Genomic DNA, 72089 nt, shown 5'->3' on the forward strand with positions numbered 1-72089 from the left:
CGCCATTACTAGTTGTAACTAGTAATGGCGCACCTGCCGGAAAGTGCGCCACTAATGTTGTTTTTTCTATTATATTTTTATTCCTTTTTTTGCAAAACTACTAATGGCGCACTTTTCCATCGTGCGCCATTACTAGTTTAAACTAGTAATGGCGCACTGTGGAACAGTGCGCCATTAGTATGTTTTTTTTGCAAAACTACTAATGGCGCACCACCAGAAGGTGCGCCATTAGTAACTTGGATTACTAATGGCACATTTAGAGTTGGTGCGCCATTAGTAAGTGGGCAGCAACAAGATATTTTGGACAGCCTCTCCTACCCACACTCACTTTCTCCCCACTTCATTCTCTCCACCTCCTCCTTGTCTCGGGTGCCTCCTCTTTTTCACCTCATTTCCACCATAGATTCATTCAATTTAAGTGGTTAAATTACCTTGTTTTGATAGGTAAGTAAGGGGGGAAGCTATATTTATGTTGTTCTCCCTACAACAATGTGCACATGCACTTTTTATGGCCTAGCTAGATCTATGTATGTTCGTGGTGTTGCATATGTTTGTGGTGTTGCATATGTGTTTGTGTTTGGAGGTGTACCGGTATTTGAAATGCGATAGTTGCCAATATTTTGCCGGAATGTTGATTCATTTCCGTTTCAGCGAGAATTTTGGCATTAAGCATTCTTTTTGGTCCTATTTTTAGGGAAAGTCATGCCAAATTTTTTCTTGGTTCTAAAATATCGTTTTGCTCTACCCCGCAGGCGACCATGGTCCGCATGATGACCGAAGGCATCGTGAATAGGTTTTTGAGGTCCGCGAAGGCCGAGATGCTTCAAAAGAACGAGACGGAGATAAGATGTCCGTGTCGAAGATGCAAGCTGAAGAGCCTTAAACAGTGCGCCATTAGTATGCCGAAGTTACTAATGGCGCATCCTGTTGTTGTGCGCCATTAGTATGCCAAAGCACCTGGGTATACATGGCCCCCTGGGAGGCATACTAATGGCGCACTGTTGTATATACTAATGGCGCATCTGGGTGCGCCATTAGTAAAATATACTAATGGCGTGCTACTAATGGCGCACCACTAATGCGCCATTAATGGCCAAATTAGGTGCGCCATTAGTAGGCCTTTTCCTAGTAGTGACACCAAGACGGTACCTGACCGAGTCAAGTTGCAATTGCATGCTCCTTTATATGTACTCTCACAGTTTGATGTACACTAACACTTTCCATATTCGTTGTTGAACTAGCACCACGGCGCAAGCGGAAACAGACATCAGGGATAATGCTTGACAGATTAACAAAATCGAAAGGAGGAAGAATGGAGATCCATTTTGAGACAGGTTTAAAAAGGCCACGTGATGCTACATAGTCAGCCAAGTTAGTATCAGAGGCAGCCGTTGCCGTTAGGTGTCATGCACGTATCCTCCCAACGTGGATCCAGTACAGGAATGAGAAAGACAATACCCAGTTTAACACCTTCCTTGACCATTTATCCGTAAGTAATGTTATTCATCGCAATTAGTAATATTGTCTTGCTTTGTCCCATACTTTCTAGCTTCCTCCTAATAAGACTCACATTCTTTTTTCAACAGATGAGGTTCAAGTTGGATCCGAAAGATGATGCAACTAAACAAGCATGCACTCATGTTTTTCAGTCTGCTCTACGACAGTATCGGTACCACCTTAGAAAATCTCACTTTGAAGGCAAGGCTAACAATGAAATCACCCAAACATATCCAGTGGAATATATTATAGATGAAGACTGGACAGCCCTCGTTAAACACTGGTCTGATCCAAAGTATCAGGTAGGCTATATGTATTTGATCAGACCACATATTGAACTTGTATTTATGTATGTGCCTTACAAGTGTATCTTCTTCTAGGCTAACTGTTTGAAGAACAAAACCAACCATTCTAAAGTGAAATTCCAACAGACAACAGGATCTCGCAGCTATATTGCACACTGCGAGGCTCTTGTAAATAGCTGCTACTTCCTTCTTTTTTTGTGCCATATTATCGTATCTATATTGACTTGTTCCAAATACAGAGGAAAGCCCGTGCGGACCAAAAAGAACCTGAACCGAATGTAGTGCAAATCTTCAAGGATTGCCACACCAGCAAGATGAAGGGCATGAGCACACCAGTTCAAGCCGCTGTTGTAAGTCCTTACTCCTCCTGCCTTGAACTGATTGGTACTGTGATGTGTTCATTTAACTACTTGGTTTGCAGCCAATGTTAGTTACTCTGTTCACTTTTATTCACAGTTGTCTTAACGTATCATTTCACCTTACATGGTTTAAAAGAGATGAAGGATATTCTTTTCGTCTTGATCTGTAATCTAGTTGTTATGTTCACGTGCGCACACAATGATAAAATAGCCTGTTTGTTTTATATCTGTTTGCCCATGATATGAATGATGTCATACTATGTTCATCCTACTTTAAACCATGTCTCTTTATCCTTAGATGTCAACGAATGTGAGGAAATAGACAATACAGTAAGCATGCTACATGGACATATGTTCCGAAAGTGATTTTATTATGTAGTTGGCACTACAATACATGCTAATGTATTACAGTAGTTCACCAAAATAAGTTATGTATAAACGTTTAACCTACTTTGTTTGTTTTTGTCTCATTAGTAACTTATCTGGTACACTAATCTACAAGTTCAAACTTTCAGGAAGCTATGGAACAAATGATTGAACAGCCACAACCACCTGAAGGTAACGAGGCTACTACAGGCACAATGTCACCTCTTGCTGCAGTGCGTCAGTATCTCTCCACTAACAGTGCAAAAAGCACCTTCCTGCGTAATTCTGGGTTGGTTGTCAAGGTAACCTCGTCCAAATCGCCTACTGAACAAAATCTTCCTGCTAGACAGAGTGATATATCTGTGCTCCAGACACAAGTCCAATCCCTAATGGACGTTGTTTCGGAAACAAGAATAGTGGTTGAGAAATGTCGTCATGATATGAATGGTTTTGAAACCAGACTATCAGACATTCGCTTCGTTGTTCAAGAGCAATGGCGGAAAAAGGTGGAGATCGTGCTGCTCCATCAGATTCTACAGCCTAAAACATTAGCACTCAGGTCAAATGATCTGTGCTTCTATACAACTGATGGTGCTTTTATCTGGAAGGACTGTAAACTTTATGCCAACAGGCCTTTTGTTGTATGGTTGGAATTTATTTTGTTGTGATACAACATTTATGATGATGCCTCAGGCTGCAGTAATTACGACGCTATTTTTGTACAGTGTAGGTTTATCTTAGTAATGTATTTGGCCGAAAGCTTCGTAGGAGCCCAACATGCCAACATTCGTCGGGCCCATTCCAATTGGGCTAAAAACGATTACGGGCTGAAATTGGCATGTAGCCCACTAAAAATATCTGGGCCTAAATCAGCATAAACTTTCATATTTTTCTAGTAGGCCTGTGCCCATAGTGGGCCTTTAACAGGCCTAAACATAATTTGGGCCCTCAGTAAAAATAGGCCGTTTACAGGTGTAAATATCTCGAGCCCATAAAAACATGGGCCTTTAATAGACCGAAAGTGAGATTGGGCCCTGATTGTGCCAAATAACCCACTGGACTTAGCAGGCCGAAATGGTGGCCCATTTACGATGCGGATCTTTGACAGGCCGAAATTCGGACGGGCCGTAAATGCGGCGACCTAATACACGGGCCTTTAACAGTCCGGAACTTCGGTCGGGCTAGATTATCGTCATTTTTATATGGGCCATTAATGGGCCCGATATGATGTTGGGCCACATATGGCCCATGGTTTACGTCCGGCGTTAACAGGACGAAAATGACAACAGGTCGAAAGTGGCCCAAAGCTATAGTGGGCCTCTAACAGGCCGAATGTCAGACATGGCCGAATATGACCCAAATCCTTCATGGTCGTTTATGGGCCGAAAGTTTTGATGGCCTGTAAATGGGCCCAAATGAAGCCGGACCTTTAACAGGCCGGAAATACACCGGGCCGTAATTCGACCCAATTACTTAGCGGACTGTTAACGGGCCAGAAGTGACCATGGGCCGCGTTGATGACAAGTTTAGGACAGGCCGTTGACGGGCCGATTTGACAGAGAATGTTGGGCCTTTAGCTGGGCCGGCTCATTATGGTCTGTAGAATCTTGTGGGCCTTTAGCTGGGCCGGCCCATTGTGGTCCGCAAAATCTTGTGGGCCTTTAGCTGGGCCGGCCCATAATGGCTGCAAAATCGTGTGGGCCTTTAGCTGGGCCGGCCCATTATGGTCCGCTAAATTTTGTGGGCCTTTAGCTGGGCCGGCCCATTATGGTCCGCTAAATCTTATGGGCCTTCGGTTGGGCCGGCCCATTTAAACTTTGTGGGCCACTTTTGGGCCGGTCCACGTGTCAACATATCATAGGCCCATCTCGACCGTTGGATGAGTGACACCTGTGCCAACGCGGAGCTGACACGTGGATCCGTCAGCCAATGAGAATTTTACACGTGGAAAATCGGCATTGGTCGTGGCTGTTAATGGGTTATCGGATCCAAAATCCGACAAGATAGCTTAACGGCGTTCCGTTACGGTGGATGCCACGTGTCGGTCACCCTTGACGAAAGCACTTCTGTGACGCGCGATTTATCGTCATGGAAGTGGACACTTCCGTGATGATAATTTTGGCAATGTCATGGAACACTTCTACGACAACACATGTATGACTATCTTGATTCTGTCATAAATTTGTCATGGATGTACATGCATGACAGAAAACGCGACCTACTGTGACAAACACGTACCATCACGGAAGTGTATTTTTTTTGTAGTGATAGTGGATACTAGGGATCAAACCCTAACAAAACTAACTCGATTAGATGATAGATCTCATCCAACCCATCACCGTCCGGCAAGCCTACGATGGAATTACTCACGCACGGCGATGAGCATCATGAAATTGGTGATGGAGGATGGTTGGTGATGACGACGGCGATGGATTCCCCTCTCCGGAGCCCTGAACGGACTCCAGATCAGCCCTCCCGAGAGGTTTTAGGGCTTGGTGGCGGCTCCGTATCGTAAAACGCGATGAATCCTTCTCCTTTAATTTTTCTCCCCGAAAGTGAATATATGGAGTTGGAGTTGAGGTCGGTGGAGCGTCAGGGGGCCCACGAGGCAGGGGCGCGCCCAGGGGGGGCAGGCGCGCTCCCACCCTCGTGGACAGGGTGTGGGTCCCCTGACGTGGATTTTTCTTCCAGTATTTTTCTTATTTTCCAAATAGATGTTCCGTGGAGTTTCAGGTCATTCCGATAATTTTGTTTCTGCACATAAATAACACCATGGAAAGTCTGCTGAAAACAACGTCAGTCCGGGTTAGTTCCATTCAAATCATGCAAGTTAGAGTCCAAAACAAGGGCAAAAGTGTTTGGAAAAGTAGATACGACGGAGACATATCAACTCCCCCAAGCTTAAACCTTTGCTTGTCCTCAAGCAATTCAGTTGATAAACTGAAAGTGATAAAGAAAAACTTTTACAAACTCTGTTTGCTCTTGTTGTTGTAAATATGTAAAGCCAGCATTCAAGTTTTCAGCAAAGATTATGACTAAACACATTCACAATAACTCTTAGGTCTCATGTTTACTCATCTCAATGGCATAATCAACTAGCGAGCGATAATAATAAATCTCGGATGACAGCACTTTCTCAAAACAATCATAATATGATATAATAGGATGGTATCTCGCTAGCCCTTTCTGAGACCGCAAAACATAAATGCAGAGCACCTTAAGATCAAGGACTGACTAGACATTGTAATTCATGGTAAAAGAGATCCAATCATAGTCATACCCAGTATAAATTAATAGTAATGGATGCAAATGACAGCAGCGCTCTCCAGCTAGTGCTTTTTAATAAGAGGGTGATGACTCAACATAAAAGTAAATAGATAGGCCCTTCGCCGAGGGAAGCAGGGATTTGTAGAGGTGCCAGAGCTCGGTTTTGAAACAAAGATAAATAATATTTTGAGCGGCATACTTTCATTGTCAACATAACAACCAAGAGATGGCGATATCTTCCATGCTACACACATTATAGGCGGTTCCCAAACAGAATGGTAAAGTTTATACTCCCCCTCCACCAACAAGCATTAATCCATGGCTTGCTCGAAACAACGAGTGCCTCCAACTAGCAACAGTCCCAGGGGGAGTTTTGTTTGCAATTATTTTGATTTAGTTTGCATAAAGCATGGGATTGGGCATCCTAGTGACCAGCCATTTTCTCGTGAGTTAGGAGCAGAGTCCACTCCTCTTGAGAATAACCCGCCTAGTATGGAAGATATGGACAACCCTAGTTGATACACGAGCTATTCGAGCATACAAAACAGAATTTCATTTGAAGGTTTGGAGTTTGGCACATACAAATTTACTTGGAACGGCAGGTAGATACCGCATATAGGAAGGTATGGCGGACTCATATGGAATAACTTTGGGGTTTAAGGGATTGGATGCACAAGCAGTATTCCCGCTTAGTACAAGTGAAGGCTAGCAAAAGAGTGGGAAGCGACCAACTAGAGAGCGACAACAGTCATGAACATGCATTAAAATTAATAGACATTGAGTACAAGCATGAGTAGGATATAATCCACCATGAACATAAATATCGTGAAGGCTATGTTGATTTGTTTCAACTACATGTGTGAACATGTGCCAAGTCGAGTCACTTAAATCATTCAAAGGAGGATACCACCCCACTATACCACATCACAACCATTTTAATAGCATGTTGGCACGCAAGGTAAACCATTATAACTCATAGCTAATCAAGCATGGCACGAGCAACTATGATCTCTAATTGTCATTGCAAAGATGTTTATTCATAATAAGCTGAATCAGGAATGATGAACCCATCATATTTACAAAAACAAGAGGGGTCGAGTTCATACCAGCTTTTCTCATCTCAGTCAGTCCATCTTATATCGTCATAATTGCCTTTCACTTGCACGACTGAACGATGTGAATAATAATAAGAGTGCACGTGCATTGGACTAAGCTGGAATCTGCGAGCATTCAATAAACAGGAGAAGACAAGGCAATATGGGCTCTTGGTTAAATCAACAATAATGCATATAAGAGCCACTTCAACAATTTAATCATGGTCTTCTCCTATCGACCCCAAAGAAAAGAAATAAAACTATTTACACGGGAAAGCTCCCAACAAGCAAAAGAAGAACGGGAAATATTTTTGGGTTTTCTTTTTAATTAATACTACTACAGCAAGAAAAGTAAACTAACTAAAAGCTACACTATTTTTTTTGGTTTTTCTTAAGGTTTATCAAATACACAAGAAGAAGGCAAGAAAAATAAAATAAACTAACATGGATATTACAGTGAAAGATTATGAGCACCGACATCTAGCAATGAGTGTGTGAACATAAATGTAATGTCGGTGGGAAATACATACTCCCCCAAGCTTAGGCTTTTGGCCTAAGTTGGTTTATTGCCACGGATGGCCTGGCGGATATCCATAGTTGTAGCTGGGGTCGTACTGAGATGCAGCGGCTATCGCCTCCTGAGCTGCAGCATGGCGGCGAGCTGCCTCCGCCCTCCTCTCCTCACAAATGAACTAGTGAGATAGTGGTATTGGTGGCACTTCTCTGCCTCGAAGCTCACAAGATCAGCGTTACGCAAATATGCGTAAAATTCTTCCTTGATTCCCGCTCGATCCATAAAGTTCTCTGAAGGCCATTCACAAGGCCGCACTGGAGCGTCCCTTGGTGGCTCATCGTCAGCATCACGCATTGCAAGCCTGGGTCCTTGCTTCCTTGAAGAACCACCTTGGAACAATTTCCTAAGCATATTTCTTCCTCTGGAAAATTTCTGAAATTTTTAGTAACTTCAAATAAAAGTGAACCAAACTCAACAAAATTGATAGCAACTACTCCTACAAGTGCCCAGAGACTATATCATGCATTAGAACTACTTGGAACCATATAAATTTGACATGCAAGCTCAAGAACATGGTCACCTAGGCAGCACAAACTTGCAATGAATAAAGCACTAGAACAAAAACTAATTGGACCAATGGAGGAGTCACATACCAAGGAACAATCCCCCAAGCAGTTTTGTGAGAGGTGCTTTGAGCAAGGAGATCGAAAATCGCAGCAAAATGAGCTAGAACTCGTGCTTGAGCTGGATGATGATTTTTTTGGGAGGAAGAAGAAGTGTGTGGGTGCAGGAATAAGTGGAGGGGGGCCACCGTGGGCCCACGAGGCAGGGGGCGCGCCCAGGGGGGTAGGGCGCGCCCTCCACCCTCGTGGGCAGGTGCTTGTCCCTCCTGCTGTGTTTTCAGTGCCAGATGTTCTCAAATATTCCAGAAAAATCATATTCCATTTTCAGGGCATTTGGAGAACTTTTATTTTTGGGGTATTTTTATATTGCACGGGTAAATCAGAAAACAGACAGAAAATACTATTTTTACTTTATTTCAACTAAATAACAGAAAGTAGGAAGAGGGTACAGAAGGTTGTGCCTTCTAGTTTCATCCATCTCATGCTCATCAAAAGTAATCCACTAACAAGGTTGATCAAGTCTTGTTAACAAACTCATTCCGAATAACATGGAACCAGAGAAATTTCGAATAACACTATGTTACCTCAGCGGGGATATGCACATCCCCAATAATAAGAATATCATATTTCTTCTTGACAGTAGGAAGAGGAAATTCAAAACCTCCAAATATAATCGATGGAATTTTTCCAATAGAATTGATTCTATGAACTTGAGGTTGTTTCCTCGGAAAGTGTACCGTATGCTCATTACCATTAACATGGAAAGTGACATTGCCTTTATTGCAATCAATAACAGCCCCTGCAGTATTCAAAAAGGGTCTTCCAAGAATAATAGACATACTATTGTCCCCGGGAATATCAAGAATAACAAAGTCCGTTAAAATAGTAACGTTTGCAACCACAACAGGCACATCCTCACAAATACCGACAGGTATAGCAGTTGATTTATCAGCCATTTGCAAAGATATTTCAGTAGGTGTCAACTTATTCAAATCAAGTCTACGATATAAAGAGAGAGGCATAACACTAACACCGGCTCCAAGATCACATAAAGCAGTTTTAACATAGTTTCTTTTAATGGAGCATGGTATAGTTGGTACTCCTGGATCTCCTAGTTTCTTAGGTATTCCACCTTTAAAAGTATAATTAGCAAGCATGGTGGAAATTTTAGCTTCCGGTATCTTTCTTTTATTAGTAACAATATCTTTCATATACTTAGCATAAGGATTCATTTTGAGCATATCAGTTAAACGCATACGCAAAAAGATATGTCTAATCATTTCAGCAAAACGCTCAAAATCCTCATCATCCTTTTTCTTGGATGGTTTGGGAGGAAAAGGCATGGGTTTCTGAACCCAAGGTTCTCTTTCTTTACCATGTTTCCTAGCAACAAAGTCTCTCTTATCATAACCTTGATTCTTTGATTGTGGGTTATCAAGATCAACAGCAGGTTCAATTTCTACATCATTATCATTACTAGGTTGAGCATCATCATGAACATTATCATTAACATTTTCATTAGGTTCATGTTCATTACAAGATTGTGTTTCAGCATCAGAAATAGAAATATCATTTGGACCTCAAGTGTTTCAGCAATAGGTTCACTAGAAGCATGCAAAGTCCTATCATTTTTCTTTTTCTTCTTTTTAGAAGGACTAGGTGCATCAATATTATTTCTTTGAGAATCTTGCTCAATTTTCTTAGGGTGGCCTTCAGGATATAAAGGTCCCTGAGTCATCTTACCAGTTCTAGTAGCCACTCTAACAGCATAATCATTATTCTTACTATTCAATTCATTGAGAAAATCATTTTGAGCCTTAAGTACTTGTTCTACTTGAGTGGTAACCATAGAAGCATGTTTAGTAATGAGTTTAAGTTCACCTTTAGCTCTAGACATATAATCACCCAAGTGTTCAAGCGTATCGGAATTGTATTTCAATTGTCTACCAAAATAAGCATTGAAGTTTTCTTATTTGACAATAAAATTATCAAACTCTTCTAAGCATTGTCTAGCAGACTTATAGTGAGGAATATCACCTTCATCAAATCTATAGAGAGAATTTACCTTTACTACCTGTGTCGGGTTATCAAGACCATGAGTTTCTTCAATAGGCAATGGATTAAGATCATATGTTTCTTCATCAGGCGGTAAATTAAGACCATGTATTTCTTCAATAGGAGGTAAATTCTTAACATCTTCAGCTTTAATACCTTTTTCTTTCATAGATTTCTTTGCCTCTTGCATATCTTCAGGACTGAGAAATAGAACACCTCTCTTCTTCGGAGTTGGTTTAGGAATAGGCTCAGGAATTGGCTCAGGAGCTGGCTCCGGAAGTGTCCAATTATTTTCATTTGTCAACATATTATTCAATAGAATTTCAGCTTCATCCGGCGTTCTTTCCCTGAAAATAGAACCAGCACAACTATCCAGGTAATCTCTGGAAGCATCGGTTAGTCCATTATAAAGATATCAAGTATTTTATTTTTCTTAAGAGGATGATCAGGCAAAGCATTAAGTAATTGGAGAAGCCTCCCCCAAGCTTGTGGGAGACTCTCTTCTTCAATTTGCACAAAGTTGTATATATCCCTTAAAGCAGCTTGTTTCTTATGAGCAGGGAAATATTTAGCAGAGAAGTAATAAATCATATCCTGGGGACTACGCACACAACCAGGATCAAGAGAGTTGAACCATATCTTAGCATCACCCTTTAATGAGAACGGAAATATTTTAAGAATATAAAAGTAGTGAGTTCTCTCATCATTAGTGAATAGGGTGGCTATATCATTTAATTTAGTAAGATGTGCCACAACAGTTTCAGATTCATAGCCATGAAAAGGATCAGATTCAACCAAAGTAATTATATTAGGATCAACAGAGAATTCATAATCCTTATCAGTAACACATATAGGTGAAGTAGCAAAAGCAGGATTAGGTTTCATTCTAGCATTAAGAGATTGTTGCTTCCATTTAGCTAATAATTTCTTAACATCATATCTATCTTTGCAAGCAAAAATTTCTTTAGCAACTGCTTCATCCATAACATAGCCCTCAGGCACAACATACAATTCATATTTATTAGGGGAAGAGTCTTCATCATCACTTTCATCAATATTATCAATAATTTCATTCTCTCTAACCCTAGCAAGTTGTTCAACAAGAAATTCACCAAGTGGCACATTAGTATCAAGCATAGTAGTAGTTTCATCATAAGTATCATGCATAGCAGAAGTGGCATCATCAATAACATGCGACATATCAGAACGAGTAGCAGAAGCAGGTTTAGGTGTCGCAAGCTTACTCAAAACAGAAGGTGAATCAAGTGCAGAGCTAGATGGCAGTTCCTTACCTCCCCTCGTAGTTGAGGGATAAATTGTTGTCTTAGCGTCTTTCAAGTTCTTCATAGTGACCAGCAGATATAAATCCCAAGTGACTCAAAGAATAGAGCTATACTCCCCGGCAACGGCGCCAGAAAATAGTCTTGATAACCCACAGGTATAGGGGATCGCAACAGTTTTCGAGGGTAGAGTATTCAACCCAAATTTATTGATTCGACACAAGGGGAGCCAAAGAATATTCTCAAGTATTAGCAGTTGAGTTGTCAATTCAACCACACCTGGATAACTTAGTATCTGCAACAAAGTGTTTAGTAGCAAAGTAGTATGATAGTAGTGGTAATGATAACAAAGGTAATAGTAGCAAAAGTAATATTTTTGGTGTTTTGTAGTGATTGTAACAGTAGCAACGGGAAAGTAATTAAGCGAAGAACAATATGTGAAAAGCTCGTAGGCATTGGATCGGTGATGGAGAATTATGCCGGATGCGGTTCATCATGTAACAATCATAACATAGGGTGACACAGAACTAGCTCCAATTCATCAATGTAATGTAGGCATGTATTCCGAATATAGTCATACGTGCTTATGGAAAAGAACTTGCATGCCATCTTTTGTCCTACCCTCCCGTGGCAGCGGGGTCCTAATGGAAACTAAGGGATATTAGGGCCTACTTTTAATAGAGTACCGGGACAAAGCATTAACACATAGTGAATACATGAACTCCTCAAACTATGGTCATCACCGGGAGTGGTCCCCATTATTTTCACTTCGGGGTTGCCGGATCATAACACATAGTAGGTGACTATAGACTTGCAAGATAGGATCAAGAACTCACATATATTCATGAAAACATAATAGGTTTAGATCTAAAATCATGGCACTCGGGCCCTAGTGACAAGCATTAAGCAGAGCAAAGTCATAGCAACATCAATCTCAGAACATAGTGGATACTAGGGATCAAACCCTAACAAAACTAACTCGATTACATGATAGATCTCATCCAACCCATCACCGTCCAGCAAGCCTACGATGGAATTACTCACGCACAACGGTGAGCATCATGAAATTGGTGATGGAAGATGGTTGATGATGACAACGGCGATGGATTCCCCTCTCCAGAGCCCCGAACGGACTCCAGATCAGCCCTCCCGAGAGGTTTTAGGGCTTGGCGGCGGCTCCGTATCGTAAAACATGATGAATGCTTCTCCTTTATTTTTTTCTCCCCGAAAGTGAATATATGGAGTTGGAGTTGAGGTCGGTGGAGTGTCGGGGACCCACGAGGCAGGGGGCGCGCCCAGGGGGGCAAGCGCGCCCCACCCTCGTGGACAGGGTGTGGGCCCCCTGACGTGGATTTTTCTTCCAGTATTTTTCTTATTTTCCAAATAGATGTTCCGTGGAGTTTCAGGTCATTCCGAGAACTTTTGTTTCTGCACATAAATAACACCATGGAAAGTCTGCTGAAAACAGCGTCAGTCTGGGTTAGTTCCATTCAAATCATGCAAGTTAGAGTCCAAAACAAGGGCAAAAGTGTTTGGAAAAGTAGATACGACGGAGACGTATCACATGTCTCTTACCGATTGACCACTATCGTTTTGGGGTTATGATTAGGGACAACTGCATTCACATTAAATAGGGCACCGTCTAAATCCATTGAGACGACACTGTATGAACAGTGGTTTGGCAAGAAACCTAAGCTGTCGTTTCTTAAAGTTTGGGGTTGGGGTGCTTATGTGAAAAAGCTTCAGTCTGATAAGCTCGAACCCAAATCGGAGAAGTGCGTCTTCATAGGATACCCAAAAGAAACTGTTGGGTACACCTTCGATCATAGATCCGAAGGCAAGTTCTTTGTTGCTAAGAATGGATCCTTTCTAGAGAAGGAGTTTCTCTCAAAAGAAGTGAGTGGAAGGAAAGTAGAAGTTGATGAGGTAATTGTACCTTCTCTCAAATTGGAAAGTAGATCATCACAGAAAACCGTTCCCATGATGCCTACACCAACTAGAGAGGAAGCTAATGATAATGATCATGAAACTTCAGATGAAGTTACTACTGAACATCGTAGGTGAGGGAGTCCTGGACTAAGGGGTCCTCGGGCGTCCGGCCTGTTATCCATGGGCCGGACTGATGGGCTGTGAAGACATGAAGGCCGAAGACTGTACCCGTGTCCGGATTGGACTCTCCCTGGCGTGGAAGGCAAGCTTGGCGACCGATTATGAAGATTCCTTCTTATGTAACCGACCCTATGTAAACCCTAGATCCCCCCGGTGCCTATATAAACCGGAGGGGTAGTCCGGAAAGGTTATACTCATTACCATATTCATACAGGCTAGACTTCTAGGGTTTAGCCATTACGATCTCGTGGTAGATCAACTCTTGTAATACTCATATTCATCAAGATCAATCAAGCGGGAAGTAGGGTATTACCTCCATAGAGAGGGCCTGAACCTGGGTAAACATCGTGTCCCCCGTCTCCTGTTACCATCGATCCTAGACGCACAGTTCGGGACCCCCTACCCGAGATCTGCCGGTTTTGACACCGACATTGGTGCTTTCATTGAGAGTTCCACTGTGCCATCGACGAAAGGTTTGATGGCCCCTCCGATCGTCTATAGTGACGCTGCCCAAGGAGAAACCTTTCTGCCCGGGAAGATTTTCGTGTTCGGCGGCTTCGTACTGCGGGCCAACTCGCTTGGCCATTTGGAGCAGATCGATAGCTACGCCCCTGGCCACCAGGTTAGATTTGGAAGCTTGAACTACGTCGCGGATATCCGTGGAGACTTGCTTCAATGGATTTGAGACCGCAGCGATCTCTCCCCCTCGCCCCGATGAACATGACTTAAATCTGTCATCGGATCACACCCAGGAGATGGTTCCTGTTGCTGCAACGGCCTTAGAACCGAAGCAGATCGTGCCATCCGAGGCCACAGAGTTCGCGGCGCTGGAGCCGTACACGGACTCGACACCCCGCAATAATTGCGTCAATGGAACTCCGGACTCGTCTCCAGCTATAAGTTCCGGACCGGGTACGCATGCGGACACCGAGCTGGATCGGTTATCGATTTTTGAATTTAGCGTCGCAGACATCTTCCAGCACTCACATTTGGGCGATGTGCTGAACTCTTTAAAGAATTTGTCCTTGGAGAAGGACTCACAGCCGAACTATGTCCGGTTCGATCTAGGGGCTGACGACGGAGAATTTTGCTTCCCACCCGCCACCCACTTCATAGCTACCGTCGAGGACTTAACCGACGAGCTCGATTATGGCTCCGAAGACATCGACGGTATGGACGACGACGCCGACAAGGAGCAAGGCCAAGATCCGCCATTCACTGGGCGTTGGACGGCCACCTCTTCGTACAACGTGTACATGGTTGATACACCTAAAGGATCTGACGGCGATGACAAAGAAGAGCCAGATGCGAATAAACCCTTTGAGACGCAGTCCAGGCGCCGGTGCCCTAAACGCCGCTCTAAGTCACGTCGCTCAAAAGACAGCAACACCGGCGCCGGAGAAAATAGTACCCCTGACGACGCTGAAAACAATGAAGACCCCGCTGAAGCAACATTCGAACAAGAGGAACAAGACAACGAGCAAGTTAACCCTGATAAACAGGCCAGGCCTAGTGACCTGGAGGACGACAGTTAGCGTCCACCCTCCGAGGATGATGAGAGCCTCGGCAATGAGGACTTCATCGTGCCTGAGGCACCCCTCGAGCAGGAGCGCTTTAAGCACCAGCTCATAGCTACTGCAAGAAGCCTAAAGAAAAAGCAGCAACAGCAGCTACAAGCCGATGAAGACCTACTCATCGATAGATGGACCGATGTCCTGGCAGCCGAAGAATACGGCCTCAAGCGCCCAACGAAGAGTTACCCAAAGCGCAGACTGCTACCTCAGTTCGACGAGGAGGCACCAGATCCCTCGCGTAATGCGGAACGACCACCACGAGGTCGGGACAGTGCGGCGGACCGACCACCCCGCGGTCGGGATAAAACGACAACTCAGGCCGAACAACAGCCCGCCCCACCACCTCGTAAACACAGGGACAAACCAGCTCGAGACCATACATACGACCTCCGGCAGGAAGTGGATAGTAGAATAGGACACACCAGATCAATTTACAGATCGCGAGGACACTTCCCTACTCGGGATGACAGCTACCTAATCGGACGCGACAAACTTAATCATACCCGGGCCGATAACTGCAGATGGACTTCATCGGAGGTGCGCCGTGACGCGGCCCGCTATAGAGGCGCCGTGACGCGGCCCGCTATAGAGGCGCCGCACACCATCTCTGCTTCACAGATGAGTTGCTGGATCACAAATTCCCCGAGGGGTTCAAGCCCGTCAATATGGAATCATACGATGGAACAACCGATCCCGCAGTGTGGATCGAAGATTTTATTCTCCACATCCACATGGCCCGAGGAGATGACCTCCACGCTATCAAGTACCTCCCATTAGAACTCAAAGGACCAGCTTGACACTCGCTAAACAGCCTGCCTGAAAATTCCATCGGCAGCTGGGAGGACTTGGAAGAAGCTTTTCTTGACAACTTCCAAGGCACTTATGTCCGGCCACCTGACGCTGATGACTTAAGTCACATAGTCCAACAACCTGGAGAGTCCGCCAGAAAATTCTGGACTAGGTTCCTAACCAAAAAGAACCAGATCGTTAACTATCCGGATGCCGAAGCCCTAGCGGCCTTCAAACATAGCATCCGTGACGAATGGCTAGCGCGCCACCTCGGCCAAGAAAAGCCAAAGTCTATGGCAGCCCTTACGACACTCATGACCCGTTTTTGCGTGGGTGAGGACAGCAGGCTGGCTCGAAGCAAAAATACAGCCAGCGAGGTAGGCCCCACCGAGGCCAAGAACAGCACCGGCAAGCTCCGGCGCAATAGACACAAACACCGAAGCAATGGCGACAACACCGATGACACCACAGTTAACGCCGGATTCAGTGGCTCCAAGTCCGGCCAACGGAAGAAGCCGTACAAAAGAAACAATGAAGGACCTTCCAGCCTGGACCGCATACTCGACCGTCCGTGCCAGATACACGGCACCCCAGACAAACAAGCCAATCACACCAACAAAGGCTGTTGGGTTTTCAAACAGGCTGGCAAGTTAAATGCCGAAAACAAAGAAAAGGGATCACAAAGTGAGGACGAGGATGAAGAGCGATGGCAGCCGAACACTGGAGGGTGGAAGAAATTTCCCCCTCAAGTCAAAACGGTGAACATGATATACGCTACACACATCCCCAAAAGGGAGCGCAAGCGAGCACTTAGGGACGTCTACGCGGTAGAGCCAGTCGCCCCAAAATTCAATCCATGGTCATCGTTCCTGATCACCTTCGATCGTCGAGATCACCCAACTAGTATCCGCCATGGCGGTTCAGCCACACTAGTCCTCGACCCAATTATCGACAGGCTTCACCTAACACGAGTCCTGATGGACGGTGGTAGCAGCCTCAACCTGCTTTATCAGGACACAGTGCGGAAGATGGGCATTAACCCCTCACGAATCAAACCAACAAAGACTACCTTTAAAGGAGTCATACCAGGCGTAGAGGCCCGCTGTACGGGCTCAATCACGCTGGAGGTGGTCTTCGGTTATCCGGACAACTTCCGAAGCAAAGAGTTAATCTTCTATATCGTCCCCTTCTGCAGCGGCTACCACGCACTGCTCGGACGAACCGCGTTTGCTAGATTCAACGCAGTGCCACACTATGCTTATCTCGAGCTCAAGATGCCCGGTCCACGCGGCGTCATAACAGTCAATGGCAATACTGAACGCTCCCTCCGAACAGAGGAGCACACCGCCGCCCTAGCAGCAGAGGTACAAAGCGGCCTTCTCAAGCAGCACCATAGTACGGCTGCCGAGCCCCTGGACATCATTAAGAGGTTCCGGACTACACTACAACAAGACAGCACGGCTCGTCAAGAGCTCGATTAGCAATTCAGCCTCTGTCCCAGTCCCGCTGGAGTAGTTGCATTCGTACCACGCGTACATAATTACACGCTCAAAATTCCATGGACGTCGACGGAGGCACTAGCCAGCCCGGGATCTACAGTTCGGCTCGACCGAGCCCGGACACACATATAACTTTACTATTTCCCTTTTTCGCAGGTTTCTCTTATGCGGGCCTCTTTTGACGGCCTGATTTATGGTCCTGTCAAAGGACAAACACACCGGATCGACATGGAGCACAGGCGTACAAGGGCAGCCCTAGAGGCCAATCCAACGATTCCTCTATCTGTTTTCAGGACCCACGCGCAGCTTGCCTTTAGTTGTGGCATGTCAAATAGCCGGTTGCTTATGGAATTACTTTGTACCGATGCACTTTGACGCATTAATCCAACTATAATGGAAACAGTTCATGGTGCAAGGTCAAGGGCCCCAGATACCATCTCTGTTCTCCTTCTGTTTTCCTTTCAATTACTTATTTCCTAGCAACCGTACACTCTGGTACGTTTCATATTTGCCAGGGGCTCCTCATCGCCCCATAACACGGAAACAAAGTCTGAACACTTCTTATAGAGAAGTTCGGCACCCCGAATTTAGCATTATATGCATTGGCTCTGAATCATGTCTTTGGTCAATAGTTGGGTTGCCCGGCTCCTGTGCTTGCTACCCTACGTTCCGCTAAATCGGCTAGGGTAGTAAAGGGAGAACTACTGCAATTGTGCCCTGGCCTTGACCAGATGAGCGCCTTAGTAGAGAAAGCCGAAAACTGACTGTCATGATACGGCGAGAGCCGGTCAGCTGTTCGAGGGTTACAAATCGTTGTAGATTTTTCCCGCATTATGCGAAAGATCGGCACTTCCCGATCAGATGCTGGCAGCACTCTGGTTTGAACCAGGGGCTGCGCCCATGCTTTATTATAAAACTCCTATGGCTAAGTGAGGGTGTTTAACCCGCATAGTCTGATTGCCTTGTTCGTTGCGCTAAACAACTCCTTCAAGGACCATATAATTGGATCAAGATTATTTAGATTCCATCCCGAACACCTCCATACTACCTGCGTGAGGGCAGAAGCCGACGACTGGCCAACCCTGAGATTACATACAACACGGCCGCATAGGAGGAAACAATTAAAAGCATAACAAAATTACATTACAAAACAGGCTTTGTTTTCATAATACAAGGCAAAGGCAACATGAATACATTTATTCAAATACAATGTCCCGCGAACATTGTGCTGCCGCAAGGCGAGACCCCTCCAGGACATCCGCAAAATACCGTTCGGGTGTGCGGTGCTCCTTGCCCTCCGGTGGCCCTCTGGTCACCTCGACGGCGTCCATCTTCGCCCACCACTTCTTGCAACGGGCGAAGGCCATGCGCGCACCTTCAATGCAGGCCGAGCGCTTGACGACGTCGAGCCGAGGACAGGCGTTCACCATCCACCTCACGAGTCCGAAGTTGCTGCCTGGCATAGCTTCGGCTGGCCATAGCCGGATTATCAAATCCTTAATGGCTAGTTCTGCCACCCTATGCAGCTCCACCAACTGTTTCAGCTGATCGGTGAAAGACACGGGATGCTCTGGCGCCGCATACTGCGACCAGAATAGCTTCTTCGTAGAACCCCCTCCTTCGGCTCGATAGAACTCCGCGGCGTCTGATACACTGCGTGGCAAATCCGCAAAAGCCCCTGGGGAACTCCGAACCCGGGTTAGTAAAAGGTACTGCTTCTCCGCATACTTGCTTTGCATCTTAAATGCCTTACCCGTCGTGATCTTCTTGGCCTCCTGGATCTCCCGGAGGATGGCCTGGGCCTCATTCCGTGCAGTCTCCGCGCTCTGACGAGCCTTGGCGAGTTCGGCCCCTTGAGCCGACTGATGTCTACTACGCAACCTTCTTCTTGTAGACGTTGTTGGGCCTCCAAGTGCAGAGGTTTGTAGGACAGTAGCAAATTTCCCTCAAGTGGATGACCTAAGGTTTATCAATCTGTGGGAGGCGTAGGATGAAGATGGTCTCTCTCAAGCAACCCTGCAACCAAATAACAAAGAGTCTCTTGTGTCCCCAACACACCCAATACAATGATAAATTGTATAGGTGCACTAGTTCGGCGAAGAGATGGTGATACAAGTGCAATATGGATGGTAGATATAGGTTTTTGTAATCTGAAAATATAAAAACACCAAGGTAACTAATGATAAAAGTGAGCGTAAATGGTATTGCAATGCTAGGAAACAAGGCCTAGGGTTCATACTTTCACTAGTGCAAGTTCTCTCAACAATAATAACATAATTGGATCATATAACTATCCCTCAACATGCAACAAAGAGTCACTCCAAAGTCACTAATAGCGGAGAACAAACCAAGAGATTATTGTAGGGTACGAAACCACCTCAAAGTTATCCTTTTTGATCGATCTATTCAAGAGTCCGTAGTAAAATAACATGAAGCTATTCTTTCCGTTCGATCTATCATAGAGTTCGTACTAGAATAACACCTTAAGACACAAATCAACTAAAACCCTAATGTTACCTAGATACTCCAATGTCACCTCAAGTATCTGTGGGTATGATTATACGATATGCATCACACAATCTCAGATTCATCTATTCAACCAACACAAAGAACTTCAAAGAGTGCCCCAAAGTTTCTACCGCAGAGTCAAGATGAAAACGTGTGCCAACCCCTATGCATAGGTTCATGGGCGGAACCCGCAAGTTGATCACCAAAACATACATCAAGTGGATCACGTGATATCCCATTGTCACCACAGATACGCACGGCAAGACATACATCAAGTGTTCTCAAATCCTTAAAGACTCAATCCGATAAGATAACTTCAAAGGGAAAACTCAATCCATTACAAGAGAGTAGAGGGGGAGAAACATCATAACACCCAACTAAAATAGCAAAGCTCGCGATACATCAAGATCGTATCACCTCAAGAACACGAGAGAGAGAGATCAAACACATAGCTACTGGTACATACCCTCAGCCCCAAGGGTGAACTACTCCCTCCTCGTCATGGAGAGCGCCGGGATGATGAAGATGGCCACCTGTGAGGGATCTCCCCTCTGGCAGGGTGGTAGAACAGGGTCCCGATTGGTTTTTGGTGGCTACAGAGGCTTGCGGCGGCGGAACTCCCGATCTATTTTGTTCCCCAAAGTTTTTAGGGTATATGGATATATATAGGCGAAAGAAGTCAGTCAGGGGAGCCACGAGGGGCCCATGAGGGTGGAGGGCGCGCCCCCTTCCTCGTGCCTTCCTCATTGCTTCCCTTACGTACACTCCAAGTCTTCCGGATTGCTTCCGTTCCAAAAATAACTCTCCCGAAGGTTTCATTCTGTTTGGACTCCGTTTGATATTCCTTTTCTGCGAAACACTGAAACAAGGGAAAAAACAGAAACTGGCACTGGGCTCTGGGTTAATAGGTTAGTCGCAAAAATAATATAAAAGTGTTTAATAAAGCCCATAAACATCCAAAACAGATAATATAATAGCATGGAACAATAAAAAATTATAGATACGCTGGAGACGTATCAGCATCCCCAAGCTTAATTCCTGCTCGTCCTCGAGTAGGTAAATGATAAAAACATAATTTTTGATGTGAATGCTACCTAACATATTTATCCATGTAATTCTCTTTATTGTGGCAATAATATTCACATCCATAAGCTTCAAGACAAAAGTTTAATATTGACATAAAAATAATAATACTTCAAGCATACTAACAAAGTAATCATGTCTTCTCAAAATTACATGGCCAAAGAAAGTTATCCCTACAAAATCATATAGTCTGGCTATGCTCTATCTTCATCACACAAAATATTTAGATCATGCACAACCCCGATGACAAGCCAAGCAATTGTTTCATACTTTTGATGTTCTCAAACTTTTTCAATCTTCACGCAAGACATGAGCGTGAGCCATGGACATAGCACTATAGGTGGAATAGAATGGTGGTTGTGGAGAAGACAAAAAGGAGAAGATAGTCTCACATCAACTAGGCGTATCAACGGGCTATGGAGATGCCCATTAATAGATATCAATGTGAGTGAGTAGGGATTGCCATGCAACGGACGCACTAGAGCTATAAGTATATGAAAGCTCAACAAAAGAAACTAAGTGGGTGTGCATCCAACTCGCTTGCTCACGAAGACCTAGGGCATTTTGAGGAAGCCCATCATTGGAATATACAAGCCAAGTTCTATAATGAAAAATTCCCACTAGTATATGAAAGTGATATCATAGGAGACTCTCTATCATGAAGATCATTGTGCTACTTTGAAGTACAAGTGTGGTAAAAGGATAGTAGCATTGACCCTTCTCTCCTTTTCTCTCATTTTTTTGTTTTTTTGGGCCTTATCTTATTTTGGCCTCTTTTTTCTCTTTTTTTCGTCCGGAGTCTCATCCCAACTTGTGGGGGAATCATAGTCTCCATCATCCTTTCCTCACTGGGACAATGCTCTAATAATGATGATCATGACACTTTTATTTACTTACAACTCAAGAATTACAAATCGATACTTAGAACAAAATATGACTCTATATGAATGCCTCTAGCAGTGTACCGGGATGTGCAATTACTCATGAGTGACATGTATGAAAGAATTATGAACGGTGGCTTTGCCACAAATACAATGTCAACTACATGATCATGCAAAGCAATATGACAATGATGGAGCATGTCATAATAAACGAAACGGTGGAAAGTTGCATGGCAATATATCTCGAAATGGCTATGGAAATGCCATAATAGGTAGGTATGGTGGCTGTTTTGAGGAAGGTATATGGTGGGTGTATGATACCGGCGAAAGGTGCGGTATTAGAGAGGCTAGCAATGGTGGAAGGGTGAGAGTGCGTATAATCCATGGACTCAACATTAGTCATAAAGAACTCACATACTTATTGCAAAAATCTATTAGTTACCAAAACGAAGTACTACGCGCATGCTCCTAGGGGGATAGATTGGTAGGAAAAGACCATCGCTCGTCCCCGACCGCCACTCATAAGGAAGACAATCAATAAATAAATCATGCTCCGACTTCATCACATAACGGTTCACCATACGTGCATGCTACGTGAATCACAAACTTTAGAACAAGTATTTCTCAAATTCACAACTACTCAACTAGCATGACTCTAATATCACCATCTTCATATCTCAAAACAATCAGAAGGAATCAAACTTCTCATAGTATTCAATGCACTTTATATGAAAGTTTTTATTATATCCCTCTTGGATGCCCATCATATTAGGACTAAATTCATAACCAAAGCAAATTACCATGCTGTTTAGGACTCTCAAAATAATATAAGTGAAGCATGAGAGTTCATCTATTTCTTCAAAATAAAACCACCATTGTGCTCTAAAAGATATAAGTGAAGCACTAGAGCAAACGACAAACTACTCCAAAAGATATAAGTGAAGATCAATGAGTAGTTGAATAATTATGCAACTATGTGAAGACTCTCTAACATTTAAGAATTTCAGATCTTAGTATTTTATTCAAACAGCAATCAAAGCTAAAGAAAATAAAACGACGCTCCAAGCAAAACACAAATCATGTGGTGAATAAAAATATAGCTCCAAGTAAAGTTACCGATGAACGAAGACGAAAGGAGGGATGCCTTCCGGGGCATCCCCAAGCTTAGGCTCTTGGTTGTCCTTGAATATTACCTTCGGGTGACTTGGGCATCCCCAAGCTTAGGATCTTGCCACTCCTTATTCCATAGTCCATCGAATCTTTACCCAAAACTTGAAAACTTCACGACACAAAACTTAACAGAAGATCTCGTGAGCTCCATTAGCGAAAGAAAACAAAACACCACTTCAAGGTACTGTAATGAACTGATTATTTATTTGTATTGGTGTTAAATCTACTGTATTCCAACTTCTCTATGGTTTATAAACTATTTTACTAGCCATAGATTCATCAAAATAAGCAAACAACACACGAAAAACAGAATCTGTCAAAAACAGAACAGTCTGTAGTAATCTGTAACTAGAGCTAACTTATGGAACTCAAAAAATTCTACCAAAATAGGACGACCTATATAATTTGATTATTGATCTGCTGCAATTGGAATCAGTATTTTATCACGTTCTGGTGATTTTAAACAATTGTTTTCGTGAGCAGAAAGTTTCTGTCTTTTTTAGCAAGATCAAATAATTATCATCCAAGAAGATCCTGTAGGTCTTACTTGGCACAAACACTAATTAAAACATAAAACCACATCTAACCAGAGGCTAGATAGAATATTTATTACTAAACAGGAGCAAAAAGCAAGAAACTAAAATAAAGTTGGGTTGCCACCCAACAAGCGCTATCGTTTAACGCCCCTAGCTAGGCATGATGATTTCAATGATGCTCACATAAAAGATAAGAATTGAAACATAAAGAGAGCATTTTGAAGAATATGACTAGAACATTTAAGTCTAACCCACTTCCTATGCATAGGGATTTTGTGAGCAAACAACTTATGGGAACAAGAATCAACTTGCATAGGAAGGTAAAACAAGCATAACTTCAAGATTTTAAGCACATAGAGAGGAAACATGATATTATTGCAATATGTAGAAGCATATGATCCTCTCTCATAATAATTTTCAGTAGCATCATGAATAAATTCAACAATATAACCATCACATAAAGCATTCTTTTCATGATCTACAAGCATAGAAATTTTATTACTCTCCACATAAGAAAATTTATTCTCATGAATAGTGGTGGGAGCAAACTCAACAAAATAACTATCATGTGGTTGAAAATTGAAATCAAGATGACAAGTTTCATGGTAATCATTATTCTTCATAGCATACGTGTCATCACAATAATCATCATAAATAGGAGGCATGCTTTCATCATAATAAATTTGCTCATCAAAACTTGGGGGACAAAAAATATCATCTTCATCAAACATAGCTTCCCCAAGCTTGTGGCTTTGCATATCATTAGCATCATGGATATTCATAGAATTCATACTAACAACATTGCAATCTTGCTCATCATACAAAGATTTAGTGCCAAACATTCTATAGATTTCTTCTTCTAGCACTTGAGCACAATTTTCCTTTCCATCATACTCACGAAAGATATTAAAAAGATGAAGCGTATGAGGCAAACTCAATTACATTTTTTTGTAGTTTTCTTTTATAAACTAAACTAGTGATAAAACAAGAAACAAAAAGATTCGATTGCAAGATCTAAAGATATACCTTCAAGCACTCACCTCCTCGGCAACGACGCTAGAAAAGAGCTTAGTTGATGGGGTGTGAGTGCCGCTTACCTAGCCTCCCCGGCAACGGCGCCAAAAAAGAGCTTGATGTCTACTACGCAATCTTCTTCTTGTAGACGTTGTTGGGCCTCCAAGTGCAGAGGTTTGTAGGACAGTAGCAAATTTCCCTCAAGTGGATGACCTAAGGTTTATCAATCCGTGGGAGGCGTAGGATGAAGATGGTCTCTCTCAAGCAACCCTGCAACCAAATAACAAAGAGTCTCTTGTGTCCCCAACACACCCAATACAATGGTAAATTGTATAGGTGCACTAGTTTGACGAAGAGATGGTGATACAAGTGCAATATGGATGGTAGATATAGGTTTTTGTAATCTGAAAATATAAAAACAGCAAGGTAACTAATGATAAAAGTGAGCGTAAACGGTATTGCAATGCTAGGAAACAAGGCCTAGGGTTCATACTTTCACTAGTGCAAGTTCTCTCAACAATAATAACATAATTGGATCATATAACTATCCCTCAACATGCAACAAAGAGTCACTCCAAAGTCACTAATAGAGGAGAACAAACGAAGAGATTATTGTAGGGTACGAAACCACCTCAATGTTATCCTTTCTGATCGATCTATTCAAGAGTCCGTAGTAAAATAACATGAAGCTATTCTTTCCGTTCGATCTATCATAGAGTTCATACTAGAATAACACCTTAAGACACAAATCAACCAAAACCCTAATGTCACCTAGATACTCCAATGTCACCTCAAGTATCCGTGGGTCTGATTATACGATATGCATCACACAATCTCAGATTCATCTATTCAACCAACACAAAGAACTTCAAAGAGTGCCCCAAAGTTTCTACCGGAGAGTCAAGACGAAAACGTGTGCCAACCCCTATGCATACGTTCATGGGCGGAACCCGCAAGTTGATCACCAAAACATACATCAAGTGGATCACGTGATATCCCATTGTCACCACAGATACGTACGGCAAGACATACATCAAGTGTTCTCAAATCCTTAAAGACTCAATCCGATAAGATAACTTCAAAGGGAAAAGTCAATCCATTACAAGAGAGTAGAGGGGGAGAAACATCATAAGATCCAACTAAAATGGCAAAGCTCGCGATACATCAAGATCGTATCACCTCAAGAACACGAGAGAGAGAGAGAGAGATCAAACACATAGCTACTGGTACATACCCTCAGCCCCGAGGGTGAACTACTCCCTCCTTGTCATGGAGAGTGCCGGGATGATGAAGATAGCCACCGGTGAGGGATCTCCCCTCCGGCAGGGTGCCGGAACAGGGTCCCGATTGGTTTTTGGTGGCTACAGAGGCTTGCGGCGGCGGAACTCCCGATCTATTCTGTTCCCCAAAGTTTTTAGGGTATATGGATATATATAGGCAAAAGAAGTCGGTCAGGGGAGCCACGAGGGGCCCATGAGGGTGGAGGGCGCGCCCCTACCTCGTGCCTTCCTCGTTGCTTCCCTTACGTACATTCCAAGTCTTCTGGATTGCTTCCGTTCCAAAAATAACTCTCCCGAAGGTTTCATTCCGTTTGGACTCCGTTTGATATTCCTTTTCTGCGAAACACTGAAACAAGGGAAAAAACAGAAACTGGCACTGGGCTCTGGGTTAATAGGTTAGTCCCAAAAATAATATAAATGTGTTTAATAAAGCCCATAAACATCCAAAACAGATAATATAATAGCATGGAACAATCAAAAATTATAGATAGGTTGGAGACGTATGAAGGAAATATGCCCTAGAGGCAATAATAAAGTTATTATTTATTTCCTTATATCATGATAAATGTTTATTATTCATGCTAGAATTGTATTAACCGGAAACATAATACATGTGTGAATACATAGACAAACAGAGTGTCACTAGTATGCCTCTACTTGACTAGCTCATTAATCAAAGATGGTTATGTTTCCTAGCCATAGACATAAGTTGTCATTTGACTAACGAGATCACCTCATTAGGAGAATGACGTGATTGACTTGACCCATTCCGTTAGCTTAGCACCCGATCGTTTAGTATGTTGCTATTGCTTTCTTCATGACTTATACATGTTCCTCTGACTATGAGATTATGCAACTCCCGTTTACCGGAGGAACACTTTGTGTGCTACCAAACGTCACAACGTAAATGGGTGATTATAAAGGTGCTCTACAGGTCTCTCCAAAGGTACTTGTTGGGTTGGCGTATTTCGAGATTAGGATTTGTCACTCCGATTGTCGGAGAGGTATCTCTGGGCCCACTCGGTAATGCACATCACTATAAGCCTTGCAAGCATTGTGACTAATAAGTTAGTTGCGGGATGATGTGTTACGGAACGAGTAAAGAGACTTGCCGGTAACGAGATTGAACTTGGTATCGAGATACCGACGATCGAATCTCGGGCAAGTAACATACTGATGATAAAGGGAACAACGTATGTTGTTATGCGGTCTGACCGATAAAGATCTTCGTAGAATATGTGGGAGCCAATATGGGCATCCAGGTCCCGCTATTGGTTATTGACCGGAGACGTGTCTCGGTCATGTCTACATAGTTCTCGAACCCGTAGGGTCCGCACGCTTAAAGTTACGATGACAGTTTTATTATGAGTTTATGTATGTTGATGTACCGAAGGAGTTCGGAGTCCCGGATGAGATCGGGGACATAACGAGGAGTCTCGAAATGGTCGAGACGTAAAGATCGATATATTGGACGACTATATTCGGACTTCGGAAAGGTTCCGAGTGATTCGGGTATTTTTCGGAGTACCGGAGAGTTACGGGAATACGTATTGGGCCTTATTGGGCCATACGGGAAAGAAGGAAAAGGGCCTCAAGGGTGGCCGCACCCCTCCCCTTGGTCTGGTCCGAATTGGACTAGGGAAGGGGGGCGCCCCCTTCCTTCCTTCTCTTTTTCCCTTCCTCTTTTCCTATTCCATATGGGAGGTGGAATCCTACTAGGACTAGGGAGTCCTAGTAGGACTCCACACTTGGTGCGCCCCCTCCTAGGGCCGGCCTCCTCCTCCCTTGCTCCTTTATATACGGGGGCAGGGGGGCATCCCAGAGACACAACAATTGATCCTTGAGATCTTTTAGCCGTGTGCGGTGCCCCCCTCCACCATATGACACCTCGATAATACCGTTGCGGAGCTTAGGCGAAGCCCTGCGTCGGTGGAACATCATCATCGTCACCACGCCGTCGTGCTGACGAAACTCTCCCTCAACACTCGGCTGGATCAGAGTTCGAGGGACGTCATCGAGCTGAACGTGTGTAGAACTCGGAGGTGCCGTACGTTCGGTACTTGATCGGTGGGATCGTGAAGACGTACGACTACATCAACCGCGTTGTGATAACGCTTCCGCTGTCGGTCTACGAGGGTACGTGGACAACACTGTCCCCTCTCGTTGCTATGCATCACCATGATGTTGCGTGTGCGTAGGAAATTTTTTGAAATTACTACGTTCCCCAACAACGTATCACCGACGCATCATGCTCCAAGGCCTCGCATTTTTTCACCACATCCTGGAGCTCCTGCTGGACTTCTTTGACCCGGGCCTTGAGCTTCTTACGGGCGGCTTGCTGCTGGACAACCTTCTCCTCGGCCTCGGCAAGGGCCTTCCTCAGGGCCTCGACCTCGGTCACGGCTCCTGCACATAGTACGACGTCGCGGTCAATATACAACGCTTATTCTTTCCGAACACATAGCAAGTCGTCATTCACCTTGCTTCTCCTGGAGCCGAATTTTAACCTCGCCGAGCTCGTTCTCGGTCTGCTCCAGCCTCTGCTTCAGTTTAGAGACATCGACAGCATGCGAGGTTGCGGCCAATAGTGACGCCTGCTTATGGATACATATTAAGTTAGTCTCCTATAACACAGGATTGATCCTCTGTCCGGTTCTTCTCGCCAAACACCGGACAGTGTCTCAGGGGCTACTGTCTACAGGGGGCTTTTCTCTTTCTACGTCACTTACCTCGAAACCTGTCAACAGGTTGCTGCAGGCTTCGTTCAGTCCACTCTTGGCGGACTGAACCTTCTCGATCACCGCACTCATAAGGACACGGTGCTCGTCCACAACGGAGGTGCCTCGTAGCGCCTCCATCAGGTTATCTGGCGCCCCTGGATGGACAGGGGCCACTGGTGGAAGCGGTGCACCCCCTCCTTCAAAGGGGACTGCTTGCCCGACTCCGGAGCCATATGAGTCTCCGAAATCGTATTCGGCTGAGGGCCGAACTGGATGCGGCCCTCTTCGCCAGTCTCCATGGGGATCGGCTCCCCCATGTGTCTGGCAGTGGAGGTCTCGCCTTGTGGCGCCTCCCGGACAGCATCCTGGGCTCCTCCCTAGTTCGGAGCGATCCTCCGGGACAACACTTCGGTGTCGTCCCTGGCCCCGGGGGAATAAGCAGGCGGTGGCGACATGCTCGCCATCTCCGACGGAGCCAACGAACCTCCAGATGAGGATCGCTGGACAAGGTCGCGGGCCGGACTGCAATAGTATAGTTAGCTATGTCAAAATAGTGAAGAGAAAGGGCCGGATGTGCGAATGAGCGAGCCATGTCACTTACGATGCGGCCTGGGGCTTAGTGCGGGGGCGTCGTTCCGGACTCCTGTCAACGTCCCACGCGGTATTGACCGCTAGGACGCCCTTCCCCTTCTTCGGCGTTTCCGCCTCCAGATGCGCCGAAGCCGCCCTCTTCTTCCTCCTCTCCTCAGGGGGAGGGTTGTTTTCCTCTTCCTCGTCATTGTCCTCAGGGACAGAGGAATGAGCTTCGTCATCTTCGGACGTCACATCCGAAGTGCCCTTGCGACGGGGGCCACTCTTGGCCCCCTTGGCCTTCTTCTTGGCCTTCTTCTCCGACGCCTTATATGGGTCCGGCACCAGCATCTTCACTAGACGCGGGATGACCGGTTCTTCAGGCAGCGGAGCCGGACACTGGATCTGCTTCGCCCCCTCCATCCAGTCCTGAAAAAGCAACAATAAAAGCTCAGGCGTCATCTTTGAAACAAACAAGTGGAGAATGCATTAAAAATGACATACCTCGCTAGCGATAGCGTCGTGCCCGCGATCTGAATCTGCGGCCGGCGGTTACTCGTTGCCCTTAAAGAGCAACCTCCATGCACCTTCGTGTGTAGTCTCGAAGAGCCTCACCAGGGTCTGGTGCTTCTTCGGATTGAACTCCCCACAGAGGGCGGCTTCGGCGCTGGCACGGAAGGATCCGGCGAACTAGCATCACTTGGATCACATCAACAAGCTTGACGTTCTTGGTTACCATGCTTTGAACGCGTGTCTGCAACGCTATCAGCTCGTCAGGTGAACACCAGTCCGGACTCTTCTTGACCCAGGAGGGAGTCGCATAGGAGCGCCGGAGCAGAATTCAGCAGCTGCGGCCCAGGTGGTGCCGCGAGGTTCTGTGACGTAGAACCACTGCTTCTGCCACTCCTTTACCGTGTCCACAAAAGTACCTTTGGGCCAGGAGACATTGGATAGCTTGCTCACCATGTCTCCTCCGCACTCCGCGTGCTGGCCATCCACCACCTTCGGCTTCACGTTGAAGACTTTAAGCCACAACCCGAAGTGGGGTTGGATGCGGAGGAAGGCCTCACACACGACGATAAACGCCGAGATGTTGAGGAAGGAATTCGGGGACAGATCATGGAAATCTATCCCGTAATAATACATCAGCCCGTGGACGAAAGGGTGGAGTGGAAACCCTAGCCCACGGAAGAAATGGGGGATGAACACTACCCTCTCGGTGGGCTTCGGCGTGGGGACGACTTGTCCCTCTGTCGGCAGGCGGTGAGTGATCTCCTTCACCAAATATCCGGCCGCCCGAAGCTCAGTAATGTCCTCCTTCTTGACGGAGGAGACCATCCACTTGCCCTGACCTCTGGATCCGGACATGGTCGCTTGAGTGGAAAGGAGATGAGAACTTCGGCGCTGGAGCTCGAGATTGGAAAGGCGGAGACAGAGAGAGGGCGTGAGAGAGGAAGAGGGAATCCTTATCCCCTTATAAAGGCAGCGAATATTAAACGCCTCCTCACTTGCCTTAAGATTTGCCTATTCCCAAGGGCTGTATAAAACGGCACGGTTGGGTTACCCATGCCCGCATTGATGAGAATCCCACGATAAGGGGACACAATCTCTGCTTTGACAAGACGTGCCAATGGCAACCGCGTCTCGGGACGTGGGGCGTCGAACATGGAAGCGGTTTGGAATTATGGCCAGTTAGATGTAATGTCGTGCTGCAAAAAGTTGTCAGCGGATAGAACTCGTGTAAAAATATATTCTCTCTGCGGTTGTGTATGGTCTGTGTGACAGGTCCGGATTCTATCATCGCATCCGAAGACCATCTTGGAGTTCGGAAGGGGGAACCCGCCTTGCAATGCCGAAGACAATCTGCGCGCCGGACTCCTCGTCATTGAAGCCAGGTTCAGGGGCTACTGAGGGAGTCCTGGACTAAGGGGTCCTTGGGCGTCCGTCCTGTGATCCATGGGCCGGGCTGATGGGCTGTGAAGACATGAAGGCCAAAGACTGTACCCATGTCCAGATTGGACTCTCCTTGGCGTGGAAGGCAAGCTTGGCGACCGATTACTAAGATTCATTCTTATGTAACCGACCCTATGTAAACCCTAGATCCCCCCGGTGCCTATATAAACCGGAGGGGGTAGTCCGGAAAGGATATACTCATTGCCATAGTCATACAGGCTAGACTAGCCATTACGATCTCGTGGTAGATCAACTCTTGTAATACTCATATTCATCAAGATCATTCAAGCAGGAAGTAGGGTATTACCTCCATAGAGAGGGCCCGAACCTTGGTAAACATCGTGTCCCCCGTCTCCTGTTACCATCGATCCTAGACGCACAGTTCGGGACCCCCTACCCGAGATCCGCCGGTTTTGACACCGACAGTAGGTCAACCAGAGCACGTTCCTCACCAGAGTGGTAATGTAATCCTGTTCCGGAAGTCATGTTACTAGACCATGACGAACCTACGAACTATGAGGTAGCGATGATGAGCCCAGATTCCGATAAATGGCTTGAGGCCATGAAATCTGAGATAGGATCCATGTATGAGAACAAAGTGTGGACTTTGGTTGACTTACCCGATGATCGGCAAGCCATTGAGAATAAATGGATCTTCGAGAGGAAGACGGACGCTGATGGTAGTGTTACTATCTACAAAGCTCGAATTGTCGCAAAAGGATTTTGACAAGTTCAAGGTGTTGACTACGATGAGATTTTCTCACTCATATCGATGCTTAAGTCTATCTGAATCATGTTAGCAATTGATGCATTTTATGAAATCTGGCAAAGTGGATATCAAAACTGTATTCCTTAATGGATTTATTAAAGAAGAGTTGTATATGATGCAACCAGAAGGTTTTGTCAATCCTCAAGGTGCTAACAAAATGTGCAAGCTCCAGCGATCCATCTATGGACTGGTGCAAGCATCTCGGAGTTGGAATATACGCTTTGATGAGTTGATCAAAGCATATAGTTTTATACAGACTTGCGGTGAAACTTGTATTTACAAGAAAGTGAGTGGGATCACTACAGCCTTTCTGATAAGTATATGTGAATGACATATTGTTGATCGGAAATGATGTAGAATTTTCTGGAAAGCATAAAGGAGTGACTAAAAGGAGTTTTTCAAACAAAGACCTCGGTGAAGCTGCTTACATATTGGGGCATCAAGATCTATAGAGTTAGATCAAAACACTTGATAAGACTTTCGATGAGTACATACCTTGATAAGATTTTGAAGGAGTTCAAAAATGGATCAGTCAAAGAAGGAGTTCTTGGCTGAGTTGTAAGGTATGAAGTTGAGTAAGACTCAAAACCCGACCACGGTAGAAGATAGAGAGAAAATGAAAGTCTCCCTATGCCTCAGCCATAGGTTCTATAAAGTATGCCATGCTGTATACCAGACCTATTGTGTACCTCGCCATGATTTTGGCAAGGGGGTACAATAGTGATCCAGGAGTAGATCACTGGACAGCGGTCAAAATTATCCTTAGATACCTAAAGAGGACTAAGGAAATGTTTCTCGGTTATGGAGGTGACAAAGAGTTCATCGTAAAGGCTTACATCAATGCAAGCTTTGAGACTGATCCGGATGACTCTGAGTCTCAATCTGGATACATATTGAAAGTGGGAGCAATTAGCAAGAGTAGCTCCATGCAGAGCATTCTTGACATAGAAATTTTTAAAATACATACGGATCTGAATGTGGCAGACCCGTTGACTAAACTACTCTCACAAGCAAAACATGATCACACCTTAGTACTCTTTGGGTGTTTATCACATAGCGAAGTGAACTAGATTATTGACTCTAGTAAACCCTTTGGGTGTTGGTCACATGGCGATGTGAACTATGGGTGTTAATCACATAAAGATGTGAACTATTGGTGTTAAATCACATGGCAATGTGAACTAGATTATTGACTCTAGTGCAAGTGGGAGACTGAAGGAAATATGCCCTAGAGACAATAAGAAAGTTGTTATTTTATATTTCCTTATATCATGATAAATGTTTATTATTCATGCTAGAATTGTATTAACCGGAAACTTGATACATGTGTGGATACATAGACAAAACACCGTGTCCCTAGTAAGCCTCTACTAGACTAGCTCGTTAATCAAAGATGGTTAAGTTTCCTAACCATAGACATGTGTTGTCATTTGATGAACGAGATCACATCATTAGGAGAATGATGTGATGGACAAGACCCATCCGTTAGCATAGCATATTGATCGTTCAGTTTTATTGCTATTGCTTTCTTCATGTCAAATACATATTCCTTCGACTATGCAACTCCCGGATACCGGAGGAATGCCTTGTGTGCTATCAAACGTCAGAACGTAACTGGTGTTGGGGAACGTAGTATCTCAAAATTTTACCTATGATCACGCAAAATCTATCTTGGAGATGCATAGCAACGAGATGGGAGGGTGTGTCCACGTTCCCTCATAGACCGAAAGCGGAAGCATTTAATAATGCGGTTGATGTAGTCGAACGTCTTCACGATCCAACCGATCCAAGTACCGAATGTATGGCACCTCCGTGTTCAGCACATGTTCAGCACAATGACGTCCCTCGAGCTCTTGATCCAGTTGAGGACAAGGGAGAGTTCCGTCAGCACGACGGCGTGGTGACGGTGATGATGATGTTACCGGCGCAGGGCTTCGCCTAAGCACTACGAAGATATGACCGAGGTGTGTAACTGTGGAGGGGGGCACCGCACACGGCTAAGAGAAGATTTTGTGTACCTTTGGGGTGCCCCCCTCCCACATAGTAATGATTCTAACACCCATGGAGTCTTGGTGCTGATTATGGTTTGCTCGTGAGAGAGTCTTAGTCAACGGGTCTGCAACATTCAGATCCGTATGTATTTTGCAAACTTATATGTCTCCCTCCTTGACTAGATCGCGGATGGAATTGAAGCGTCTCTTGATGTGCTTGGTTCTCTTGTGAAATCTGGATTCCTTCACCAAGGCAATTGCTCCAGTATTGTCCCAAAAGATTTTCATTGGACCCGATGCACTAGGTATAACACCTAGATCGGATATGAACTCCTTCATCCAGACTCCATCATTTGCTGCTTCTGAAGCAGCTATGTACTCCACTTCACATGTAGATCCCGCCACGACGCTCTGCTTGGAACTGCACCAACTAATAGCTCCACCATTCAATATAAATACGTATCCGGTTTGCGACTTAGAGTCATCCGGATCAGAGTCAAAGCTTGCATCGACGTAACCATTTACGACGAGCTCTGTGTCACCTCCATAAACAAGAAACATATCCTTAGTCCTTTTCAGGTATTTCAGGATGTTCTTGACCGCTGTCCAGTGATCCACTCCTGGATTACTTTGCTACCTCCCTACTATACTTATAGCAAGGCACACATCAGGTCTGGTACACAGAATTGCATACATGATAGAACCTATGGCCGAAGCATAGGGAATGACTTTCATTTTCTCTCTATCTTCTGCAGTGGTCGGGCATTGAGTCTCACTCAACTTCACACCTTGTAACACAGGCAAGAACCCTTTCTTTGACCGATCCATTTTGAACATCTTCAAAATTTTATCAAGGTATGTGCTTTGTGAAAGTCCAATTAAGCGTCTTGATCTATCTCTATAGATCTTGATGCCCAATATATAAGCAGCTTCACCGAGGTCTTTCATTGAAAAATTCTTATTCAAGTATCCTTTTATGCTACCCAGAAATTCTGTATCATTTCCAATCAACAATATGTCATTCACATATAATATTAGAAATGCTATAGAGCTCCCACTCACTTTCTTGTAAATACAAGCTTCTCCAAAAGTCTGTATAAAACCATATGCTTTGATCACACTATCAAAGCGTATATTCCAACTCCGAGAGGCTTGCACCAGTCCATAAATGGATCTCTGGAGCTTGCACACTTTGTTAGCACCTTTAGGATCGACAAAACCTTCTGGTTGCATCATATACAACTCTTCTTTAGAAATCCATTAAGGAATGCAGTTTTAACATCCATTTGCCAAATTTCATAATTATAAAATGCGGCAATTGCTAACATGATTCGGACAGACTTAGGCACCGCTACGGGTGAGAAGGTCTCATCGTAGTCAACTCCTTGAACTTGTGGAAAACCTTTCGCGACAAGTCGAGCTTTGTAGACAGTAACATTACCGTCAGCGTCAGTCTTCTTCTTGAAGATCCATTTATTCTCTATGGCTTCCCGATCATCAGGCAAGTCAACCAAAGTCCACACTTTGTTCTCATACATGGATCCCATCTCAAATTTCATGGCCTCAAGCCATTTCACGAAATCTGGGTTCATCATCACTTCCTCATAGTTCATAGGTTTGTCATGGTCTAGTAACATGACGTCCAGAACAGGATTACCATACCACTCTGGTGCAGAACGTACTCTGGTTGACCTACGAGGTTCGGTAGTAACATGATCTGAAGTTTCATGATCATCATCATTAACTTCCTCACTAATTGGTGTAGGAATCACTGGAACTAATTTCTCTGATGAATTACTTTCCAATTCGGGAGAAGTTACAATTACCTCATCAAGTTCTACTTTCCTCCCACTCACTTCTTTCGAGAGAAACTCCTTCTCTAGAAAGGATCCATTCTTAGCAACGAATATCTTGCCTTCGGATCTGTGATAGAAGGTGTACCCAACAGTCTCCTTTGGGTATCCTATGAAGACACATTTCTCCGATTTGGGTTCGAGCTTATCAGGTTGAAGCTTTTTCACATAAGCATCGCAGCCCCAAACTTTAAGAAATGACAACTTAGGTTCTTGCCAAACCACAGTTCATATGGTGTCATCTCAACGGGTTTAGATGCTGCCCTATTTAACGTGAATGCAGCCGTCTCTAAAGCATATCTAATAAAGGTAGTGTGCCAATCGCGGTCACATCGACTTTGGAACCATTTCCCACGCGCATCGTCACCTCGTCCTTAGCCAATGTTCATTTAATTCGTAGCCCCTGTTTCGAGTTGCAAATATGAGCAACAGAACCAATATCAAATACCCAGGCGCTACTACGAGCATTAGTAAGGTACACATCAATAACATGTATATCAAATATACCTTTCACCTTGCCATCCTTCTTATCCGCCAAATACTTGGGGCAGTTCCGCTTTCAGTGACCAGTCCCTTTGCAGTAGAAGCACTTAGTCTCAGGCTTAGGTCCAGACTTGGGCTTCTTCCCGGGAGTAGCAACTTGCTTGCTATTCTTCTTGAAGTTCCCCTTCTTCCCTTTGCCTTTTTCTTGAAACTAGTGGTCTTGTTAACCATCAACACTTGATGCTCCTTCATGATTTCGACCTCCGCAGCCTTTAGCATCGCGAAGAGCTCGGGAATAGCATTTTCCATCCCTTGCATATTATAGTTCATCACGAAGCCTTTATGGCTTGGTGGCTGATAATCCCCAAGTGTAGGGAATCATCGTAGCAATTTCCAAAGGTGGAAGTGATAAGTATGGAGTGTCGAACCCACAAGTAGCTAAAGGTAAGATCAATATTCTCTCAAGCCCTATCTGCCACTGATACGACTCTACGTACACCGAACGTTTGCTTCCAACTAGAAACGAGAAATAAAACTATGTTGTGGGTATGAAGAGGATAACTTTGCATGATATCGGAGAACTAAAATATAAAAGTAGTTGTTGTTATCATAAAGTTAGAATATACTACTTAATATTATAAATAGCGAGTGTGGAATAATGATGGATCGGTGTGCGGAATTGTCCTAGGCAATTGTTAACAAGACCGATAGTCGTCATTGCAATTTCATATGAGGGAGAGGCATAAGCTAACATACTTTCTCTACTTGGATCATATGCACTTATGATTGGAACTCTAGCAAGCATCCGCAACTACTAAAGATCATTAAGGTAAAACCCAACCATAGCATTAAAGCATCAAGTCCTCTTTATTCCCATACGCAACAACCCCTTACTCGGGTTTGTGTTTCAGTCACTCACCAACCCACTATAAGCGAATCATGAACGTATTGCAACACCCTACAACGGGAATCCCTCACGCTTGCGCGACACGGAGGGCACCATAGGACAACACCAAAATAAAACATACAACTCGTACCAATCTAGATCATCAATCAACCCAAAGACAAAGGATATCTACTCAAAACATCATAGGATGGCAACACATCATTGGATCATAATATGTGGCATAAAGCACCATGTTCAAGTAGGGATTACAGCGGGGTGCGGGAGAGTGGACCGCGTAAAAGAGATGAGGATGGTGATGATGATGGTGATGTTGATGAAGATGATCACCACGGCGATGATTACCCTCCCGATGGCACTCCGGCTCCACCGAGAGAGAGGAGGAGAGGTTCTCCCCCTTGTGCTTCCTCCTCCATGGCCTCCCCCTAGATGGGGAGAGGTTCTCCCTCTGGTCCTTGACCTTCATGGCGATGATGGCCTCTCCGGGATACTCCTCGATGGCCACCGGTGATGATGGCCCCCTCCGGCAGGGTTCCGGAGAGGGCCTAGATTGATTTCTCGTGGCTATAGAGGCTTGCGGCGGCGGAACTTCCAGTCTAGGTTATTTTCTGGGGGGTTTTGTATTTATAGGAATTTTTTGCGTTGGTTTCACGTCAGGGGGGTCTCCGAGTCGTCCACGAGGCAGGGGCCCACACCCAGGGGGTGGGCGCGCCCCCCACCCTCGTGGACAGCCCAGGACTCTTCTGGCCCAACTCTTTTGCTCCAGGGGCTTCTTTTGGTCCATGGAAAATCAACAAAAATTGGCACGTCAATTGGACTCCGTTTGGTATTCCTTTTTTGTAAAACTCAAAAACAAGGAAAAAACAGAAACTGGCACTGGGCTCTAGGTTAATAGGTTAGTCCCAAAAATCATATAAAATAGCATATAAATGCATATAAAACATCTAAGATGGATACTATAATAGCATGAATACTTCATAAATTATAGATACGTTGGAGACGTATCAGCATCCCCAAGCTTAATTCATGCTCGTCCTCGAGTAGGTAAATGATAAAAGAAATAATTTATGAAGTGTGAATGCTAGTAGGTGCACAAGTTTGATCAATGATAATTTCAATCACCTTTTCTAGCATCATTATATGTCATAACAGTAGCTCATCTCATAAAACTTTTCATGATCAAGTAACAAGCTATTCACATGTTAAAGTATAGATCATAAACTTTCTTGAAAACTAACAAATAATATTCTCAGTCATCAAACAATTGCAATTCATCTTATTTTCAGGAAGGGTCTATGTCAGAGCTTGGATTCAGCAAACTCCACATACTCAACTATCATTTAATCTTTCACAATTGCTAACACTCACGTGATATTTATGGGTTCAAAGTTTTAATCGGACACAGAGAAAGATAGGGGCTTATAGTTTTGCCTCCCAACCTTTTACCTCAAGGGTAATGTCAACAATAATAACTCATGAAAACCTACATCCAAGTGGATATATATATCCGGATCACTCCAACACAAAGTGCTTGCCAAAGGAAAAAGTGTAAAAAGGAAAGATGATGATCACCATGACTCTTGTATAAGGGTAGAAGGTAAAAGTAAAAGATAGGCCCTTCGCGGAGGGAAGCAGAGGTTGTCATGCGCTTTTATGGTGGAAGCAGAGGTTGTCATGCGCTTTTATGGTTGGATGCACAAAATCTTAATGCAAAAGAATGTCACTTTATATTGCCCCTTGTGATAAAGACCTTTATTATGCAGTCCGTCGCTTTTATTTCTTCCCTATCACAAGGTCGTATAAATCTTATTTTCTTCGCACTAATAGATCATACATATTTAAGGAGCAATTTTTATTGCATGCACCGATGACAACTTACTTGAAGGATCTTACTCAATCCTTAGGTAGGTATGATGGACTCTCATGGCAAAACTGGTTTAAGGGATGTTTGGAAGCACAAGTAGTATTTCTACTTGGTGCAAATAGTTTGGCTAGCATGAGAGGGAAAGGCAAGCCCAACATGTTGGATGATCCAAGACAATATAACGTTTCGGATATAGGAAAACATAACCCATTACGTTGTCTTCCTTGCCCAACATCATCCTTTTAGCATGTCATATTTAAATGAGTGCTCACAATTACAAAAGATGTCCAAGATAGTATATTTATATGTGAAATCTCTCTTCATTCAATATTCTTTCATGAATTGTTCAAGTGACCAATTCTGCGTTTGCTAACTTTCAATAAGTTTACTACCTATACTTATTCTGTGTGAAGTCATTACTCCCCATGGTATAAGCATATGAAACGTTTATAAATTCAGATTTATGATATTCAATTCATTCAACCATTTACTCATAGGATATACTTGAAGCACGTGAGTAAATGACAAACTACCCCGAAAAGATATAAGTGAAGAACACTTGGTAGTCAAATAATTAACTAGCCATGGGAGGATTCTTTTTCATTCAAGATTTCAGATCCAATGATTTTATTCAAACAGCAAGTAAAAATGAAAATATGCTCCAAGCAAAACACATATCATGTGACGAATAAAAATATAGCTCCAAGTAAGATATACCGATAGTTTTGAAGACGAAAGAGGGGATGCCTTCCGGGACATCCCCAAGATTAGGCGCTTGAGTCTTACTTGAATATTACCTTGGGGTGCCTTGGGCATCCCCAAGCTTAGAGTATTTCCACTCCTTATTCTCCTCATATCGATATCTCACCCAAAGCTTGAAAACTTCAATCACACAAAACTTAACGGAACTTCGTGAGATAGGTTAGTATGATAAAGTGCAAACCATTCACTTTGGTACTGTCAAAGACAAGGTTCATAGTTGTTCTCACACAATTCCTACTGTACCTTATCATTTCTACAATTTATATTCAGAAATATAAGCCGTAGAAACTAGAAAACAAGCAAACTATGCACTGAAAACAGAATCTGTCAGAAACAGAACAGTCTGTAATGATCTGAACAGCAACAATACTTCTGCTACTCCAAAAATTACGATATAAATTGGTGGAAGTGAGGAATTTTTCTATTGATCTTCTGCAAAAATAATCAACTCCAAAGCACTCTTCTGTAAAAAATGACAGCTAATATCGTGAGTGCAAAGTTTCAGTTTTTTACAGCAAGATTACATTAACTTTCACCCAAGTCTTCCCAAAGGTCTTACTTGGCACTTTATTGAAACAAAAGCTATAAAAATGATTACTACAGTATCTTATCATGTAAACACACAAAAACAGTAAGGGTAAATATTGGGTTGTCTCCCAACACGCGCTTTTCTTTAATGCCTTTTAGCTAGGCATGATGATTTCAATGATGCTCACATAAAAGAAAAGAATTGAAACATAAAGAGAGCATCATGAAGAATATGACTAGCACATTTAAATCTAACCCACTTCCTATGCCTAGGGATTTTGTGAGCACATACTTTATAGGAACAAGAATCAACTAGCATAGGAAGGCAAAACAAGTATAACTTCAAAACTTTAAGCACATAGAGAGGAAACTTGGTATTATTGCAACTCCTACAAGCATATATTCCTCCCTCATAATAATTTTCAGTAGCATCATGAATGAATTCAACAATATAACCATCACATAAAGCATTATTTTCATGATCTACAAGAATAGAAATTTTTCTACTCTCCACATAAGCAAAATTCTTCTCATTCGGAATAGTGGGATCACTAATTCCGAAAGTTGACACTTTTCCAAACCCGCTTTAGATGATAGTATTATTCATAATCCAAAAGATATAAGTTAAGTTCATGGAGCATTATTTAATTAATAGAGACTAACCAATATCCAAGCTCAAAATATATAAGTGAAGCACACGAAGCATTCTATAAAACCATACTCAAATGATTTAAGTGAAGCACAAAGAGCAATTCTATAAGATCATACTTAAAAGATATAAGTGAAGCACATGAATTATTCTATAAATCAATGAAGGGAAATCTCATACTAGCATGGTTCTTAAAGAAAAAGAAAAACACAAAGGACACAAATCATGTGAACAAAACAAAAACTGAGGTATACCGATAATTATTGAAGAAGAAAGACGGGATGCCAACCGGGGCATCCCCAAGCTTAGATGCTTGAGTATCCTTGGAATATTTACTTGGGGTGCCTTGGTAATCCCCAAGCTTGAACTCTTGCCTGTCCTTATTCTTCTCATATTGATAGTTCCTCGATCTTCGAACACTTCATCCACACAAACTTAACAAAAACTTTGTGAGCTCCGTTAGTATACTAAAGCACATCACTACCTTTAGGTACTGTAATGAACTAATTCTTTATTTATATTGGTGTTAAACCTAATGTATTCCAACTTCTATATGGTTCATACCCCCGATAGTAGCCATAGATTCATCGAAATAAGCAAACAACACGCGAAAAACAGAATCTGTCAAAAACAGGGCAGTCTGTAGTAATCTGGAAGTTTAGTAAACTTCTGTAACTCCTAAAATTATGAAATAAATTTGAAAATTTGAAAAATTTGTACAGAAGTAATTTGCAAAAAATTTCAGACCCATTTGGCCTTCCAGTAAAAAATGTAAATTCATGCACTACAGCCAAAGTTTCTGTTTTTGTTCTGCACATAGTAAACAAGCAATTTAATCATCCTAAAACCAAAGCTTGGCACATTGTTTTTATAATACAATGGACATATACAAGGGGATAATTATTTATAGAGAAACTTACATGAAAAATCCTACATTGTTTCCGTGAGCATGAACACAAGTGCTCAAGGTCGACCCTCACTTCTTCAATGCATCACTTTCCAATCACTTCTCTTTTTGAAAAACTTTTTTGGCATGAGAGGCAAGTAATTTTTTTGTATTTTCATTCTTTAAATTTTTTTCTATGTTTCACCCACAACTAAACAGAAACAAAAAGGAAAAACAAAATCTACTTAGTGAAGAAAGCAAACAAGCACACGAGAATATCAACCCCACGCTATTGCTCCCCGGCAACGGCGCCAGAAAAGAGCTTGATAATCCCCAAGTGTAGGGAATCATCGTAGCAATTTCCAAAGGTGGAAGTGATAAGTATGGAATGTCGAACCCACAAGGAGCTAAAGGTAAGATCAATATTCTCTGAAGCCCTATCTGCAACTGATACGACTCTACGTACACCGAACGTTTGCTTCCAACTAGAAACGAGAAATAAAACTATGTTGTGGGTATGAAGAGGATAACTTTGCATGATATCGGAGAACTAAAATATAAAACTAGTTGCTGTTATCATAAAGTTAGAATATACTACTAAATATTATAAATAGCGAGTGTGGAATAATGATGGATCGGTGTGCAGAATTGTCCTAGGCAATTGTTAACAAGACTCATAGTCGTCATTGCAATTTCATATGAGGGAGAGGCATAAGCTAACATACTTTCTCTACTTGGATCATATGCACTTATGATTGGAACTCTAGCAAGCATCCGCAACTACTAAAGATCATTAAGGTAAAACCCAACCATAGCATTAAAGCATCAAGTCCTCTTTATTCCCATACGCAACAACCCGCTTACTCGGGTTTGTGTTTCAGTCACTCACCAACCCACTATAAGCGAATCATGAACGTATTGCAACACCCTACAGCGGGAATCCCTCACGCTTGCGCGACACGGAGGGCACCATAGGACAGCACCAAAATAAAACATACAACTCGTACCAATCTAGATCATCAATCAACCCAAAGACAAAGGATATCTACTCAAAACATCATAGGATGGCAACACATCATTGGATCACAATATGTGGCATAAAGCACCATGTTCAAGTAGGGATTACAGCGGAGTGCGGAAGAGTGGACCACGTAAAAGAGATAAGGATGGTGATGATGATGGTGATGTTGATGAAGACGATCACCACGGCGATGATTCCCCTCCCGATGGCACTCCGGCTGTCGGTGTCAAAACCGGCGGATCTCGGGTAGGGGGTCCCGAACTGTGCGTCTAAGGCAGATGGTAACAGGAGGCGGGGGACACGATGTTTACCCAGGTTCGGGCCCTCTCGATGGAGGTAATACCCTACTTCCTGCTTGATTGATCTTGATGATATGAGTATTACAAGAGTTGATCTACCACGAGATCGTAGAGGCTAAACCCTAGAAGCTAGCCTATGGTATGATTGTTGTTGTCCTACGGACTAAACCCTCCGGTTTATATAGACACCGGAGGGGCCTAGGGTTACACAGAGTCGGTTACAAGGGAGGAGATCTACATATCCGTATTGCCAAGCTTGACTTCGACGCCAAGGAGAGTCCCATCCGGACACGGGACGAAGTCTTCAATCTTGTATCTTCATAGTCCAACAGTCCGGCCGAAGGATATAGTCCGGCTGTCCGAGGACCCCCTAATCCAGGACTCCCTCAGTAGCCCCCGAACTAGGCTTCAATGGCGATGAGTCCGGCACACAGATTGTCTTCGGCATTGCAAGGCGGGTTCTTCTCCAAATTCTGAATACCTGTTGAGTAGTGTCCGGCTTCCCATAAATGTTGCACTCCTTGGCTTCTGCGCCTAATAATGGCTATCTTCCACGTGTCGAGAGAATGCGAGAAGCCAGGGCATTTTTACATTTTCCACCCTAGCCACGCGAGTAAATCGTCTATTAAAGAGACGGGGATTCTCAGATCCAGGTCACACCATCCTCCCACAGCGAGTATCCATCGGAGCGCGCCCGGAAAAAATCCATTCCAACATGGCCGGCCCTCGCAGCTCCTCCTCTCGCTCCCGTAGCCCGAAGCCCGGCAATTGGAAGAAGTGTTCCGTCACCCACATCCAATTGGTAGAGTTACAGACCCAGGGATTTCTCCCTCCAGCGTATATGGTCCCCGTTCGAGCCGGGCTCGCCACCTACAATGGCGGGGAGCAAGTGGAGAGCTTTCCCAACCCATCCACGGGGGAGCGGGTATGCCTTGTCCCTTACTTATTAAGAGGGCTTGGATTTCCAATTCATCCATTCCTCCGCGGGCTCCTGGAGTCCTACGGCCTCCAGCTGCATAATTTTACTCCCGCCTCCATATTGCACATCGCTGGGTATGTCGCCCTTTGCGAGTTGTTTCTGGGCTGCGAAGCTCATTTCGAGCTATGGAAGAGGCTATTCTGCCTCGTACCCCGTACACAGGAGGGGTCAATATATCAAGTGGGCAGAGCCGAGATATGGCGCATCACCGGGACCGGATACCTGTCCGGTACTCTGAAGAAGACATCCAAAGAATGGCCTTCGGAGTGGTTTTATATGGAGGACGTCCCCCTTCTAGACCTTATTCGGATGGGTCTTCCTGAGTTCCACAATGCTCCCTTGAAGAAACGCCGCAGCTGGCGCCCTCGGAGCCCTCAGGAGGAAGATAACGGTGAAGTCCTTTACCTGATGAGTCGGATACAGACGCTGGCCCAGTCAGGATTGACAGTAATTGAGGTTATGTCAATATGTATAATGCGGGGGGTGCAGCCACTTCAATATCGGGGACAACCCATGTGGCACTTCAATGGAGAAGACGATGCTACCCGCTGCGGTCGTAAGGGGCCGGACTCCGTCACTGCTCTAGCGAAGATACTGTCCGATTTATTTAAAGGATAGGAAGAGGAGTTCATCCGCATTAAGCCACGGGATGGATTTTCCATGTACAACCCTCCCAGCTGGGTGAGCTGTCACTTTTTACTCCAGACCTTCCCGCATTCTTTGTCATAAATATTTACCTTGCTATTTCATAGCAGGAGCTGCGAAAAGCTGTGAGGGAGGTCCACAGCCCGCCTCCACAACCAGAGGACCCTGACCGGGTCCTCGACCCCGGACTCGAAGAGGATCCGGACACATTTGTGGAGCTGATTGACAGGACGTTCTATCAATTGAGCTGCGATGATGCCATGGTGGCCATCATAGCCGATTATCCTGGACTACTCCATGCATCGCATGTAAGTAAAACCAAAGTCCCAACTTCCGAGAAGGATCCCCTTTTCTGCACTTCACCTACCGCACACATATGGTGTCTTACAGGGAAGGCCCTCGGGACACCATGCCGAACCCGCGGTGACTCACCAACAAGGGGCACAGAAGCCGGGTAGGACTAAAAGGAAGGCAGTCAGGACTGAGACGCCGTCGCAGAGGTATGAAACAGAACCCTGCTCCGTGGTTGTCGTCTTATAAAATATAATAACGTCCATGTTTCCTAGTAGGAAAAACGCTCGCCGGACTATATCCAGAGAGGCTGCCGGTCAAGCCTCCACCAGTCGGGCTCCAGATCCGGACATAGAGGCGGACGCTAACATGGGGCGAACGCCGGATGTTCCTCCTACAGAGGATGCGGATAGGCTATCCGCTACAAATTCCGAAGTGGGGAGCGCTATGAATCACAGGCGTCGCCGGGCCGTACTCCGTGATGCTTGTTTCTCCCAAGAGGCGTTCAATGCCTTCAACTCAGGAGACGCGTACATCCGTGCTGCTCAAAAAGGTCTTGCCAGAGCCACGGACCAGTATGTAAAGGATATACGGGTAAGAAAATCTGATAATTATGTATATCATTAGCCCCTGACACTTGAAACAGTTGACACAACTGATTTAAGGATCATTATTTGTGCAGGTTCTTACGGAGAAGAATACCCAATTGTCTCAAGAGCTGGAAGAGTGCAAAGCCCAGCTACGGGCCGCAGTTGCCGCAATGAAGGAGTCCGAGAAGGCCCCCTCTGGTAACACTTGTCTCTATCAAAAGGAATGACATGTACCGGTTAGTATGCGGCATGCATGGAAATCTAACAATAGATTCTGCAGATGATCCCGGGGTTAATCCGGAGGTAGTGCAAGGGGATGAGCAACATGCTCAACGACAGTTAAAGGCTGGCGAGCGCGTGCTTAAGCAGGTTAGGCGGGAGAAAAATGATCTCCAAGATGCCAATATCCGGCTGAGTGTTGAACTGAAAGATGTTCGGGCCCAACTTGCTGACTCCGTAAAGGAGAATAAGAGGCTTCGACGCGGCATTTTTGGTAAGTGCTTGAAAAAACTTTTTATTGAGTTCGGCGAAGAAACCGGCTAACAGAGTTATATCTGTAGGTATGCTGACGGGTCGTCCCGCAGAGGAAATGCCCGGGTCTGCAGGTGATCTTCTGCCAGAGCTCTCACAACTGCACGAACAAGTTCGGCAGGTGATGCAGGGCATTGCCCAAGCCTTGTGGCCGTCCGCCTCCCTGCCAGGAGGCATGGGGGAGCTTGTAGAGAAGCTCAAGGGAGCGCGGCGGCGCTTCCGATTATGGAAGATATCAGCCTGCCGACAAGGTGCAAGGGAAGCCTGGGCCATGGTGAAGACGCGATATACCAAGGCTGACCCGAACCACATGGCCGAGGTCGGACCTGTGGGGCCCGATGGGAAAGAGATCCCCGTCAGTTTGGTGTATGACCAGGTAGAATTAGCCGCAAAGTATTCCCAACAGGATTGTAAGCTAGACAGCCTGTTGGATGGTATAGAAGAAGAATTTAGTCAGTCTAAGTGACCGTGTACTTCAAGTGACATATATTGTCCCTAGCCGAATTGTAAATCATTTGTCATGGTGGACCTTTTCGCTGTGACCTCCGGACCCGACAGTCCGAAGTGTATCCGAATACCCGCTCAGTTATGTAAAAACCGGGGTACGCATGGAAACCAAGCGTAGGGGTCATAAGTGCTTGACCAGACAAGTACCCAACAAGCTATGTTATATTACATGGATAGTAAGAAACATCTTCCAGGGAGAATAGTTCCGTTAAGGGTTCCTTTTCCTAGGTAAGCATGCCCTAATGTACATGCCCGAGCTGCGAAAAGAGACGCAGGATATAAACATCTGGGGGCATGTATTACAATAAATAAAAGTCATCTTTTGTTCACCGCCGAGTATTCCCTTAAGAACGCTAGCTTTCAGCTTCACCCAGTCTGAGGTACACATCCGGCTGACCCGGCAGTAACAATCGCAGAGGTGCTCCCCTTATGCCCTAGCCGAATTAACTGGAACGTAGGGCATAAACACAAGAGCCAGGCAACCCAGCTTGGCCAAAACTTAAGTCATATCGATGCATATAATGGCGAAAAAAGGTACATGTGGAAGAATAACACATGTGTGGGGCATATAGCCCGGAAAATAGTTATATTAAGCTTCTGTATAAGAAGCCCCCAGGTATAATGAGCGCGGCTAGGGCGTCAAGATTGTGTAGTCAAGACACCTTTTAGCCTTTGAAGGCCTTGAAGAAAAAAGGAAGGGAAGAAAGAGAGAAAGAAAGAAAAGACAGATAACGAATATATAAAAATTTGACAGAGGTAAGGAGACGAACACCGAGTCAAGCACTAGGCGTAGAACCTTCGGAGTCTGGCTGCGTTCCATGGGTTTGGCTCGAGTTGATTGTCCGACGCATCCCGCAGACGGTACGCTCCACCGGTCAGAACTTGGTCAATAACGAAGGGACCTTCCCATTTGGGCTTGAGCTTGTTCTTTTTCTTCTCTGGTAGGCGTAGAACGAGTTCGCCAATGTTATAAGTTTTGGCCCGTACTTCTCTGCTTTGATACCTTCGAGCATGTTGCTGATAGAATGCGGAACGGGCTTTTGCCACGTCACGCTCCTCCTCCAGGGCGTCCAAACTGTCCTGCCGATCAAGCTCGGCTTCTTTCTCTTCATACATGTGCACTCGAGGTGAGTCATGAATTATGTCGCAGGGCAGTACCGCCTCTGCGCCGTACACCATAAAAACGGTGTGTATCCGGTAGTGCGATTCGGCGTGGTCCGCAGCCCCCATAGTACAGAGTCGAGCTCCTCTACCTAGTGCGTATCGGATTCCTTCAAGGATCGCACTAGTCTGGGTTTAATGCCGCTCATGATAAGACCATTTGCTCGCTCGACTTGACCGTTAGTTTGCGGGTGATAGACAAAAGCATAATCGAGCTTGATGCCCATGTTGCTGCACCAAAGTTTTACCTCATCGGCTGTAAAGTTCGAGCCGTTATCGGTGGTGATGCTGTGGGGGACGCCATAACAGTGTACAACCCCGGATATGAAGTCTATCACTGGTCCGGATTCGGCCGTTTTAACTGGTTTGGCTTCTATCGATTTGGTGAATTTGTCTACCATGACCAATAGGTATTTTTTCTCATGGCTTCCCCCTTTAAGGGGTCCGACCATATCAAGCCCCCAGACTGCAAAGGGCCAAGTAATGGGGATTGTTTGGAGAGCGGTAGGCGGCATATGGCTTTGGTTTGCAAAAGGCTGGCAACCGACGCAACGTTGGACGAGGTCCTGTGCGTCTGCTCGGGCCGTCGGCCAGTAGAAACCTGTACGGAAGGCCTTGCTTACAAGGGCCCGAGCTGCGGCGTGGTGGCCGGCAAGTCCAGCATGAATTTCTGCCAAAAGTTGCCGTCCTTCCTCTTCGGAGATGCACCTTTGAAGGACTCCGGTAGCGCTTTTCTTATAAAGCTCTCCCTCGTGGACCTTGTAGGCTTTAGACCGCTGCATAATGCAACGTGCCTCGTTTGGGTCCTCAGGTAGTTCCTGCCTAGTTAGGTAGGCCAGGAATGGTTCTGTCCACGGGGCGATGACAACCATTATCACGTGGGCGGAAGGTGTTATTTCGGTGGCAGAGCCTCCGATTATGTCAGAGTATTCGGTATCTGGTGTTGTGGCCGGGTCCGGACTATTGTTACCGGTTTCTCCTTCCCATACCACGGATGGCTTAAACAGCCTTTCCAAGAAGATATTAGGTGGGACAGGGTCGCGCTTAGCGCCGATGCGGGCGAGGATATCCGCCGCCTGATTGTTTTCCCGGGCCACATGGTGGAATTCAAGCCCCTCGAACCGAGCTGACATTTTGAGGACGACGTTGCGATAAGCCGCCATTTTTGGATCCTTGGCGTCGAAGTCTCTATTTATTTGAGATATTGCGAGGTTCGAGTCCCCACGCACCTCCACGCGTTGAATGCCCATGGAGACTGCCATCCGGAGACCATGTAACAGGGCCTCATATTCTGCTGCGTTATTGCAGTCTGTATATAGTATTTGGAGTACGTATTGGACTGTATCTCCGGTGGGGGATGTCAGGACGACGCCAGCCCCCAGACCAGTCAGCATTTTAGAGCCGTCAAAGTGCATAATCCAATTGGAGTACGCGCCGTACTCTTTAGGGAGTTCGGCTTCCGTCCATTCGGTGACGAAATCAGCCAGTACTTATGACTTAATGGCTCATCGTGGTTTGTATATTATGTCAAACGGGAGGACCTCAATAGCCCATTTAGCAATCCGGCCCGTGGTCTCGCGGTTGTTTATTATGTCGTTGAGTGGTACTTCAGAGGCCACCGTAATTGAACACTCTTGAAAGTAGTGCTGTAGTTTCCGGGATGCCATGAAGACCGCGTATGCTATCTTTTGTTAATGTGGGTACCATGATTTGCATGGAGTGAGGACAGTGGATACATAGTATACCGGCTTTTGAAGCGGGAACTTATGTCCGTCCATCTCTCGTTCGACGACGAGCACTGCGCTTACAACTTGGTGTGTTGCCGCTATATATAGCAGCATTGGTTCACCGGCGTTGGGTGCGGCCAAGATTGGGTTTGTGGCCAAAACGACTTTTATTTCTTCTAATCCGGCCGTGGCCGCATCCGTCCACTCGAAGTGTTCGGTACATCGAAGAAGGCGATAAAGAGGCAGTGCCTTTTCTCCTAATTGGGAGATGAAGCGGCTTAAGGCAGCCACGCATCCAGTTAGTTTCTGGATTTGCTTGAGGTCTATTGGGATGGCCAACTATGACAAAGCTCGGATTTTAGACGGATTTGCCCCGATTCCCCTGTTTGAGACGATGAAGCCTAAGAGCTTTCCGGCCGGCACGCCGAAGACGCATTTTTCCGGATTGAGCTTAATGTCGTATGTTCAGAGATTGTCGAACGTGAGCCTCAAGTCGTCTATTAAGGATTCGACGTGTCTGGTTTTAATGACCACATCGTCTACATATGCCTCCACTGTTTTGCCAATCTGTGTCTCCAAGCATGTCTGAATCATGCGTTGATAGGTTGCACCGGCGTTTTTGAGCCCAAAAGGCATGGTGTTAAAACAGAAGGGGCCGTATGGGGTGATAAATGCCCTTGCGGCTTGATTGGACTCCGCCATCTTTATTTGATGGTATCCGGAGTATGCGTCGAGGAAACACAATGAGTCGTGTCCTGCGGTAGCGTCAATAATTTGATCGATGCGGGGGAGGGGGAAGGGATCCTTTGGGCAAGCCTTATTAAGGTCCTTGAAGTCGACACATAGGCGCCAGGATTTGTCCTTCTTTGGTACCATCACCAGGTTTGCTAGCGAGTCCGGATGTTTTATTTCTCGAATTAATCCGGCCTCTAGTAACTTGGCTAGCTCCACTCCCATAGCATGTCGCTTAGGCTTAGAGAAGCGCCGAAGAGTTTGCTTGATCGGCTTGAATCCTTTTAGAATGGTAAGGCTATGCTCGGCCAGCCTGCGTGGGATTCCTGGCATGTCTGAAGGATGCCAGGCGAATATGTCCCAATTCTCGCGCAAGAACTCCCGTAGTGCGGTGTCTACTGTGGGGTTTAACTGTGCCCCGATGGATGCTGTTTTTGTAGGGTCCATTGGATGGACTTGGAATTTGACTATTTCATCCGCTGGTTTAAAAGAGGTGGACTTGGATCTTTTGTCAAGTATCACGTCGTCCCTGTCTACTGTGGAGCGCAGCGCAGTTAATTCCTCGGCCGCGAGGGCTTCGGATAACGCCTCGAGGGCCAGTGCGGCTGTTTTATTTTCGGTGCGGAGTGCTATGTCCGGATCACTAGTTAGAGTGATGATTCCATTGGGCCCGGGCATTTTGAGCTTCATGTACCCATAATGGGGTATGGATTGGAAGATCGTGAATGCCTCCCGCCCTAGAAGGGCGTGGTATCCGCTATTGAACGGGGCCACTTGGAATGTGATTTCTTCGGACCTATAATTCTCCGGTGTGCCGAATACCACATCTAGTGTGATTTTCCCAGCACATCGTGCCTCCCGACTAGGGATGATTCCTCTGAAGGTCGTGCTGCTTTGCTCAATGCGGCTTCTGTCTATTTCCATTTTTCAAAGAGTCTCCTCATAGATGAGGTTTAATCCGCTGCCGCCGTCCATGAGCACTTTAGTAAGCCGGAAGCCGTCCACAATTGGACTAAGGACCAAGGCGGTTGGTGCTCTGGCTGTTCGGAATTTAGGTTCGTCACTGGCATTGAAGGTGATAGCCGTATCGCTCCATGGATTTATTGCTGCCACGTGGCAGACTTCGGCAAGGCTGCGGAGTGCTCGCTTACGCCTATTATTTGAGGCGAAGGTCTCGAAGACTGTCAATACTGTATTGTTGTTCTCCACGGGATGGTGCTCTGCTGTATTATTGATGAGGAGATCCTCACCACTCTTGGCCACCTGCCGGAGTATCCAACATGCTCTAAGGCTGTGTGTTGGTACGGTATCCGCTGTACTATGAATTTTGCATGGCCCATTAAGCCATCCATCCAATACGGTTCCACGCCCTGTAGTGGGCTTTTGCTTCTTTGTAATTGGATTGGGTGACTTACGAGAGTGCACCCTTTTGGTTCGGACTAGGGGTTTTGTCAGAGCCAGAGGATCCCAAAATTTTGTTTGGGTTTTCCAGGCGCTTTCCATCGCACAGTACTTCCGTACTATGGCCGCCAAGTCAGCGAAGTGTGCTATGTCACGGCGACTTATGGTCTTGAGGATTCCCCTGTCCGTGCAATTTTTGCAAAAGAATGAAATTGCGTCTTCCTCGCGAGAGTCCTTAACCTTGCTCATTACAAGGAGGAATTTGGCCCAATAGTGGTGTACTGTCTCTTGGGGCTCTTGTCTAATGTGGGAAAGATCACTTATATCTGGGTGGGTGGGTAGATTTAGGTCCGAATCCTGACCCGATCTGAGACCCAGGGGCGGAGGAGTTTCTGATCTTGGAAGCTCGGGCTCCGGGATGTTGCCCGCTAGGTCTGGCCCGCTGTCTGATTCTAGGTTCAAGGCTTGGGCCATGTCCTCCCGTAGACGGGTATCCGGCTCGGAGAGCTCAGGAATCTGGACATAGTTCGTCCTCAAGATGGAGGAAGAATTGCTAAGTTGCTCCTCCACCACCGCTATCTGATGGGTGACCGGCGGAGAGTTAATCTCCCTTTGGTCGGGTTTAAGCCCAATCCGATCATAGTCCGTAGCGACTCCCAAAGCGGCGATGCGATCCAAGAGCTCATTCAAGGAAGAGAGCTCCATTGGATCCATCTGCTCGGCGAGTCCCGAGCCGATGCGGAGGCGGTTTTTGATGACCCGAGAGGTCGTCGTCGGTGCAGCGGCCGAACGGGCGGTCATGATGAAGTCGCCTAACCAGAGAGTTTGGCCTACAGCCAGGGCTCCCCCGGAAGTGATATTGTCCTTGACAACAAGACGAGCCATCAAGCCTTATGATGACGACACAGTGGAACTCTCAATGAAAGCACCAATGCCGGTGTCAAAACCGGCGGATTTCAGGTAGGGGGTCCCGAATTGTGCGTCTAAGGCAGATGGTAACAGGAGGCGGGGGACACGATGTTTACCCAAGTTCGGGCCCTCTCGATGGAGGTAATACTCTACTTCCTGCTTGATTGATCTTGATGATATGAGTATTACAAGAGTTGATCTACCACGAGATCGTAGAGGCTAAACCCTAGAAGCTAGCCTATGGTATGATTGTTGTTGTCCTACAGACTAAACCCTCCGGTTTATATAGACACCGGAGGGGGCTAGCGTTACACAGAGTCGGTTACAAGGGAGGATATCTACATATCCGTATTGCCAAGCTTGCCTTCCACGCCAAGGAGAGTCCCATCCGGACACGGGACGAAGTCTTCAATCTTGTATCTTCATAGTCCAACAGTCCGGCCGAAGGATATAGTCCGGCTGTCCGAGGACCCCCTAATCCAGGACTCCCTCACCGGAGCCACCGAGAGAGAGGAGGAGAGGTTCTCCCCCTTGTGCTTCCTCCTCCATGGCCTCCCCCCTAGATGGGGAGAGGTTCTCCCTCTGGTCCTTGGCCTTCATGGCGATGATGGCCTCTCCAGGATACTCCTCCATGGCCACCGGTGATGATGGCCCCCTCCGGTAGGGTGCCGGAGAGGGCCTAGATTGATTTCTCGTGGCTACAGAGGCTTGCGGCGGCGGAAATTCCGATCTAGGTTATTTTCTGGGGGTTTCTGTATTTATAGGATTTTTTGCGTTGGTTTCATGTTAGGGGGGTCTCCGAGTCGTCCACGAGGCAGGGGCCCACACCCAGGCGGGGTGAGCGCGCCCCCCACCCTCGTGGACAGCCCGGGACTCTTCTGGCCCAACTCTTTTGCTCTAGGGGCTTCTTTTGGTCCATACAAAATCAACAAAAATTGGCACGTCAATTGGACTCCGTTTGGTATTCCTTTTCTGTAAAACTCAAAAACAAGGAAAAAACAGAAACTGGCACTGGGCTCTAGGTTAATAGGTTAGTCCCCAAAATCATATAAAATAGCATATAAATACATATAAAACATCTAAGATGGATAATATAATAGCATGGATACTTCATAAATTATAGATATGTTGGAGACGTATCAGTGGCAGTGATTGAAGAACTTTGTCAATGACACTATAATCAAGAAGATTAACTCCCAGCTGAGTCAAGTGGTTATGGTACCAGACATTCTGAGTATGTGTTCACTGACAGAACTATTCTCCTCCATCTTGCAGCTATAGAACTTGTTAGAGGCTTCATATCTCTCAACTCGGGCATTTGCTTGAAATATTAACTTCAACTCCTGGAACATCTCATATGCTCCATGACGTTCAAAACGTCTTTGAAGTCCCGATTCTAAGCCATAAAGCATGGCACACTAAACTATGGAGTAGTCATCAGCTTTGCTCTGCCGGACGTTCATAACGTCCGGAGTTGCTCCTGCAGCGGGTCTTGCACCTAGCGGTGCTTCTAGGATGTAATTCTTCTGTGCAGCAATGAGGATAATCCTCAAGTTATGAACCCAGTCCGTGTAGTTGCTACCATCATCTTTCAACTTAGCTTTCTCTAGGAACGCATTAAAATTCAAGGGAACGGTAGCACGGGCGATCTACAACAACATAGACATGCAAAAACTATCTTGTACCTAGTTCATGATAAATTTAAGTTCAATTAATCATATTACTTAAGAATTCCCACTTAGATAGACATCCCTCTAGCCATCTAAATGATCATGTGATCCATATCAACTAAACCATGTCCGATCATCACGTGAGATGGAGTAGTTTTCAATGGTGAACATCACTATGTTGATCATATCTACTATATGATTCACATTCGACCTTTCGGTCTCAGTGTTCCGAGGCCATATCTGCATATGCTAGGCTCGTCAAGTTTAACCCGAGTATTCCGCGTGTGCAAAACGGGCTTGCACCCGTTGTATGTGAACGTAGAGCTTATCACACCCGATCATCACGTGGTGTCTCGGCACGACGAACTGTAGCAATGGTGCATACTCAGGGAGAACACTTATACCTTGAAATTTAGTGAGGGGTCATCTTATAATGCTACCGCCGAACTAAGCAAAATAAGATGCATAAAAGATAAACATCACATGCAATCAAATATGTGACATGATATGGCCATCATCATCTTGTGCCTTTGATCTCCATCTCCAAAGCACCGTCATGATCCCTATCGTCACCGTCTTGACACCTTGATCTCCATCGTAGCATCGTTGTCGTCTCGCCAACTATTGCTTCTACGGCTATCGCTATCGCTTAGTGAGAAAGTAAAGCAATTACATGGCGATTGCATTTCATACAATAAAGCGACAACCATAAGGCTCCTGCCAGTTGCCGATAACTTATACAAAACATGATCATCTCATACAACAATTTATATCTCATCATGTCTTGACCATATCACATCACAACATGCCCTGCAAAAACAACTTAGACGTCCTCTACTTGGTTGTTGCAAGTTTTAAGTGGCTGCTATGGGCTTCTAGCAAGAACCGTTCTTACCTACGCATCAAAACCACAATGATTTTTCGTCAAGTGTGCTATTTTAACCTTCAACAAGGACCAGGCATAGTCAAACTCGATTCAACTAAAGTTGGAGAAACTGACACCCGCTAGCCATGTGTGTGCAAAGCACGTCGGTAGAACCAGTCCCATGAAGGCGGTCATGTAATGTCGGTCCGGGCCGCTTCATCCAACAATACTGCCGAATCAAAGTAAGACGTTGCTCGTAAGCAGTATGACTATCATCGCCCACAACTCTTTGTGTTCTACTCGTGCATATAACATCTACGCATAGACATGATAACCCACAAGTATAGGGGATCAATTGTAGCCTCTTTTGATAATTAAGAGTGTCGAACCCAATGAGGAGCTAAAGGTAGAACAAATATTTCCTCAAGTTCTATTGACCACCGATACAACTCTACGCATGCTTGACGTTCGCTTTACCTAAAACAAGTATAAAACTAGAAGTACTTTGTAGGTGTAATGGGATAGGTTTGCAAGAATATAAAGAGCACGTAAATAAAAACTAGGGATTGTTTAGGTAAAGAAGCAATAAAGTAAGTATAGCGAGTGTGGAAAAGTGGTGGTAGGAGTTGTGAAATTGTCCCTAAGCAATTGACTACTTTACTAGACCGATAGCAAGTTTTATGTGGGAGAGGCCACTGCTAGCATGTCATCCCTGACTTGGAATTCTATGCACTTATGATTGAAACTATTAGAAAGCATCTGCAACTACTAACGTTCATTGAGGTAAAACCCAACCATAGCATTAAGATATATTGGTCCCCCTTCAATCCCGTATGCATCAATTTCTATGCTAGGTTGAAGCTTCTGTCACTCTTGCCCTCCAATACATAGTCCTATCAACATACAACTAACCCTATGGTGTGATCCACGCGCGCGCTCATATTATGGGCACCAAAGGACAACAACATAACCACAAGCAAATTAAACCAATCATAGCAATTCACCAATTACCGATAGGACAATGAAAATCTACTCAGACATCATAGGATGGCAACACATCATTGGATAATAATATGAAGCATAAAGCACCATGTTCAAGTAGAGGGTACAGCGGGTTGCGGGAGAGTGGACCACTGTAGATAGATGGGGGAAGGTGATGAAGATGTTGGTGAAGATGACGGAGGTGTTGGTGTAGATTGCGGTGACGATGATGGCCGTGGCAGCGTTCCGGCGCCACCAGAAGCGAGGGGGAGAGAGCCCCCCTCCTTCTCCTTCTTCCTTGGCCTTCTCCCTAGGTGGGAGAAGGGTTCTCCCTCTGGTCCTTGGTCTCCATGGCATGGGAGGGGCGAGAGCCCCTCCGAGATTGGACCTGTCTCTCTGTCTCTCTCTGTTTCTGCGTTTTCTGATTCTGCCCTTTCACCGTTTCTTAAATTCCCGAAGATCCGTAACTCTGATTGGGCTGAAATTTGGACACGATTTTTATCCGGATATTGGCTTTCTTGCGGCAAAAGAAGGGCACCAACCGCCTTACGGAGTGGCCACGAGGGTCAGGGGCGCGCCCACCCCCCTGGGGCACGCCCCCTACGTCGTGCCCCCCTCGGGCATCGTCTCGCGTTGATTCTTCTTCCCAAAAATCACATATATTCCAAAAAAAATCTCCGTCACTTTTTATCCCATTTGGACTCCATTTGGTATGGATTTTCTGCGAAACAAAAAACATGCAACAAACAGGAACTGACACTGGGCACTGGATCAATATGTTAGTCCCAAAAATAGTATAAAAAGTTGCCAAAAGTATGTAAAAGTTGTAGAATATTGGCATGGAACAATCAAAAATTATAGATACGATGGAGACGTATCAGCATCCCCAAGCTTAATTCATGCTCGTCCTCGAGTAGGTAAATGATAAAAAAAGATAATTTTTGATGTGGAATGCTACCTAGCATAATCTTGATCATGTAATCTAATCATGGCATGAATATTAAGACACGAGTGATTCAAAGCACTAGTCTATCATTTCACATAAAATAATTTAATACTCGGGCATCCCAACAAACAATCATATCTTTCAAAATATCAATGCTAAAGAATGCTATCCCTACAAAATCATATAGTCTTGTATGCTCCCTTTTCTTAACACAAGGTACCCCTCATGTCCATCCCGGTGTCAGCCAAGCAATTATCTTCATACTTTACTTTTTCGAACCTTTTCAACTCTTCACGCAATACATGAGCATGAGCCATGGACATAGCACTATGGGTGGAATAGAATATGATGATGGAGGTTGTGTGGAGAAGACAAAAAAGGAGAAAGTCTCACATCGACGAGGCTAATCAACGGGCTATGGAGATGCCCATCAATTGATGTCAATGCGAGGAGTAGGGATTGCCATGCAATGGATGCACTAAGAGCTATAAGTGTATGAAAGCTCAAACTGGAAACTAAGTGGGTGTGCATCCAACATGCTTGCTCATGAAGACCTCGGGCATTTGGGGAAGCCCATCATCGGAATATACAAGCCAAGTTCTATAATGAAAATTCCCACTAGTATATGAAAGTGATAACTCAAGAGACTCTCTATATGAAGAACATGGTGCTACTTTGAAGCACAAGTGTGGTAAAAGGATAGTAGCATTGCCCCTTCTCTCTTTTTCTCTCATTTTTTTTGTTTTTTTTTGTTTTGGTGGGCTTCTTTGGCCTCTTTTATTTTTTTAAAGTCCGGAGTCTCATCCCGACTTGTGGGGGAATCATAGTCTCCATCATCCTTTCCTCACCGGGGCAATGCTCTAATAATGATGATCGTCACACTTTTATTTACTTACAACTCAATATTACAACTCAATGTCTAGAACAAAAATATGACTCTATATGAATGCCTCCGGCGGTGTACCGGGATGTGCAATGATCTAGCGTAGCAATGAAATTGAAAAACGGGCAAGCCATGAAAACATCATGCTAGCTATCTTACGATCATGCAAAGCAATATGACAATAAATGCTCACGTCATGTATATGATGATGATGGAAGTTGCATGGCAATATATCTCGGAATGGCTATGGAAATGCCATGATAGGTAGGTATGGTGGCTGTTTTGAGGAAGATATAAGAAGGCTTATGTGTGATAGAGCGTATCGTATCACGGGGTTTGGATGCACCGGCGAAGTTTGCACCAACTCTCGAGGTGAGAAAGGGCAATTCACTGTACCGAACAGGCTAGCAATGATGGAAGGGTGAGAGTGCGTATAATCCATGGACTCAACATTAGTCATAAAGAACTCACATACTTATTGCGAAAAATCTATTAGCCCTCGAAGCAAAATACTATGACGCATGCTCCTAGGGGGGAGGTTGGTAGGAGTTAACCATCACGCGCCCCCGACCTTCACGCAAAGATAAACAATCGAAATACAATGCGCGCCAATTTGGTTACATAGTTAGGAGACCATACGTGCATGCTTCGGGAATCACAAACCTTAACACCAATATTTTTACTAAACCACAATCATTAACTAGTACCTCCCACATATTAGCATCTCTATATCGTAAAACTATTGCAAGGAATCAAACATATCATATTCTGCGACCTACAAGTTTATGTAGGATTTTATGACTAACCATGTGAATGACCAATTCCTGTCAACTCTCTAAATAGATATAAGTGAAGCAAGAGAGTTTTAATTCTTTCTACAAAAGATATGCCCACGCTCTAACAAATATAAGTGAAGCAAAAGAGCATTCTACAAATGGCGGTTTTCTATGTGAAGAGAAACAGGCAATCCAAACTTCAAATGATATAAGTGAAGCACATGAAGCATTCTATAAAGCCATACTCAAAAGATTTAAGTGAAGTGCAATGAGCATTCTATAAATCGACCATGGACTATCTCATACCAGCATGGTGCATAAAAGAAAAGTGAAAACTAAATGCAAAATACGCTCCAAGATTTGCACATATCATGTGAACGAAATGAATCCGGAAACATACCGATACTTGTTGAAGAAAGATGGGATGCCTTCCGGGGCATCCCCAAGCTTAGACGCTTGAGTATCCTTGAATATTTACTTGGGGTGCCTTTGGCATCCCCAAGCTTGAGCTCCTGCCTCTCCTTCTTCTCCTCACATCGAGACCTCCTCGATCTTCGAACACTTCATCCACACAAAACTCAACAGAAAGCTCGGTAAGATCCGTTAGTATAATAAAGCAAATCACTACTCTAAGTACTATCGCAAACCAATTCATATTTTGTTTTTGCATTGTAGCTACTGTAATATAACTTTTCCATGGCTTAATCCACTGATAGAAATCGATAGTTTCATCAAAACAAGCAAAATAATGCATCAAAAACAGAACCTGTCTTAAACAGGACAGTCCGTAGTAATCTGAACATTCACCATACTTCTGGTACACCAAAAATTCTCAAAAATTAGGCAAAATAAACAATTTGTATAGAAAGACAGTGCAAAAGTTTCAGAACGGTTTGACGTTCCAGTAAAAAATGTAAAATCATGCACTACAGCCAAAGTTTCTGTTTTGCACCGCACAAACCAACAAGCAATGTAAACATCCTAAAGGCAAATCTTGGCACATTATTTTTATGGTACAATGGATTTGTACAAGGGGATAATTATTTTTGTTCAAAAGTTTCTGTAATCAAGATTCACAAAGTTTCCGTGAGCATGAACAAAGTTCAAGGCTAGCACCCACTTTAACAATGCTCGTCTTTCTCACTTTCACTTTTCTTTTTGAAAAAGTTTTAGGTTCCCCTCTTTATTTATTTTTTGTTTTTAAACTTTATGAAAGCACACAACAGAAATAAATGACTCTCTAAAACTTCCAGGTTGTCTCCCTGGCAGCGCTTTCTTTAAAGCCATTAAGCTAGGCATATAGTGCTCAAGTAATGGATCCACCCGGATCCCAAGGTATATCAAAGCCAATTTTAATTAACAGTGATTCGTGATTTAGTAGTGAGCACAAAGTAACATATATCATGCAACAACAAAGTCTAACTCTCTTCCTATGCATCGGCATGTCATAAAAGAACAATTCATGCACACATAGTAAAGGCCAATGCATAGTATAAACAGTTTCTTGCAATTTTATCATATTGGAAACATGGAGAGGCGGAGATGTAGTTCCTCTCTCATAATAATTGCAAGTAGGAGCAGAAAGCACATGCATATTATATCTATCAAAATCATCATGTGTAGTAGTAAAACGCAACCCATCAATATAATCCTTAATAAGGGCAAACTTCTCCGATATAGTGTAGTCAGGAGAATTCAAAAAGATAATAGGACTATCATGTGTGGGTGCAATAGCAACAATTTCATGTTTAACATAAGGAACTATAGCAAGTTCATCTCCATAAGCATAATTCATATTGGCATCTTGGCCACAAGCATAGCAAGCGTCATCAAAAAGGGATATTTCAAAAGAATCAACGGGATCATAGCAATCATCATAGAAATCATCCTTCGGTAAGCACGAAGGGAAATTAAACAATGTATGAGTTGAAGAGTTACTCTCATCAGAAGGTGGGCACGGGTAGCTAATCTGCTCTTCCTCCTTTTGTTCTTCGCTCTCCTCATCATCTTTTTCGTCCAATGAGCCCACAGTTTCATCAATTCCTTCTTCCATAGACTCCTGCAAAATATTAGTCTCTTCTTGGAAAGCGGAGGAGTCCTCAATATATGGTTTAACATAGGCATTAGAAGGATAATTATCATAACAATATTTAAGTATGGCAAAATTTTCAGATTTGTAAAGAGTAGCATCATACTTTCCAATCAAAGAAGCAATTTCATAAGCACCCTTAAAAGCAACAAATTCTTCAATTTGTCGAACATCATAGTAATTATAGACACCCTTAGCATACGAAGATACGATTCCATTATGACTAAACTCACATTGGTAGGGAAGGTGTTTCTTAGGGTCTTCAGAACAACAAGTAAAATCATATATTTCACATAAATTCCAAGCATAACATTGCAAACGATGAATTTGATCCAGTAAAAGTTTCCCTTTCTGAGATAAGCGATGTCGCACATAACAAGCATGCTCATCTAAAGATTTACCCTCGACTAAGCTAGTTGGGGTTTCAGCACGAGCACATAGGGATCAAAGATGATCCAAGTAAAAAGCTTCAGGAGTGTGATAGATTGTGAGTGGTTCTTCAACCATTGGTTTAGTAGGTACCACTATTTTTTTGGTATTTCGTGTTCCATATCCATAACTAAAGATAGAGAACAACTTAGAACAAAAAAAACTACTTAGTGATAAAGCAAACAAGCACACACGAGAATATTCACCCCACGCTATAACTCCCCGGCAACGGCGCCAGAAAAAGGTCTTGATAACCCACAAGTATAGGGGATCAATTGTAGCCTCTTTCGATAAGTAAGAGTGTCAAAGCCAACGAGGAGCTAAAGGTAGAACAAATATTCCCTCAAGTTCTATCGACCACCGATACAACTCTACGCACGCTTGACGTTCGCTTTACCTAAAACAAGTATAAAACTAGAAGTACTTTGTAGGTGTAACAGGATAGGTTTGCAAGAATATAAAGAGCACGTATATAAAAACTAGGGGCTGTTTAGGTAAAGAAACAATAAAGTTAGTATAGCGAGTGTGGAAAAGTGGTGGTAGGAGTTGTGAAATTGTCCCTAAGCAATTGACTACTTTACAGCACCGATAGCAAGTTTTATGTGGGAGAGGCCACTGCTAGCATGTCATCCCTGACTTGGAATTCGATGCACTTATGATTGGAACTATTAGCAAGCATCCGCAACTACTAACGTTCATTAAGGTAAAACCCAACCATAGCATTAATATATATTGGTCCCCCTTCAATCCCGTATGCATCAATTTCTATGCTAGGTTGAAGCTTCTGTCACTCTTGCCCTCCAATACATAGTCCTATCAACATACAACTAACCCTATGGTGTGATCCACGCGTGCGCTCATATGATGGGCACCAAAGGACAGCAACATAACCACAAGCAAATTAAACCAATCATAGCAATTCACCAATTACCGATAGGACAACGAAAATCTACTCACACATCATAGGATGGCAACACATCATTGGATAATAATATGAAGCATAAAGCACCATGTTCAAGTAGAGGGTACAACGGGTTGCGGGAGAGTGGACCGCCATAGATAGATGGGGGAAGGTGATGAAGATGTTGGTGAAGATGACGGAGTGTTGGTGTAGATTGCGGTGACGATGATGGCCCCGGCGGTGTTCCGGTGCCACCGGAAGCGAGGGGGAGAGAGCCCCCCTCCTTCTCCTTCTTCCTTGGCCTTCTCCCTAGGTGGGAGAAGGGTTCTCCCTCTGGTCTTTGGGCTCCATGGAATGGGAGGGGCGAGAGCCCCTCCGAGATTGGATATGTCTCTCTGTCACTCTCTGTTTCAGCGTTTTCTGATTCTGCCCTTTCACCGTTTCTTAAATTCCCGGAGATCCGTAACTCCGATTGGGCTGAAATTTGGACACGATTTTTATCCGGATATTGGCTTTCTTGCGGCGAAAGAAGGGCACGCACCGCCTTATGGAGTGGCCACGAGGCAGGGCACGCCCCTGACCCTCGTGGCCCCCTCGGGCATCGTCTCGTGTTGATTCTTCTTCCCAAAAATCACATATATTCCAAAAAAATCTCTGTTAGTTTTTATCCCGTTTGGACTCCGTTTGATTTGGATTTTTTGCGAAACAAAAAACATGCAACAAACAGGAACTGGCACTGGGCACTGGATCAATATGTTAGTCCCAAAAATAGTATAAAAAGTTGCCAAAAGTATGTAAAAGTTGTAGAATATTGGCATGGAACAATCAAAAATTATAGATACGACGGAGACGTATCAAGACCTGGCTCTGATACCACTGTTGGGGAACACAATATTTCAAAATTTTACCTATGATCACGCAAGATCTATCTAGGAGATGCATAGCAACGATACGGGAGAGTGTGTCCACATACCCTCGTAGACCGAAAGCGGAAGCATTTAATAACGCGATTGATGTAGTCGAATGTCTTCACGATCCAACCGATCCAAGTTCTGAATGTACGGCACCTCCAGGTTCAGCGCACGTTCAGCACGATGACGTCCCTGAGCTCTTGATCCAGTTGAGGATGAGGGAGAGTTCCGTTAGCACGACGGCGTGGCGATGGTGATGATGATCTTACCGGCACAGGGCTTCGCCTATGCACTACGACGATATGACCGAGGTGTGTAACTGTGGAGGGGGGCACCGCACACGGCTAAGAGAAGATTTTGTGTACCTTTGGGGTGCCCCCTCACACGTACATAAAGGAGGGGGGAAGAGGAGGCCGGCCCTAGAGGGGCGCGCCAAGGGGGGGAGTCCTACTTGCACTCCCGGTCCAAGTAGGATTCGGCCCCCCTTTCCTATTCCAACTAGGAGAAGGAGGGAAGGGGAAAGAGGGGAGAAGGAAAGAGGGGACGCCCCCCAACCTTAGTACAATTCGGTTTGGGCTTGGGGGCGCCTCCACCTGGCCGCTACCTCCTCTCTCCACTAGGGCCCATGAAGGCCCATTAACTCCCCGGGGGGTTCCGGTAACCTCCCGGTACTCCGAAAAATGTCCGAACCTTTCCGAAACCATTCCGGTGTCCAAACATAACCTTCCAATATATCAATCTTTATGTCTCGACCATTTTGAGACTCCTCGTCATGTTCGTGATCTCATCTGCGACTCCAAACAAACTTCGGTTCATCAAATCACATAACTCATAATACAAATCGTCATCGAACGTTAAGCGTGCGGACCCTACGGGTTCGAGAATTATGTAGACATGATCGAGACACATCTCCGGTCAATAACCAATAGCGGAACCTAGATGCTCATATTGGTTCCTACATATTTTATGAAGATCTTTATCGGTCAAACCGCATAACAACATACGTTGTTCCCTTTGTCATCGGTATGTTACTTGCCCGAGATTCGATCGTCGGTATCATCATACCTAGTTCAATCTCGTTACCGGCAAGTCTCTTTACTCGTTCCGTATTGCATCATCCCGCAACTAACTCATTAGTCACATCACTTGCAAGGCTTATAGTGATGTGCATTACCGAGAGGGGCCAGAGATACCTCTCCGATACACGGAGTGAGAAATCCTAATCTTGATCTATGCCAACCCAATAAACACCTTCGGAGACACCTGTAGAGCATCTTTATAATCACCCAGTTACTTTGTGACGTTTGATAGCACACAAGGTGTTCCTCCGGTATTCGGGAGTTGCATAATCTCATAGTCAGAGGAACATGTATAAGTCATGAAGAAAGCAATAGCCATAAACCTAAACGATCATTATGTTAAGCTAACGGATGGGTCATGTCCATCACATCATTCTCTAATGATGTGATCCCGTTCATCAAATGACAACACATGTCTATGGCTAGGAAACTTAACCATCTTTGATTAACGAGCTAGTCAAGTAGAGGCATACTAGGGACACTCTGTTTGTCTATGTATTCACACATGTACTAAGTTTCCGGTTAGTACAATTCTAGCATGAATAATAAACATTTATCATGATATAAGGAAATATAAATAACAACTTTATTATTGCCTCTAGGGCATATTTCCTTCAACTGGGTGATTATAAAGATGCTCTACAGGTATCTCCGAAGGTGTTTGTTGGGTTGGCATAGATCGAGATTAGGATTTGTCACTCCGAGTATCAGAGAGGTATCTCTGGGCCCTCTCGGTAATGCACAACATCAGAAGCCTTGCAAGCAATATGACTAATGAGTTAGCTGCGGGATGATGCATTACGGAACGAGTAAAGAGACTTGTCGATAACGAGATTGAACTAGGTATGAAGATACCGACGATCGAATCTCGGGCAAGTAACATACAAATGACAAAGGGAATAACGTACATTGTCATTGCGGTTCGACCGACAAAGATCTTCGTAGAATATGTGGGAGCCAATATGAGCATCCAGGTTCCGCTATTGGTTATTGACCGGAGAGGTGTCTCGGTCATCTTTACATAGTTCTCGAACCCGTAGGGTCCGCACGCTTAACGTTCGATGACAATTTGTATTATATGTGTTATGTGATTTGGTGACCGAATGTTGTTCGGAGTCCCGGATGAGATCACGGACATGACGAGGAGTCTCGAAATGGTCAAGAGGTAAAGATTGATATATTGGATGATAGTATTCGGACACCGGAAGTGTTCTAGAGTGTATCGGGTACATATCGGAGTACCTGGGGGGTTACCGGAACTACCCGGGGGAAGATATGGGCCATATGGGCCATAGGAGGGAGGCACACCAGCCCACAAAAGGGTGGTGCGCCCCCCACAGGGAAGGAGGCCGAATTAGACTAGGGGAGGGGGCGGGGCCCCCCTTTCCTTCCCCCCTCTCTCTTTCCCCCTTTCCCCCTCCGGTAAAAGGAAAGGGGGGCGAATCCTACTAGGAGCCCAAGTAGGACTCCTCCTACTTGGGGCGCGCCTAGGGTCGGCCTCCTTCCCCTCCCTCCTTTTATACGTGGGGAGGGGGCGCCTAGAACACACATCAATTGTTCCAAGCCGTGTGCGGCGCCCCCTCCACAGTTTACACCTTCGGTCATATTCACGTAGTGCTTAGGCAAAGCCTGCGCGGATTACTTCACCATCACCGTCACCACGCCTTCGTGCTGACGGAACTCTCCCTCGACACTTTGCTGGATCAAGAGTTTGAGGGACATCATCGAGTTGAACGTGTGCAGAACTCGGAGGTGCCGTACGTTCGGTGCTTGATCAGTCGGAATGAAAAGAAGTTCGACTACATCAACCGCGTTGTCAAACGCTTCCGCTTTTGGTCTATGAGGGTATGTGGACACACTCTCCCCCTCTCGTGGCTATGCATCTCCTAGATAGATCTTGCATGAGCGTAGGAAGTTTTTTGAAATTGCATGCTACGTTTCCCAACACCCCACATTTAGGCTGGATATGGGGGTGCTATTTAGGCAAAGCGTTTGAGGTCAGTCTGAGGCGTCCGTCTTGATCGGCTTTTTTTACAGATCAGACCGGGTCCTCCGTTCGGGCGTACGAGGGGTGTTTGAGGTCCCTGGCTGTAGATGCTCTAATACCTTTTTATTGCTAAACCTCCACAAGCCTTCCCATGCTCGCTAATTGAACCGACAACGAAACATAATCCAACACTATTAAGAGCAACTCCAACGCAGCGACCCATTTAGTCCGCGCGCGTCCGTTTGGGTCGGCACGGACAGAAAAGTCAGCCCAAAGCGCCGACCCAAACGGAAGCGCATCCGCTTTTCGTCCGCCTGCCGACCCATTCCCGGCCCATTTTTGAGCCGGATTTGCGGCGACGCAGACACGCGACGAACGCACGTGCGCCCGCCTTCTCCTCCCCCCTGGCCCGCTGGTCGGTGGCACATTGGCCATCCTCTCCCATTCCAACAAGCCCTCGCTAGCCTCCTTCATCGCTACCGCCGCCGCCCACACCGCCCATTTCTCCGGTGGCTCTACCAGCTGTTGGCGCCACAACATCCCCTCTGCAACGCCGCCACCTCCCACGTCGCCCGCCACCATCGTCTTGCCGCTGGGGAACCGAAAGCTTCCCACCCCCGCTCCCCCGACGCAGCCGCGACCGCGACCAAGAAAGCTGCCTCGCCGCCCCATCCAAATCCTCACCAGCACGCTTGTCGGACGCCGCCAGGGCAGCTAGCTGGTCCGAGCGCGGCGCGACTCCCTTCGCCGGCCGTCTCCTTCGTCGACGCCCGCAAGTTGTTCAACAGTTTGCGAAGGTACAAAATGGACTCCGCCGACGAGTTATTTTTTCACAATTTCATTTGCGACTCCGATGATTCCTCGTCCGATGATGAGGAGACCTTGGCTGCCGTGTTGGTCCAATCACCACCTCAATAGCCAGCGCTCATCGTTCCATGTCTCCATTCCGGGGCACCTTCCGGCGTTGAATCGCAACCGAGAGAGTGGGCATTTCCTTCTTTGGAAGGACTACTTTGACACAACAAACCCGTTTTTCAAACATCAGAAATTCCGCCGCCATTTCCGAATGAGTAGGCGTCTCTTCAACCGTATTAGAGAGGGGGTGGTCAGCTATGATGACTATTTTGAGTGGAAAGAGGGTGCCGTTGGAAATATTGGTTTCTCCTCTTATCAAAAATGCATTGCCGCCATCCGAATGCTTGCATACGGAGTGCCCGGTGATCTCATTGACGAGTACGTCCGTATGAGCGAGTCTACATGCCTAGACTCCCTGTATAAGTTCTGCAAGGCTGTTATTGCTGTGTTTGGCCCTGAATACTTGATGTTGGGAATCGTTGCATGGAAAACAAAAAAATTCTACGCACACGCAATGATCTATCCATGGAGATGCATAGCAACGAGGGGGAGCGTGTGTCTACGTACCCTCGTAGACCATAAGCGGAAGCGTTTAACAATGCGGTTGATGTAGTCAAACTTCTTCTAGCTCTGACCGATCAAGTACCAAACGTACGGCACCTCCGAGTTCTGCACATGTTTAGCTCGGTTATGTCCCTCGCCTTCTTGATCCAGAAACACGTCGAGGTAGTAGATGAGTTCTGTCAGCATGACGACATGGTGACGGTGATGGTGAAGTGATCCTCGCAGGGCTTCACCTAAGCACTACGAAAATATGACTGAGGGTGTAAACGACGAAGGGGGGCGCCGCACACGGCTAGGCAATTCTCTGGTGTGTGCTAGGGGCGCCCCCCACATATATATAGGTGGGAGGGGAGGGGAAAGGCCAGGAGGCGCCCCAATCCCAAGCCTCGCCCCCCCCCCCCGCCATATATATCGGAGGGGAAGGAAAGAGGGGGGAGGGAGAAGGAAGGGGGAATCATGTTCCCTTTCTTTCCTTTCCTCCTTCCCCTTTCCTTCTCCACCTTGGCCGACCCATATGGGGGCGCACCAACCCCTTGTGGCTGGTGTGTTTCCCCTCTTTGCCCATACGGCCCATATCTTTTGCCGGGGGTGCCCGAAACCCCTTCCGGTGACCCAATATGTACCCGGTACCCTCCGAAACACTTCCGATGTCCGAATACCATCGTCCTATATATCAATCTTTACCTCTCAACCATTTCGAGACACCTCATCATGTCCGTGATCTCATCAGGGACTGCAAACAACATTCCATCACCAAATCACATAACTCATATAATACTATATCGTCATCAAACGTTAAGCGTGCGGACCCTACGGGTTCGAGAACTATGTAGACATGACCGAGACACCTCTCCGGTCAATAACCAATAGCGGAACCTGGCTGCTCATATTGGCTTCTACATATTCTACGAAGATCTTTATCGGTCGAACCGTTATGACAACATACGTAATTCCCTTTGTCCGTCGGTATGTTACTTGCTCGAGATTCGATCATCGGTATCTTGATACCTAGTTCAATCTCGTTACTAGCAAGTCTCTTTACTCGTTCCGTAATACATCATCTCGTGACTAACTCCTTAGTCGTTTGCTTGCAAGCTTATGATGTGTATTACCGAGAGGGCCCAGAGATACCTCTCCGACACCCGGAGTGACAAATCCTAATCTTGATCTATGCCAACTCAACAGACACCTTCGGAGATACCTGTAGAGCATCTTTAAAATCACACAGTTACGTTGTGACGTTTGATAGCACACAAGGCATTCCTCCGGTATCCGGGAGTTACATAATCTCATAGTCGAAGGAATATGTATTCATTGGTACGCGTCGGTCGTATACAAATGGTTTTTAACCCCTTTCCGCGACGGCATTTGGAACCGTTTCCAAGTGAGTGTGGGCGATAGGGGGGTCCTTCCCACACGGCCCAGAAACCGTCGGGGATATGCCCTCCTGGCACACACGCTCGGCAAAATGAGGTCGTGTGCGACCGGCGAGCGCTCAAATACGGAAATACGTATAGTAGAGCTAAAAAATACAATTATACGGCGAAATTGTTTCCGGTCGCAAGTACATCCCACACAGTCAGTCCCCGCTAAACGTTTTCGTTCATATGTACATCCCACATAGTCGCTCCAAGGAAAATGTTTCCGTTCACAGGTATCACACACAATTTTTCCCGTTAAATCGTTTGCATTATTGAATGTATCACACACTGTCCGTAGAAGAAACTGTGTGGCAAAGGCTGGCCATCACACACAGTTTTTATGTGGTAAACATTCGCGCAAGGTGGCCTAACGCAAATAGTTTTCAAAAGAAAGTCGTGTGTGATTGTTCATTGATCCAACCCGGTTTATTCCTAGAAACTATGTGCGTTGCCTGAGGTCATCTCCCACAGTATTTTTTAACAGTCGTTTGCAATAGAAAAAACCCAATTAGCAGGCTAATTGCCCTATTATTAATAATCCATTTATTAATCTAATTGACATTCATATTAAGCACATAATATATTTCATTTCCATATTAAGGAAGCAGAATTCCATAATTGAAATACATCAGAGTACAACATGATATAGCTTCAGCACTCAGCTACCCCATTACACAACTACACCAGCACCAAGTTTCACATGCAACATGTAGAACCTTTTGAAATTAGCATCGTAGACGGTATATAGACAGATGCATCTCATCTGGAAAACTGCTGAAGCGGAAGGCGAATATTGAGCTTTCATTCATGTTGAAGGTCTTTGCAACTTTAGGCCAGTGCCTGTGGATGATTGACCGTCCGTCCGTCGTCCTCTTCAAGAACACTTCAATATTGAACCGTGGTTGTTGTATGAAAACCTTCCTCGCCTCCTGACCATAGAGGTGGGTTGAGAGGTAATCATCAGTGAACTGATTTGGAAAGGCCTGAAAACAAGGATGTGCATAAATATCTTCTCTATATGGGAAATGGGGCAAAGGAATAAAAGAAGGCAAGGTATAATAGTTATTACCATCTTGTAGTGAACTGATGTCTTGTTCACTGTGCAGATAAAGATCTTGTTGTTTTTTGTCGCTAATTTCTTTATCCTAACAATCTTTCTGAGTTTCTTGATTTGATTGATATTCATTGACAACTCATTTCCCCATATGCAAAAAGGGTCGAACAGTGGGTCAAAACCTCGGACAGCAGGACCTACATGTGCAAGACCAAATTGTTAAAAACAAAATTTTAGAATGGTTCCTTGAATTGCACAATAATGTGTGCTATTAGACAACGGACCATGCACGTGCTAACCTCGATTGTAAACCTCAGTGCTTCCCATTGTTTCCCTGCAACACATATAAGGTATTTAGTCATCAGGTTAAGTAAGGGTTCGCATGCTATCAGTAAAATATGTTGATGAAAAATAAGCACATTGCAGATTCATCAGATTAATTCAAAGCCACATGAAAACCCGTTTATCCAAACCAAGCATGATTAAGAACTAGGAAATATAGCACTTGTATATGTTTCTCATGTATTAAGTGCAACCAAATTCGATTTATTCCTCACATGGTATACAATAACAGAATGCAGCCACAACAATTGAACATTGCATTGCAGAATTTAACCAAGCAGTTAACTAAACACCACAACAAATGAACCAAACGTTAACTGAGCACCACATTGCACAATATAACATACTCCTAATAGAAGATCTGACAGTTAACCAAACCAAGCATGCTTAACAACTTGGAAATATAGCAATTGTATTTGTTTCTCATGTATTTAGTACAGCCAAATTCGATTTATTCCTCACATGGTATACAATAACAGAATGCATCCACAACAATTGAACATCGCATTGTAGAATTGAACCAAGCAATTAACTAAACACCACAACAAATGAACCAAACGTTAACTGAGCACCATATTACACAATATAAAATACTCCCAATAGAAGATCAGACAGTTAACCAAACCAAGCATGCTTAACAACTTGGAAATATAGCAATTGTATTTGTTTGTCATGTATTTAGTACAGCCAGATTCGATTTATTCCTCACATGGTATACAATAACAGAATGCAGCCACAACAATTGAACATCACATTGCAAAATTGAACCAAGCAGTTAACTAAACACCACAAGAAATGAACCAACGTTAACTGAGCACCACATTGCACAATATAACATACTCGTAATAGAAGATCAGACAGTTAACCAAACCAAGCATGCTTAACAACTTGGAAATATTGCACCCTGAAGAACTGAACATCACATTTGCATAATTGAACCAAGCAGTTAACTGAACACCACATTGCATGACATATAGAACATATACACTATAACAGAAGATTGGATGGTAAAGTAGATAGCACAATTCACTAGAATTTGTTAAGGAAAGGCAGTAGCTAGCAAACTGAACATGGGTCCTTATAGTGAGCTAATAAGACAAGCTACTCCTCATTGTCGGAGATATCAATGACGATTGGCTCCTTGGACATGGAAGAGGGCGAGGCCTCTGCATCGTGGGTGCCCTCGTTGTAGTGGTGAGTTGCCTGAGCCGCTCCGGGCACCAACCTACTGGCACTCGAGACGAGGTAAGCACGTGCACGCTGAGAAAACACCTCGTAGTATTCGTCGAAGGCACCGACGGTGGCCTCGAGAAAACGCCACGAACTGTCGTCTAAAGCAACCAACCGCGTCGCGGCGTCGGCGCGTGAGGTGTCAAAGGTGGCCTCGACGGCGAGGTGCTCCTCCAAGATCTGGGGGTCGGCACGAATGGCAGCCATCGCGACCTCATCCGCGCATCCGGCCGCGATTTGCTTCTCCGCCGCCAAATGCTCCTTGAGATCCTGGCTATACTGCGTGCACCATGGCTTAGGGCGGCGCTTATTTGGTGGAGGGGTCGGTGATTTGGGTGGAAGGTGTCGCGCTCGCGCCGGCGGTCGGGGCATGTGGGATGTGGAAGGAGGAGGAGGATGGGGGTCGGGTGTCGATTACCTGCTTGGATAGGAGGCCGAGCAGCATGAAGGAGGGTCGCCGGCGAGGAGGCGGCGCTGCAAGCAAGGAGTGAAGGTTTCAACTTGGAAAGGAAGGCGGAAACAAGGGAAATGTGGCTTTTGGTAAGGGGGAGGGGGCAGGGAGGTAGATATTTCCGCGC

Source organism: Triticum aestivum, chromosome 4D, assembly GCF_018294505.1.
Source record: "Triticum aestivum cultivar Chinese Spring chromosome 4D, IWGSC CS RefSeq v2.1, whole genome shotgun sequence".
Lineage (NCBI taxonomy): Eukaryota > Viridiplantae > Streptophyta > Magnoliopsida > Poales > Poaceae > Triticum > Triticum aestivum.